The sequence below is a fragment of the Xenopus laevis genome, chromosome 1S (assembly GCF_017654675.1).
Source record: "Xenopus laevis strain J_2021 chromosome 1S, Xenopus_laevis_v10.1, whole genome shotgun sequence".
Lineage (NCBI taxonomy): Eukaryota > Metazoa > Chordata > Amphibia > Anura > Pipidae > Xenopus > Xenopus laevis.
The window spans coordinates 174,325,957-174,398,045 of record NC_054372.1 but is presented as its reverse complement, the minus strand read 5'-3'; the positions used below and the strand labels follow the sequence as shown (position 1 = coordinate 174,398,045).

General features: G+C 39.8%; 1 protein-coding gene across 3 annotated transcripts; it reads left to right on the top strand.

The window, feature by feature from the left end:
• Nucleotides 1–17,068: 17,068 nt before the first annotated feature.
• homer1.S (homer scaffold protein 1 S homeolog) lies at nucleotides 17,069–70,229 on the top strand. 3 transcript variants are annotated; one of them, XM_018244464.2, is made up of 10 exons: nucleotides 17,069–17,677; nucleotides 20,705–21,267; nucleotides 43,459–43,615; nucleotides 46,522–46,653; nucleotides 47,391–47,483; nucleotides 49,324–49,466; nucleotides 62,800–62,956; nucleotides 65,801–65,911; nucleotides 66,782–66,862; nucleotides 69,525–70,229. In XM_018244464.2, exons 2-10 carry the CDS (start codon nucleotides 21,263–21,265, stop codon nucleotides 69,711–69,713), a joined length of 1,068 nt encoding a protein of 355 aa, XP_018099953.1. In that variant the 5' UTR covers nucleotides 17,069–17,677; nucleotides 20,705–21,262; the 3' UTR covers nucleotides 69,714–70,229. The 3 variants fall into 3 exon arrangements, with proteins under 3 accessions (XP_018099953.1, XP_018099954.1, XP_041436460.1); XM_018244465.2 differs by having other exon boundaries at nucleotides 17,069–17,697; XM_041580526.1 differs by lacking the exons at nucleotides 17,069–17,677; nucleotides 20,705–21,267 and adding an exon at nucleotides 43,133–43,230.
• Nucleotides 70,230–72,089: the final 1,860 nt, after the last annotated feature.

The window sequence follows — 72,089 nt, the reverse complement described above, 5'->3', positions numbered from 1 at the left end:
AGGCCGGCTCTAGCGCGGGCTCTGGGACCTTCTCTGGGACAAGTGCGGGAGCCGCAGCCGCTGACACCCCCTGGGCCTCCTCTATGTCTTGGTAGACAAGAATAGTCTTGCCGCTCACCTTGTCCCGTATCTGCTCCACCAATGGAGGTTGATCAGCCCGGTTGAATGGTCCCATCCATAAGCGGGTCTCGCATTGTGAACACACGCCATTCGGGTCCTCCAAGGCGTTGGGCGCTTCCATATCACACACGCCAATCATCATTCCCCTTTCGGTTGGGGTAAAGGTACCCTGATATACATACTGCCGCTCGGGCTTCACCCGGGTAGTAGCACAGGGTAAAGGCTCCATAGTAGGCTCCGGAACCTCTGGTTCAATAGCAGGTTCAGCCACAGGCTCAACAAATGGTTCGGCAACACACTCAGCAATTGGTTTGTCCACACACCTATCTGACTCAGCCGAGTCTAACAGCATGGAAACCAAACTCAATATGGCAGCAGTACTATCCTCCAGGGTGGGACGTCGCGCCATAGCTCGGGTAATACCCCCTTGGGATAATCTGGTACGCCCTTTTCTACTTTTTCGCGCGTTTCCCTTCTTAACCCATGCAGGGCAGGGCGTTGGCTCTGGAGATTGCGCAACACAAAATTCCTTCACAGCAACTTTTCCTACACGAGGTGGTATAGGTGGCGGTGAAGGTGGTGGTGTAGTAGGGCAACTGTCCACCATTGATTCTGTTCCCAGGGCGAAACAAACAGGTTCCTCAGCTAGCATAAAGTCATTAAAGTCTATGGCATCAGCAGCTAGGAATGGATTTAGCCCAGGGGTAGACATTTTAATTTCATTGATACTACAGCCCTTTTTCTCTTCCCATAGGCTAGAGCTATAGTAAGATTCATCTATCATCGGATCCTCACACTCAGAAGTCAAATTAAGCAATGACAGAGGAGGGGGACTACTCATAGGCTGAGCAGACTTAGGCAGGCTCTGATACCGGCACGGACACCCCTCTGCAGAGACTCCCATAGGGTACACCTTGGAAGGCCATGTGTCACTGCTAAGTTCGGCAGGGACCCAATACAAGACCCGGACAAAACCTTTCTCATCAGACGGTTCTTGTGCAACATATTCAAAAGCATTAAATATGGGGTTGCCCCTTAAGGAATGATTCACAACCTCTATAGGGCACCCCTCTGGGACATTATCCACTACAAACGTGTAGTCAGGATCCGCTCCCATTTCTAAGGACCAGTCCCACATTGCTGCTTCAGACAGGGGAGCCATTATGCTTTTGCTGTGACTGAAATGTGTGAGGGATACACGCTCACAATATAAGCAGTAGGCACACCGCTCGGGGAATAAGAACTACAGACTTTCCACGCCTAGGTGCCTTTTTCCTACTGAGTCCGCACACGCAGCGCCTGTCACACTAGGCCGCGTGCGATGTTACAGTTAAACCCTTTTCAAGCCCCACGTACCGGACGCCAAAATGTAGCGCTATAGTAAACTGACTTGTGCTAGGGCCGTTTACTCTACTTTCCTTGGTGGGCTGAGACCACCGATGAGCTCTCTTTCTCAGGGGTAAGCCCTCGCAGCGGGGTGGAGGCAAGGGTGTAGTGTAACTGTAACCTGATATGCGATAGCACAATGATGGGCGCCAGTAGTTCTTTAACAGTTGAACCAAGAACAGTATTTATTGAACAAGAGCACAGAGATCATTTAGCACATTAATCCACAATGGAGTATAGAAATTACACAGTAGCATAAAGGAAGCATATACTCACAGCACGTATAGGCTGAATCCCCACAGGCTAGGGAATATACAGCAGAGAGTAAGTTGACAGCATGCGATGGGTATTGCCCAGTTTTCAGGATATCTTCCAGTGGCAGACTAGGGGAACTCCTGACATCCCTATCTCAACACTTGGTTCCTTACTCTGGGTCAGTATTACCCTGGGATCTTAATCCCTCTAATCTCCTCGGCGGAGCCTTGAGCTGCTCAACTATTTAACCTCTCTATCACTCCTAGAGTGATCTATAAAACGAGTATAGCTATCTAATTACTAGGGCCAAGGCGCCTAGGGTCAGCATCACCCATTCCCTTCCAGCCTGCTTGGTTGGGCTAAGGCAATGGACCCAGAGCACATGGTTCCTAAACCTTTTATACTAGTGTACACTGTGTGAACTGCAGGGGTTACATAAGCACAAGGTCCCCATAAGGACCCACTGAGGTGTCCATATTACTAGGGATGTGCCTGTCTGTAAAGTGTAAGGGTGTCTAAGATTTTCACATCCCTACAAAAGACTTCCCAAAAGCCATTCATAATCAGTGTGTGGATATTATAACTCCCCTAACATTCAGTGAATAAACATAGGTGTGAGCCCATTATGTATGTAGTGGAACACAGAAGAGACTGATAATTACCTCAGGCTATGGACCATTTGTCTTAGGGCAAAGACACACGGGGAGATTTAATCACCCGGCCACAAATTGCCTCTAAATCTAGAATCTAAATCAAATGCTGAATGGCACTCGGAGCTCTTAGTTTTCCGAAGTCGGCCGAAGTGAAGGTAAAGAAGGTAGTCTGATAGAGACTACTGACTTGCAAACAACAGGAAAGAGATCTGACTGGCTCTCCCCTAGTGACTGGTTTGCATCAGCCGTTATGTTGTCATTTTGTTTGGCAGTGGATGTGATTTACTTAGACTTTGCTAAAGCATTTGATACAGTGCCACACAAAAGTTTACTGGTTAAATTAAGGAATGTTGGCCTGGAACTTAGTATTTGTACCTGGATAGAGAACTGGCTAAAAGATAGACTACAAAGAGTGGTGGTAAATGGAACATTTTCTAATTGGACCAGTGTTGTTAGTGGAGTACCGCAGGGCTCTGTACTAGGTCCCTTGCTTTTCAACTTGTTTATTAATGACCTGGAGGTGGGCATTGAAAGTACTGTTTCTATTTTTGCTGATGATATTAAATTGAGCAGAACTATAGGTTCCATGCAGGATGCTGCCACTTTGCAAAGTGATTTGTCTAAACTGGAAAACTGGGCAGCAAACTGGAAAATGAGGTTCAATGTTGATTAATGCAGGTTATGCACTTTGGCAAAAATAATATAAATGCAAGTTATACACTAAATGGCAGTGTGTTGGGAGTTTCCTTAAATGAGAAGGATCTAGGGGTCTTTGTAGATAACAAGTTGTCTAATTCTGGGCAGTGTCATTCTGTGGCTACTAAAGCAAATAAAGTTCTGTCTTGCATAAAAAAGGGCATTAATTCAAGGGATGAAAACATAATTATGCCTCTTTATAGGTCCCTGGTAAGGCCTCATCTGGAGTATGCAGTGCAGTTTTGGACTCCAGTCCTTAAGAGGGATATAAATGAGCTGGAGAGAGTGCAGAGACTAAGTGCAACTAAATTGGTTAGAGGGACGGAAGACTTAAATTATGAGTGTAGACTGTCAAGGATGGTTGTTTTCTCTGGAAAAAAGGTGCTTGTGAGGGGACATGATCACACTTTACAAGTACATTAGAGGACATTTTAGACAAATAGCAGGGGACCTTTTTACCCATAAAGTGGATCACCGTACCAGAGACCACCCCTTTAGACTAGAAGAAAAGAACTTTCATTTGAAGCAACGTAGGGGGTTCTTCACAGTCAGGACAGTGAGGTTGTGGAATGCACTGCCGGGTGATGTTGTGATGGCTGATTCAGTTAATACCTTTAAGAATGGCTTGGATGATTTTTTGACAAAAAGAAAAACTTACACTCGCACACCCTGGCCGTACGAAATCACACGAGTTCCAGGTGCTAGATGTGTAGAGGAATTGGACAACCTCGAAAGCAGCATAGACACAAGACACACCAGCACAGCATGGATACTTCTAGCAGGATTAGACCTTGCTCGTTTATTTGCGGATGCAACGTTTCGGGGCGTGACCCCTTTCTCAAGCATGGGAAAGGGGTCACGCCCCGAAACGTTGCATCCGCAAATAAACGAGCAAGGTCTAATCCTGCTAGAAGTATCCATGCTGTGCTGGTGTGTCTTGTATGATTTTTTGGACAGACATAATATCAAAGTCTATTGTGATACTAAGCTCTATAGCTAGTATAGGTATGGGTATATAGAATTTAATTAAAAGTAGGGAGGGGTGTGTGTATGGATGCTGGGTTTTCATTTGGAGGGGTTGAACTTGATGGACTTTGTCTTTTTTCAACCCAATTTAACTATGTAACTATGTAACGCTGACAGATAAAAGACTATTGATTGCAATGAAAGGTAAAGGGTAAAGAACCTGGCAAACAGAAATGTAGCATGTCAATGTCACTGGCAAAGAGATTTGCAGTGTGTTGGGTCCATGAACTTTAAATATTTAAGAGGGACCCGGCAAAGTTATCTGCGACGTGCTGGTGGCTTAGGCAGAGTCTGCAAGTTTGCCAGGTCAGCTCTTAGGGGAGAAAGTAAGAAGATAGGCTGTTAGAGACTACTGAATTGGAAACAAATAACTTAACGAAGGCCAGGCTGAAAAGGCAAAGACTGCATCACTGACAGATAAAAGACAACTGATTGCAATGAAAGGTAAAGGGTAAAGAACCTGGCAAACACAAATGCAGCATGTCAATGTCACTGGCAATGAGATTTGCAGTGTGTTGGGTCCATGAACTATAAATATTTAAGAGGGACCCGGCAAAGTTATCTTCAAGGTGCTGGTGGCTGAGGCAGAGTCTGCAAGTTTGCCAGGTCAGCTCTTAGGGGAGAAGGTAAGAAGATAGACTGATAGAGACTACTGACTTGCAAACAAAGAATTTAATGAAGGCCAGGCTGAAAAGGCAAAGACTGCATCACTGACAGATAAAAGACTACTGATTAAAATGAAAGGTAAAGGGTAAAGAACCTGGCAAACAGAAATGCAGCATGTCAATGTCACTGGCAATGAGACTTGCAGTGTGTCGGGTCCATGAACTATAAATTTTCAAGAGGGACCCGGCAAAGTTATCTGCGAGGTGCTGGTGGCTTAGGCAGAGTCTGCAAGTTTGCCAGGTCAGCCATTAGCTGTGAAGGTAAGAATATAGACGGTTAGAGACTACTGAATTGCAAACAAATAACTTAACGAAGGCCAGGCTGAAAAGGCAAAGACTGCATCACTGACAGATAAAAGACAACTGATTGCAATGAAAGGTAAAGGGTAAAGAACCTGGCAAACTAAAATGCAGCATGTCGATGTCACTGGCAATGAGATTTGCAGTGTGTTGGGTCCATGAACTATAAATTTTCAAGAGGGACCCAGCAAAGTTATCTGCGAGGTGCTGGTGGCTTAGGCAGAGTCTGCAAGTTTGCTAGGACAGCATAAGCAGTGAAGGTAAGAAGATAGACTGATAGAGACTACTGACTTGCAAACAACGGGAAAGAGTTCTGATTGGCTCTCCCCTGATGACTTCCTGGTCTCCATCTCTTCTCTTGCATACAATTCTCTTCCCGCAGCTGACAATCCCTTGGCAACTGAAAGTTCTGCCTTGACAAAAGTTTTCCATAAAAAGTTTAAAGAGGAACTATTGCTAAACTGAACATTTAATTTATGTTTCACCTCTCATGGAAATTAGTAACTTTCTATATATAATCCATTATAAAAGTCTGTGCCATTTTTTGAAATAATAAAGTTTCTTGCTTCGCCTCTCCCGCTTTGTATCAGAGTCAGTGTTTTGAACATCTAGATAGCACTTGTTGCAATTAATTGAATATTGGGTCATGTACTTTATGCTTATCATACATTTTATTAGGCCAAGCCCCTGTGAACCATAGGAGTGACCACATTAACTCATGTGCAATACTCAAAATTATTTCAACGCCTGGGATAACTTTTCTATAAATATAGGGGGGGACAGGGGGGAAAGTTGTAGGGGGCCCGAGGGTAAGGGGGACCTGGCCACGCCACACTTTCTTGATTAGACGGGCCCCCTGCTTTCTGAGAGCTGCTGACTTCGGGAAGGCAGGGTGGGAACACAAGGGGTGGTATCTTCTGTCTATTACTTCCCCTTATTGGTCACTGAGTTTAAGTCCCGGTTGAGCTGCTAATTGGATAGCTAAGGTTTGAACTTCTCCTCCAGCACATCCAATCACCATGCAGCTTTACCAGGACTTAAAATTCTGTGACCAATAAGGGAAGAAAATGCTGTCACTGGAAGAAGATGCAGCCACTTGTGCTCCCCTCCTCCCTTCTGTAGTTGGCAGCTCACTGACAGCAGGTGGGCCACACTAATGAAGTAAGTGCAACATGGCAGGGTCCCCTAAAGGTAAACCTTTGTGGTCCCTGTTGTGTGGTGGGGCCCTGGGCACCAAATTTTTTTCAAACTTCTGGGAGGGCAAGATTTTTTACATGGTCGTTTAAGGGGGACGTGGCCACCAATTTTCCTATAACGTGGGGGGGGGGCCTGGCCACCAAGTTTTTTCCCCATGTGGTGTCCTAGCCACCAATATTTTTTAATGGGGGGCCCTGACCACAAATGTTTTTTTTAATGGGGGGGCCCTGACCACAAATGTTTTTTTCAATGGGGGGGCCCTGACCACCAATATTTTTTATTTTTTTATTAACATGTGGGAACCATAGCCATAAATGTTTTTTTTTTTTTTTTTAGTTTGTGGTGGGGGGGTCGACCTGTGGGGACCTTTTAGGTGGGGCTTGTGGTGGGTGCAGCCCAGGGGGCCCAGGAAATTTTTTTGTATGGGGCCCTGCGATTTCTGATGGCGGCCCTGTTTACACAGCTATACACAGGTTCATTATAGTCTCTATAACACACACACAGGGTTTGTCAGACCTTCTTAAAACACAGTTGTCCTTGCAAACATACTTTAAAGGAGAAATAAATCCTAAAAATGAAAATGGTGTAACATGCCATATTTTACATACTAAACTTATTGCACCAGTGTAAAGTTTCAGCTTGTCAATAGCAGCAATGATCCAGGAGTTCAAACTTGTCACAGGGGGTCACCATCTTGGAAAGTGTCTGTGACACTCACATGCTCAGTGGGCTCCGAGCAGCTGTTGAGAAGCTAAACTTAGGGGTTATCTGAAATTATCAAGCAAAAAATGATATTTGTCTTTAATATAAGATGATGATACTGGGCAGATTATTAAATTCTGATGCAAATTGCACTGGTTTCTAAACTGATGTGTAGTAATTAACTGCATAAATTACTAACTAGCCTTATATTGTGAAATTTATATTCTGAATACAGCATATTGTGAGTGGGTCCCTCAGTAAGTGACAGCAGCACAGAGCATGTGCAGTGAATCAGTATAAAAGAAGATGGGGAGCTACTGGGGCATCTTTGGAGACACAGATCTTTACTGCTAAAGGGCTGTGGTTGCCTTGGGCTGGGACAGAAGCCAAAAACATAATGTACAACATTTCTAGCCTGCTTCTTTAGTTAGGCTTTAGTTCTCCTTTAAGTTAAAGGCAAAGGCCTGAAAAACCAGCTTCCATACTCCCTACCCACAGATCTTCACTGCTAAAGGGCTGTGGTTGCCTTGGGCTTGTACAATTCGGCCCTCGAAGCAAAATCCTTTGAATTCGAAAATTGATTGATCGATCGATTGATCGAAGTAAAAATCGAATGATCGAAGGATTCAAAGGATTTTAATCGATCGATCAAAGGATTTTTCTTCGATCAAAAAAACCTTAGAGAACTGATGGGGAAGGTCCCCATAAGCTAACATTGTACCTCGGTAGGTTTAAACTGCGGAAGTATGTAGTCTAAGTTTTTTTTTAAAGAGACAGTACTTCGACTATCGAATGGTCGAATAGTCAAACGATTTTTACTTCGAAACGTTTGAATGGAAGTCAAAGGTCGTAGTAGCCTATTCGATGTTCGAAGTACCCAAAAAAATACTTCAAAATTTGAAGTTTTTCACTTCGAATCCTTCACTCGAGCTTAGTAAATGTGCCCCATAATGTACAACATTTCGAGCCTAATTCTTTAGTTGGGCTTTAGTTCTCCTTTAACACAAACAGTTAATTTACACACAGGCAAAGATACACACAAAGACACACACATAAACTGCTTCAACAGGAGGAAATTCTCTACTGTGATTCTCTCATTCCTCACACAGTTGAAGAGCAGGAAGCTTTTCACATAGGGAAAGAGCAGGGCTAAACTGGACTGCTGCTCTGAGCAGTAGAATAGTCATTGGGACAGTCCATTATTTGAAGGGGTGCTGACCACAAGATGTAAGCCTTTTATAAGCTTATTGCAGGTTCTTAATGGTCATTTTAAGAAATGTGTTCATACAACAAATAACAAAACAATATATGTATACATATGGCAGGAGAATTTCCTTTATTATGTACAAGTCCCCCCTTGCCTCTATCTGTGGATGCCCATGGCTGATGTGACAATAAGATACATTTCTGTTTCATATATATCCTTATTATAACTATGTTAGTTCATTCTAACTCCTACTTCCATTATTGCTATTTATCCAATGTATAACCCAGGTACAACCTCTCACAAATAGAGCCCGAGTCTATTGTTATAGGGCAACCCTTTTGAAATAAAAAATAACAAAGTGGTATGAAGGTGATACCTTTATTGGCTAACTAATATAATCATAACAAGCTTTCAGACCATTTTAGTTCCTTCTTCAAGCTGATTACCAGGTAATCATCTTGAAAAAGGAACTAAAATGTTTTGAAAGCTTGCTATGATTATATTACACACAGTTTGTAAAAGAAAGAAAACTGACATCTAATACACAATACACTCCTGCACTGGGGACACGTGGGGACCTACATAACTCACTATTAAATGGATACTGTCATGGGAAATTTTTTTTTTTCCAAAATGAATCAGTTAATAGTGCTGCTCCAGCAGAATTATGCACTGAAATCCATTTCTCAAAAGAGCAAACAGATATTTTTATATTAAATTTTGAAATCTGACCTGGAGCTAGACATATTGTCAATTTCCCAGCTGCCCCAAGTCATGTGACTTGTGCTCTGATAAACTTCAATCACTCTTTACTGCTGTACTGCAAGTTGGAGTGATATCACCCCCTCCCTTCCCCCCCCCCCAGCAGCCAAACAAAATAACAATGGGAAGGTAACCAGATAACAGCTCCTAACACAAGATAACAGCTGCCTGGTAGATTTAAGAACAGCACTCAATAGTAAAAACCCATGTCCCACTGAGACACATTCAGTTACATTGAGAAGGAAAAACAGCAGCCTGCCAGAAAGCATTTCTCTCCTAAAGTGCAGGCACAAGTCACATGACCGGGGCAGCTGGGAAATTGACAAAATGTCTAGCCCCATGTCAGATTTCAAAATTGAATATAAAAAAATCTGTTTGCTCTTTTGAGAAATGGATTTCAGTGCAGAATTCTGCTGGAGTAGCACTATTAACTGATGCATTTTGAAAAAAACATGTTTTCCGATGACAGGATCCCTTTAAGTATTACTGTTGATGCACAACAGACAAACTATTACGTTTAAAATGCATCAATACAAGTAATGTGGACATGGAATAGCAGCACTAATAAATCCTGTGTAAAAATTTTGAAATAACATTTAAAAAGCATGCTTTGGGAACATGCACTTCTAATATTGATGCATCAAATAAATATCATTACACAACGAGTCAGTTACTACTCCAAACTACAGGTGGTCATACGTGGGTCAGTCTCTATGGTTCTCCTACTGATCAGCCCATGGGCTGAACCAATGGATACTGTACTAATGGCCAAAGACATGTATAGCTAATTTTCTATTGTGCCTATTTGAGGTGACTTCTCAAATGGCCAGAACAGCAGGTAGCAAATAGGACCTGTGGGTTCTCTTTACTTCCTTTCAGCCATAAATTTCCCATCAGGACAGCTAGTCCTTGATCCACCAGGATTGCAGGATGATCTATCAAAACAGCTACAGATAGCCAGGAATTATGGTAGAAATCATTTAACTTCCTGACCAAATCTGAACATGCACGGCATCAATCGCTTCTTTTTGTCCTGCCTAGTAACTAGGGATGCTCCAAATCCAGGATTCGGTTTGGGATTCGGCCTTTTTCTGAATCCTTGTGCCTGGCCGAACCGAATCCGAATCCTAATTTGCATATGTAAATTAGGGGCGGGTAGGGAAATCACATGACTTTTCGTCACAAAATAATTTTTTCTACTTTTTCCTTTTCTGCCCCTAATTTGCATAAGCAAATTAGGACTCCGATTCGGTTCGGTATTTGGCCGAATCTTTCACCGAGGATTCGACGGAAACCCAAATAGTGGATTCAGTGCATCCCTACTAGTAACCTACAGAATAGTGATTTCCTGGCTTTATAAAGAGAAGAAATGGTTCAAGACTGTGTTCTTGCTAACTCCTAGACAGGACTTTATGTATGTTGTGGGACATACATGGTTCAGAATTTATAGCCCTTTTTATAGTATAGACTGGGTACTGTGTTAAGTCTCAACTCTACATGCAGCAATGTATAAGCCTAGAGGTCACTTGTCCTCTGCTTCATTTGTCATTTCTGTTTATCATGACCAGAAAGAAATATTCTGTTGTGTATTCCAACCACACTCTACTGACGTACTGGCTTTATGCCTTGGACAGTACATCCTTGAGGCCATATCTATCTTCTGTTTTTAGTTTCGAAACGGTATTGCTACAGTGAGAGCTCCTGCAATATATAAGGGAATTCAATGTATTTGATTAGAATTATCAGTAGCAACCACTGATTATATAATAGAACAATATATAATTTACCAATTCGCTCACATAGTTTTAGGGGCTCCATGTTTTTGAGGTCAAACAAAACAAATTTGCTGGGTGCATCTTATTTAAGATTTTACAAGCCACACATGCATTTTTACATTTATCCGATCGTGTATTAGACAAAAGATCCTATAATTAAAATTTGCAATTGGCAATCTGAAAAATGAAATGGATGCAAGGGTTTCCGTCTCAGAATGATGCCTTTAACATAATGATAGACAGGAGAAGGCTATACACTAATTGAACTTGTTTGTCAGAAGCACATGTAGCCAATTATCAAAGGCTGGTCCAAGAAATCCTATCTTATGAAACCCCATGAGGCTTTCATGATTAATTTGTTGCTTGTGTTTTGTTCCGATTTTCCAAGATGAATGGATAAACATTGCGTGGAAATAGCTGACAGCTGCTCGTGCCTTTCATTTTCCCATAGTTGCCAACAGCTGTCCTATTGTGTGTGAAAAATGAGTATTTTTCATGTTGATTTATACTTTTACTTACTTTTCAATTTTTCACATTTCTGTATATAGTTCTGAACACTGGAGATCTAACAGAACACATTCAGGTTTTAATGACTCTTGAAAAACACACATTTTGCATTTTATATTTTCAGCTTCAACTGAGATCTCTATAAAACAAAACCGTAAAATGTATTTTTTCCATATGAGCCAGTGCTTCAAGCTTTTGGTCCTCTCCCCCACCTCTACCCCTCCACAGTGAAAAGCTCTTGTTGGGTTATGCCAGTGGTGCAGTGGACTTTTTTGGATCAAGCTTGGATGAGGACAGCACTTGGCCAACAGATATAGGAAAACATTGCTGGCTATAGTTGTAAACTGGGCCAGAACTAGGGGTAGATAGAAGAGGCACGTGCTAGGGTGCAATGATAGGGGGCACCAGGCTGGTACCTTTTCTCTGTAATTACCCCTAGTTCTGATCCTTGGTTAGGTTTAGTACTAGCATCTGCAGAGGTTTACATCTTGTCCCTCCATCTTGCTGATGGTGGGTGTCTTGCCTTGGGCGCACATGGAGTTGGACCCCTATTTGGGATTTGGTAAGATGGAATGGTAAGCTGGAATGAGTCAGAAGAATAAGGAAAATAATTTAGAAACTCAAAAATATATAATAATAATGACCAATTGCAAAATTGCTAGGAACTGGATGTCTATAACGTACTAAAAGTTACCTAAAAGGTGAACCATACCTTTAAGTGTATGACTAATGCTAAAATATACAGTATTCTCATTGCTGGCTGATGTCCAAGAATATTCCAAGAATACTAACTGATGAACTCATTGTCTCTGTACCCAAAAGCACCCAAATGTTTTTAGGCAGAAGTTACAAAGTATTGTAGGGTCTTGTTCGAGTGAATATATTGGGGTGTACCATCTCAATGTTTCACTGCAGTTTTAAAAAGCCCATAATGCTTTGCAGAAGGGGTGTGATAAAAAGATTTGCTTCAGGGATCAGTCACTTCTACTTACACACATTTTAAAATAATTTTTACTTAAAGTTATAATAGATTTCTGCACTATGCAAAAAAATGTTTTTGGGGAGACAGTCCTTTTAAATTTCAACAATAAATACCAAATCTAAAAATGTAATTCAGGATAGTTCCCTTAAAGAAGGGGTTCACCTTTAAGTGAACTTTTAGTATGTTATAGAATGACTTATCCTAAACAACTTCATCTGAGCTTTATTTTTTTTATTTTTTATAGTTTTTGAATTATTTCTCTTCTACCTTTCCAGCTTTCAGATGGGGTCACTGACCAATAAATCTAAAACAAATGTGCTACAAGGCTACAATTTAACTCAATGCCGGATTGCTAAAATAATTTTGGCCTGAGCAACCATAGATATTCCAGACTGGAGAGCTGCTAAAGAAAAAGCTAAATACTGTAGGTCAAAAACCAAAAACAATAAAAATGAAAACCAATTGCAAATTGTGCCAGAATATTACCCTCTACATCATGCAAAAAGTTAATTTAAAGATGAATGACCCCTTTAAACAAATATATTTTTATTAAACTATAAAACCTTACTAAAATCCATTGCCATTTCTAGATCATACTAAGCAAAACTAAGTCATTGGGTCAGAGTTTGGGATTCACATTTTCTTTGTCTCCCATATATGCAGAACCTCTAATATATTATTGATTAGCTTTCTGTAGATTCAGAGCTGATGCTTTCTGACTTGGACAACGCTGGATGGCTGAATATTCCCAATAAGTGTAGATAACATTTTGGTTTATGCCTGACACTATTAAAAGAAACCTTGATGCTACCAGTGTAAAGATGCACTGGAATTACTTAATTGGACCTCAATAGTGATGCAAGGTGATGACACAGTGTCAGGCATGGCACCAAAGTTCCTTATTTAAAGCCTGCACAGACACTAATGCATTGCACAATTGGATGTCTTAGTTTGCAAGTTCCTGGGTGTGCTGTCAGCTGTTGCTCATTGATTTTCTGGATTTTTACCCTGTTTTGGGCTTTACTTACTGCTGCCTTTCTGGACCTTAGCCTGAAGCTAGACAACAATCTGTTTAACCCCTTTGATACCACGTCATTGGACTTTTCTCTGTTCCCCATGGTATATTTCCTTATTGGTCTGTTCTACTTAGTCCTAATGGCCAACAGCACTGGTAGCTTTGGGTAGCCATTTTCCATTGCATCCCTTCAATAGCAGGAGGGGCTCTGAGATGGCATGATGGTTCCCTGGACCCCCAAATTAGGGATGCACCGAATCCAGGATTCAGTTCAGGATTCGGCAAGGATTCGGCCCTTTTCAGCAGAATTTGGTCGAATCCTTCTGCCCAGCCGAACTGAATCTGAATCCTAATTTGCATAGTGAAATCAGGGAAATAGGGAAATCACGCGACTTTTTGTCACGAAACAAGGAAGTAAAAAATGTTTTCCCCTTCCCACCCCTAATTTGCATATGCAAATTAGTGTTCAGACTGAGTTCGGTATTCAGCCGAATCCTTCACGAAGGATTCAGGGGTTCGGCTGAATCCAAAATAGTGGATTCGGTGCATCCCTACTTCAAGTGCACTAGTAAAAACCTGCAGGCCTTCTTTTTCCCCTGTCAGGTATAAGAAGTGTTTGATGCTTTTTATTAATGATCTGTGTAGTCACTAGTAAACATCTCTTGCTCCAGATTCTAACTCAGTACCACCAAAATCAGGTACAATTAAAGGGGGGTAATTCCAGGTTTATTACAGTGTATTTACCTGTTCCCCACATTTGCTTTTTTGTAAATTAACAGGAATGGAAAGTGTTTTGCGCTTTCATATTAACCCTATTGTGTTTTCTTTCCTATTGTCTTTAAAAGAAAAATCCATATTATTTATGTAGGGTTGATTTTGCTACTGTGTATGTGGTCGCCTTTTTGCATTCAATGTCATTGGCAAATGTACTTTTTGTTCACTTTAGGACTACTAGATGACTTGGGTGTGAGGTCAAGCAGTTTGCCATTAAAGGAACAGTAATACAAAAAATGTTTTTTTTTTTTTAAAAGAATGACAATACAGTATCAATTAGGGTTTTCTTGTACTGGTAAAACTGATGATACCCAGCAGATAACAGATAAGCTCTGTAGTATACAATGGGATTCAGTAGCGATCCTGGAGGGGGACGGGCCCTGGTGCGTGACGCGCAGCCGGGCCCCGCCCCCCTCCGTACAGCTGCATTTGGCCACATTTTCAGCGGCGAACCGACTGCCGGGGGGCCCTGAGGGGGTGCGGCCCTGGCCCGCTCGCACCCCCTGCTCCCCCGGTAGTTCCGCCACTGATGGGATTCTTCAGAACGTTCTACTGTGTATCCTGTGCTTGAATGGCTGCCACATGGCTACACAACAGCTTGTTTATATAAACTATAGTAGAGTTTTTGAAGCAAACACACCAGTTTTATGAGTGCAAGGCAGCAGTACATTACTTTGTCATTCCTTTTAAACACTGTGATTTTTGATGTCCCTGTTCCTTTAAGTCTGCGTCCAAAGTACATGCATGTTAGAAGTATGGTTTTCTTGTGATCAAGGTTCTCTTTGCTTGGAGGTGAAGACTAAAGATTATTTTGGAGATATCATGAACCAAGACCTTTTTGGTTATACATACTGGACTTATCTATCAATAAATAGACCAGACACCACAACATGTCATATTTCATCCTCTTAATGCCCACCTGCATTTTATTATTATCTTTGATTTGAGTATCAAGGATCTACTTGGCTGAAGGGAGATTAATAGATGTGCATGTGTAAAATCTAAGCCTGTCTTTAAACTTGACATGATGACAAATCAGTATTGCTCTGCGACATCTCAAATAAATCGGATCATAATTAAGACATCAAATTAAATAGACTTATTCAAAATGTACATGTCCAGGGGTGTTTGATCCAGTCACCAGCAATGCAGCCAGTTATGAATGCTGCTGAAACAGGCACGAAATGAGCAACTAATTAAGAGTCTGGGTGACATAATTATACTCTTCTTCTTTTCCTCCTCGAGGGGTTGAAAAACAGTTGACAGTTGATTGATTTACCTGTATTGGAGCACATTTGCATATTCACAAGGAAAATGTGTATTCCCTCATGCATTACATTTATTCCGGTTTATTACATTTCTTCCAGTGTGTACAAATGTTGCCTATATGTTTTGGACTGTGTTGGAGGGGGTTTCTTACAAAGGGACACATATTTGGCTGGTTGCACATTGAAATTTCACATTGACACACTGCATAGAATGAATTTTGTCAACACAAGAGATGCAGACAGAGTCAAGCCAATATCCTATCAGTGTTCCACCAACAATCTATATTCATATGGCAGTGCCCCGCCAACAAGCGTCATTTCTACATTCCTGTGTCCTCTTGCTTTTCAGTATATGCTTCTATTGTAGGCAGTGGAACAAGCTATTCTGTTATTATGACCAGACTTCATGTAGAAGTGTTATAGCATGGTGGTTGCTACAATGGTTATTCTTCTAACTATGATAGTGACTTGAAGGGGGGGGGGGGTAGCAAAGCACAGCCCTTGACATATAGCATGGCCACTTCCATATATAATATATGTAGAACACAAAATATCCTTAAAGGAGAAGGAAAGGCTAAAATTAAAGGAACAGTGACGTCAAAAAATAAAAGTGTTTTAATGTAATGAAAATATAATGAAGTGTTGCCCTAACTGTTGTGTTTGCTTAAAGGGATACTGTCATGGGAAAAAAAATTTTTTCAAAATGAATCAGTTAATAGTGCTGCTCCAGCAGAATTCTGCATTGAAATCCATTTCTCAAAAGAGCAAACAGATTTTTTTATATTCAATTTTGAAATCTGACATAGAGCTAGACATATTGTCAATTTCCCAGCTACCCCAAGTCATGTAACTTGTGCTCTGATAAACTTCAATCACTCTTTACTGCTGTACTGCAAGTTGGAGTGATATCAGACCCCTCCCTTTTCCCCCTCAATAGACAAACAAAAGAACAATGGGAAGGTAACCAGATAGCAGCTCCCTGACACAAGATAACAGCTGCCTGGTAGATCTAAGAACAACACTCAAAAGTAAAAACTCACATGTCTCACTGAGACACATTCAGTTACATTGAGAAGGAAAAACAGCAGCCTGCCAGAAAGCATTTCTCTCCTAAAGTGCAGACACAAGTCACATGACCAGGGGCAGCTGGGAAATTGACAAAATGTCTAGCCCCATGTCAGCTTTCAAAATTTAATATAAAAAAAATCTGTTTGTTCTTTTGAGAAATGGATTTCAGTGCAGAATTCTGCTGGAGCAGCACTATTAACTGATGCGTTTTGAAAAAAACATGTTTTCCGATGACAGGATCGAAAAAACAGTTATGGTTGCCACCTGGCTGGTAAAAATGATGCATGGTGCCAATATTATTAATAGGAAAAAACGGCAAGAATATAGGAAGGCCGGTAATTTTTTCCAGAAAAGGTGGCAACCCTAATCACAGTCTACTTGAATCTTTAGTGTTGCTGTTTATTGCTTGCTAGGTTCTCTTATTAGCCATAAAGCTTTCTTAGCAAGGCATGAAAGGAAGCCCTGATTTGCTCAAAATGCAAAATGTTGAAAACCTTAACCGGGGTTCCTTCCCAGGATTAGCATTTAATGGTGGTACTTTTGGAACAGTCACCCTGGCCAAGGAGTGGGGAACAATCAGAAATGAAATTAAATCTGTCCGAAACCTTATTTCCCATCCTATATTTTTATAGTTCTTGTTTCCCCACATTTCCTGAGCTTCCCCCCCTTCACCCCACCCCCATTCCTGTGTTGGCTCCTCCCCCCTGTCTCTCTCACCCTTTGAGCTAGCGCTAGGCTAGGATTTGTGTCATTGCCCTTGCAGAGACGGTATTCCCGTCAGCAGCCGGTTTGGCGCAGATGAAAGACATTGGGGGAAGAAGGAAACTCCAATCAAGCAGCGCAATGAAAGGACCGGGATTTTAGCGCCGGGGACCGGCAAAAGTACAGCGCGCTGTTGGCAACAGAGGGTTTAATCGCCTTGAGTCGCGCTGGAGAGCCAGAGAAGCCATTGGCACAATGTTTTATTGTCTTTTGTGTCCTCTTTTTTTCCCCTCTTCAATCCCCACTGGGAATGTCACTGACAGGCCCGTATCAGTGTCAGAGGGCGGTGCTGTCCTTGCGCTGTGGGGTTAGTTTAGCGCATCAGCGCCCCCTCCTCCTCCTCCCCGTGTTCCTTGCGTCACTGTGTGCGCGTTTCAGAGCGATGCTGCGAGCGGCTGAGGAATGGCTGAGGGATGGCCGCTGCCTGTGTCCTGCTGCTGCTGCTGCCGCTGCTGATGGCCGGGGAGAGGCTGCACCCGCCACCGCTACTGCTGCTCAGCACTGAGTCATCGGACCGGCGCTCTCCGTGGTGCTGAAGTCGCCGAGTGTGTCCTCCGGTGAGGCTGAGAATACTGGGGTTTGTAGCAAAATGATCAATTCATATCGGTCATGTATTAGCTGCCATTCCAGCCTCCCTGTACTGCCCAGTGCATGTTTATATATTTCTATACTGGGTCTGATCTCTAAATAGAAACCCCCCCACCATCAGCTCCAAGGCCCCCCCACGTTGGTGAGTCCCTTTTTGTCCTGACTGTGGCTTATGCTGTCATGGACCTGTGCTGGAACCCGACCCAGATTTGTGAAATACATGCAGCCTGCAGGGATAACATGGTGCTATCTATGGGCAATGGTAATTGTGTGGATTTGCCTACAACAGTCTGGCAATTGTTAAATCAGCCCTGGTTATATCCACTAAAACACCATGTGTATATTGCTAGTGGGTTTTGCACCATACCATCTCTGCAGTGTCTGCACCAGCATTAGATGCCAGGGTAACCACTTGACAAACACTCTTAACAATATATATTCTTATATCATCTATATCCTTAGGAATATATATATCCATATATCAACTATATCCTTAGGAATATATATCCTTATATCATGCATATCCTTAGGAATATATATCCTTATATCGTGTATATCCTTATCAAATATATCCTTATATCGTGTATATCCTTAGGAATATATATCCTTATATCATGTACTGTATATCCTTTGGAATATATATCCTTATATCGTGTATGTCCTTAGGAATATATATCCTTATATCATGCATATCCTTAGGAATATATATCCTTATATCATGTTTATCCTTTGGAATATGTATCATTATATCATGTTTATCCTTAGTAATATATACCCTTATATCATGCATATCCTTAGGAATATATACTGTATATCCTTACATCATGTATATCCTTAGGAATATACAGTATATCCTTATATCATGCATATCCTTAGAAATATATATCCTTATATCATGCATATCCTTAGAAATATATTCCTTATATCACGCATATCCTTAGGAATATATATCCTTATATCATGTATATCCTTAGGAATATATATCTTTATATCATGCATATCATGCATATCCTTAGGAATATATATCCTTACATCATGCATATCCTTAGGAACATATATCCTTATATCATGTTTATCCTAAGAAACATATATCCTTATATCATGCATATCCTTAGGAATATATATCCTTATATCATGTATATCCTTAGGAATCACTAGGGTAGCAATACAGGGTATCTTTAACCTGAACTCTCTTAGCTAGCTTTTAATTACGCCCAGCTAGGGTTGCTGGGATTTGTAGTCAACAACACCATGTTAAGCTTCTGTGTCTCTACAGCTGATATAGAAGTAAAGCTCCTACCAGCTTTTGGAAATATTGAAAATGATCATTCAGCTGCAGCTGCAAAGTTGCAGGTTCAAGGTCTGTGCTTGAGACAGTTCTGCCTCCTCCATCATATCTCAGTGTGAACTGTGAGCAAAATTACATTGCCCCCCCCATCCAAAGGGTGTCTAGGGATAATGGGAGTTGTAGCAGAAGAGGGGGGTGCAGTTTGGAACTTTAACCCATCACCTTCTCTTGCTCTATGGTTGACAGTGTGTTTTATTATGTCATTGCTAACCCGGCAGGCTGAAAAATTAGATTTTTAGAATGATTCTACAATTTTCTGTGACTTGATCAATTGCAGTTTTAACGCTTTTCCGTGCCGACGTGAGATTTCCATTTCCACTGCTGTTATGTCATTCCGTGGGATCTGAGCAATTCTGCAGCGGATTTCTGCCTCATCTCAAACTGATTTCACTTCCAAGCCACTTGGCCCAAAACAGTCCAATAAACTGCTTGGAGATCTTATTCTTTAATATATATATATATATATATATATATATATATATATATATATATATATATATATATATAAATATATGCAAAAAGAAGACCAGCAACACTGAGATCTCTTATGATATACTCAAATCTGTATTGTGAAATCACATGCAAGCCGACGTGATGTTTCGGTCCACACAGGGACCTTTCTCAAGGTGTATATCACAAGAGATCTCGGTGTTGCTGGTCTTCTTTTTGCTTATACTATACATTACCGTGCACCCGAGGGATATTGCAAAGGCAAAGTGCTGCCCTTACCAAGTAATTATATATATATATATATATATATATATATATATATATATATATATATATATAGATATATAGTGAAAAAGGATTGCGGCACTCACCGGGTTTTATTGAAAAAACAAAAAATGTTTTATTATTAAGCCTCAACGTTTCGATCCCCCCCAGGGATCTTCAGATCTTCGTCTCCTGACGAAGATCCCTGTGGTGGATCGAAACGTTGAGGCTTAATAATAAAACATTTTTTGTTTTTTCACTAAAACCCTGTGAGTGCCGCAATCCTTTTTCACTGCTTATTTCCCATGCTGGCACCCAGGTATTAATTTTGTCTACGGAGTGCACCATTCCTTTGGTTATATATATACTGTATATATATATATATACATATATATATATATATATATATATATATATATATATATATATATATATATATATATATATATATATATATAAAAAGTCCAAAGAGGTGCACACCTTCCCTGTCAGTAACTGCCCAGGTGCTGGCAAACAAATAGTAATATATTGTAACAAAAAACCGCACTCACAGGACTTCAAAAAAAGCCGCAAAGGCTGTGATTTATTGATCCGACGTTTCGGCTACAACTCTAGCCGTCCTCTTCCTGAGGACGGCTAGAGTTGTAGCCGAAACGTCGGATCAATAAATCACAGCCTTTGCGGCTTTTTTTGAAGTCCTGTGAGTGCGTTTTTTTGTTACAATATATATATATATATATATATATATATATATATATATATATATATATATATATATCTATATATAGATATATATATATATATATATATATGTCCCCCTCCTCCAGGTTAAATATACTGTCAGGTCGAAGTGTTGTAGTTATCTTGGATATGTTAACGATAATCAACTGTCTTCACCCCCTGATTTCACTTAATGACGTTATTTATGATCTAGTACTGGATCCTGCCCGTGGAGAGGTCCCAAGAGGAGAAGGAGGAGGAGGCTCGATTCTAGCACAGGAAGAAATAGTGGAAGGTCTGCGGCTACTGGTCACACAAGTGGAAACTGTATATATGTCTGTGTGTGTGGGAAGAGCAGCGTGGGAAGCAGATTACTGTAGAGAAGGACATGGTTGGAATAGGCATTGGGCTGGCTTCCTAATATCCCCCCACACTACGAGACGCTGGCAGAAGCAGGCTCATGAAGACACACGTCTTTTGTTGGATATACTTATTATGATATACTTTTGTGTTTTGTATTGCATCGAGATTTACAGACCTTTCCATTTTGTGGCCAGTTTTTTTGTTTTTAACTCTTTGGAAACATCATTGGATTTAAAAGCCAGACGTTCCATTCATTCATGTTTCCCGGAGGAGTTTGATTGACAGAAGGTGTTCTGACAGCGCTGGGAAGTATTCCGTTCAAGAGAAAAGCAAGAGCTAATGGTGCAAGAAGAAAATCACCTCTAATAGTTATTCACAAAAAGTCAGAAGCGATCCCTATCTGGGCAAAATGGGGTAAGTGTGCGTTAGACTGTGTTACACTATTTTTAAACTACAACTCCCAGCATCCACTCCCAACAGCCAGACTTTCACAGCTTATTGGGATTCATAGTTCAGGACAGGTTGCCCTACCCCAGCTCTATACAAGCTTTGCCTTTTTAATTTCTGGATTATATACAAGAACTGTTGACATTACAGATTTGTTTGACAATCAATATGAGATGAGTTTGAATGATGTCTGAGCGTGAGCACTGCTTTCTCCCTAACCAGTGTTTACAATTCAATCTTGAGTCATTTATTGCCCCATAAAGATAACTATGTTTTTCCTGTTAAAAGGCACGTGTTGTGAATGAGTAGACACAGGCATATTTTATGGCAGTAAATGGATGCAATTAATTGTATTGATTGCAGTTGCCAGATACACTGTGCTTGAGAAGGATTGACATATTTGTCATTGCTACAGTTAGCATGGAAAATGAATTGTCCCGCCGCACTAAAACATGAGCCCGACTTTGTCTTTCAGTCTTGTTAGGAATGGCTAACACCATAAATGTGTTCATAGAATAGTCAGGTCATCCAGGTCTGTTGTTTGTTCATGGTAAATACACACAGGGGCTTCGAATTATCTAAAGGTATGGGACCTGTTATTCAGAATTCTCTGGACCTGGTGTTTTCTGGATAACGGGTCTTTTTGTAATTTGGATCGTCATACATTCATTTAAGTCTACTAGAAAATCATGTAAACATTAAATAAACCCAATAGGCTGGTTTTGCTTCCAATAAGGATTAATTAAATCTTAGCTTGGATCAAGTACAAGGTACTGTTTAAATAGAACAGAGAAAAAGTAAATCATTTTTAAATATTTGGATTATTTGATTATAATGGTGTCTATGGGAGACGACCTTTCCGTAATTTGGAGGTTTCCAGATAAACCCCAGCTTCTACTTAAATCAGTGTTGTCTAAAGAGAAATGCAATTGGTGTTCAATTTCCAATATTCTGAATATGAGTACAGTATTAGCTGGATCTAAATTCACATACAGTGTCCATCCAAAAATAAAGTTTCTGTTTGTGCCTTAAAACAACCTATAATGTTAAGTACGGATATAGGGATGTCATCAAATGGCAAAGTATCTTTTCTTTCTTTCGCAACGCAGCAGTTCTGCCCTACTTTACGGCTACGATTCTGGCTATCTTTATAAAGGAGTATTGTGACTACAGTGAAATCAGATCGCAGATAAAGCACATTGTTTACACCGTTAGAGAATGTTGAACCTGTGTCAGGATTAATTAACATATTAAAAGCTTTAGCAAGGCAACGGCACCCATTGACAGCAGTTACAGTTTTTACAGTACATTTGCAGGTGATAATATCCGTTTAAACACTTTAGCACTTTAGCAGAATTGCAGTTCCCAGAATGACCCCCCTCTGCGTGAGAGTTGTCATTCTGCAACAGATGGAGTGTCCCTGCTCCATGATTAATTAAGCACAATGTTACTGTGCCTGAAAAATCTTAAGGGGGTTAAAGGCTGACACGCTGAAATCTAAGAAGCAGCAAGAGCAGCCATTTCTCAAGTTGCACTGGTGACTCTGTGCAGGAATGAATCCAGTCTATTTATTATGTAACCAGAATATGCTCCCATTCCAGCTCAGCCATTGGTTCATAGGTGACGGAAGGAACAGTTTAAATTTGGCACTGGGCAAACACTAGATATTTGGTTGAATTTTAAAGTACCATTGTCTTAATGCATTCCTCATCTAAGATATGCATAATGAGTAATGTTATCATATACACAAAAAACGAACATTTCCATTAAGATGCTTACAGTTCCTTGGGTTGGTTTCTGCAGAATTCTACCACTTCAGGCACAGTGCATACTTTGCTTTTAGAGAGGATTGGTGCTCTGTAGATATATATATATATATATATATATATATATATATATATATATATATATATATATATATATATATATATATAAATATATATATATATATATATATATATATATATATATATATACACAAGGATATATGAGTGATGTTTCAATAAATCGTTGATTTAAAATTTTGGAGAGCTGGTCCATTTTGAAAATACATAAATATATACATTTCAAAACCAGCCTGGTGCACTCAAAACCAACAGGCATCTGCCATGGGTGCTGGTCAAAAAATCAATACATACCCAAAAAACGCACTCCAAGGACTGAATAGTAGTGATGGGCGAATTTGCTGCGAATTTGCGTGATTCGCCGCCAGCGAATAAATTCAAATTCAAAAAAATTTGGTGTTATTGTTCCTTGAAAAAGATAGGCGTTGAAGTACCATAAACTGAGGAGTCAGGATTTATGAACTGATTCCACAGCCCTGTATTTATGTGCCTTTCTGTTTTTTTCCCATTAGATAACAATACTTTCCTGCTTGGATACTAGTTATCCTTTTAGAACAGAGTCAAGTCACAATTGTCATGGCTTTTTATTTTAACTAAAGGCTACAGTAAAAACAGTAAAGGCCAACTTAAGCCCATATTTAAACTCCCAGGCTTTGTATTAGGGGACAGGGCTGCTATAAAGCTTCCAACTTATTTATGCCTTGAAATGTACATCCCCTGTTTTTAAACGATTTACCTTTTGGGGTTCCAGTGACACCCTCTTTTTATATTATATTTTTTATTTATTGCCCACCTCCCTCCTGGTGTAGCACACTGTCATTGTGGATTGTATGATACAAAGCATATTTATGGCTTCTGGTAGTGGGAAGCACATCAATCCATAGAGATAAAATTTCTCTGGCTTTAGTTTTCCATTAAATGGATACTCTCATGACATTATTACATCTTTGTTATCATAACAACATTTAATAGTGTTCTGATTTAAAATCATATTAAAGGATAGGGTTTCATGTACTCATATTGTTTATAAGTTTAATGGACATGTTTTTCTGGCCCCGATGTCCAGTTCTTTCATTGTCAAATCAACCATATAAGTATCTCAGGCATTAGTGTAGTAAATACTAATGAGCCTTTAAAGGGCATGTAAAGTCTAAAATAGAATAAGGCTAGAAATGCTGTATTTTGTATACTAAATATAAACATGAACTTACTGAACCACAAGCCTAATCAAACAAATAATTTATGCTTTCATAGTTGGCTACAGGGAGTCACCATCTTGTAACTTTGTTAAACATCTTTGCAAGACTAAGACTGTGCACATGCTCAGTGTGGTCTGGGCTGCTTAGGGATCGTCATAAACAAAGCTGCTTGAGTTCTGCATGGCTGGGAAGTAAGGCAGGGGCTCCCTCTGCTGTTCATAAGTATGATTGTTTCCCTGCTCAGCAGTTAGGGACCGTCTGACAATTCCACAGCACATCCATAGCAGTAAATGAAGTGAAAATTTCACTGCATACAATCAGTTTAATTATAAAAACGGTACACATTTTTTAATTAAAGTATATTGGAGATAGGTTTCTTTTTCATTAAATAAAGTAAAAATAGGATTTTTTTTTTTTTGCCTTTACATGCCCTTTAAGATAAAGGGTAACTAACCCCACTTTTTCTTGCATATATCCCAAGAACATATCTAAAATCCATGCCATATATGGAATGTCTTTGGCAGAGTTCGAGCCATGTAGAGCATCCCATTTTGTTGCCTGCCATTAAAGGATTCCATTAAGCTCAGAATTTGGGACACTCCTGTATACTTTTCTGACCGCATACCATGGAGCTCTAGCTTATATTAAAGTTGAAGTAGGTTTATATAAAAAATGTAAATGTTTTATAGTAACTTGGATGGTTTTTTTTTTTTGCTATGCTTGGGCTTTTATTGCTGTGATTCAGTGATAATATGTAACTTAAATCTAAGTGTCGGTACCTAGGCCAGCATGAGTATTGCAGACATTAAAAACCAGGTGGGTGTATGTTTGCTGTCCCATTTTATGTAGGACTTTGAAATGTTCACTGATGGGAAGAAACAAAGCAGTGGCTTTTATGTCGCAGCTAGTGTAACCATACAGGTGCAATCAGTGGGACGATTCTCTAAATGGTAGAAGTAAAATTGTGCAAGTGGATGAATGAGAAAGACTTCTACAAAACAAAGATGTCCATTTCCATCCCACGTACCTGTATTATCTACACTGTCTGCTGTGTGGGGCATTCTTTGCATTGCCAGGTAAATACTTTTCTACTGCCATCTTTCTAAGTGGTGTCCTGCAGTCAGAATTGCTTAGTATTTGTCCTGTGCAGGCTTGCTTATCTCTAAATACATGCATAAACGCCTTGTCTGCTACTTGGTAAGTGGAGACCTATTATAAGTAGAAAACCAGGAGTTATAAGACATTACATGATGAAACATTCATCCTATTATATGCATTATAATTTGACCCAGCTTTACTTATGTACTTTGCCTACTTTGCCTACTTTTTCAGTCCTAAGTTAAGTTTAAAGTTTTAAAGTTATCTGTAAATGTATTTTTATTAGAAGTAATCTCTCTGGTGGATTACATTCTCTGCACTGCCAGCTCAGACTGCTAACACAATGTAGCAGAAGCCAGCTACATCTGCTACATTGTTTTAAGACATGGATAAACCACTGCTGCCTTCAGAATATAGGATAAATACCTTTAAGCAGTGGCGTAACTATAGAGGAAGCAGAACCCGCAGTCACAGGGGGCCCCGGATTGTGGGGTTGACTTCCTCTATAGCTAATTAAAAAAAAACTCTATTACCTGCGGCTGGGAGAGGACGGAGTCATGGAGAGGAGTGGGTGGGGCAGAGGTGGGGTGTGGGCGGAGGCAGAGCAAGAACGGGAAGTGGACGGGAGCATGGGGATGCGCTGAGCCTCTCTGAAGATTTTTTTGCAGGGGGCGACACACTCTAGTTATGCAACCGACTACTGAACAACTATGACTAGTAAAAATGTATCTTGTCTGCTGTCAGCCTTTGTGCTACTGTTTAGTATGTTGCATCAATTTCAGGAAGATTCTTGGTTTTATTATTGCTGGTTATATAGAGCAATGTGGAGAAGCACCCCTAAAAACATACCACAGCTCACCTGGGTGCAGGTACCATTAAGTCAATAAAGCCCCACAGCAATGGACTCATCAGGTCAGTTGTATATTATTTATTGCATAATAGGTGACCAGAATGTTGGCCAGCGTTTTGTACAACAAATAACTTGATAATCTGAGCTGAATGGTGCTTTAAAAATGTATATGTGTTTTTAGATTTTATTTTTCCCTTTGAAACAATTTGTGTTGTGCCATCCTTCATGTATAGTGTTCTTTTCTGTAATAAGTACACTACACACCCGGAATCTACTAGTGGTGCTGGTTCTCCGTTGACCCGGCACGGCCCCTTAACAACAGCAACTTCTTGTTTACGGATCCGCACACACACAAATTACTGCAGTGGGGAAAGTGCCCCTTCTTTAATGGTTTATATCATCACCAACATCAACGTTTCAGGGGTACAACATAGGGAGGTCATAATGAAGGAAGGTTGTACCCCCTGAAACATTGATGTTGGTGATGACATAAACCAATAAAGAAGGGACACTATCCCCACTGCAGAAATTTGTGTGTGTGCGGATCCGTGAACAAAAAGTTAGTGTCCTGTTCTGCCATTAGATAAGAGAATTATTTGGAAATGTTCTTATTTTGCATTCAAGGGTCAAACATTGAAACCAAGGTTAAAAAAAACCCTGAAGCTGTGAGACAGTGATGTTAAAGGAGATCAAGGAGAAGAGAAGAAATAAGTATGTTGTTGACATAAATGCATAGTTGTAGGCCAGCGGAATTGATTCTAGTGATTTATTGTGGACAGAGAAAAGGAGAAACCCAAGGGCAGGTTCTAATGGAATTGCCAGCAAGGGGTACTTACATGTGTACCTTGAAGTGCTGATATTATAGAAAGAAGCAAAGAGGTAGGACATTTTACAAGTTAGGATATTGCTCCAAAGGGAAGGCACTGTTTTTGGACTGTGTAACAGCAATCCAGAAGTGAAACAGCCCAGTTTTTTTAAGGGATATATGAACAGACTTGATCAATCTAAAATGTGTACAGCCTTTAGAGAGAGTAAACCAAAATCTTGGCACAGCTCTGAGAACAAATGTTATGATATGTGCACAGACATGATCAGTATTCAGGAAATGATGAGGAAATTAGAAAAAAAACACAAAAAAATGCACCAAACACAGAAGGAGCCAAGGAGAAATCAGCCATTAAAAATGGAGGGTACTCTCCATGCTCAAAGACTGTTCTTTGTAAATTAGTTACATCACTAGGTGCAAAGTGGGTGAAAAATTGCACCCATTTAAATGACATTGCTATTGGTCTTTTACTTGCAATGTGAGTGCGCTTCACAGGTTTTCACCTGCCTTTGAACATATGATGGTGTAACACAGAGCACACTGGAACAAGGTGGCTCATTGTGTGTTGCACCTATAAGCAGTGTCGGGCTGGGATGTCTGGGGCCCACCAGGAAACCACATTGCAAGGGCCCACCCAGTACAAAATAGTGCCCACAAATAATATCAAAATCAACATTTTTATTTATTATTATTAAAAAAAAAAAAAAAAAGAAACTGGAATGGCCTAACAATATTAAATTAAAATATCTTCTTCAATTCTCCAGTTTGGAATTTCAGCACTGATCTGGTTTCTAGAGTCAACCAGGCAGTGATCTGAGTCAGAAGAAGGCAAATAATATGAAAACTATACAAAATAAATAATTAAGTCCAATTGAAAAGTTGCTAAGAATTGGCCATTCTATTACATAATAAACGTTAACTTCAACGTATTGTATATGATCCAAAATTATTATTATACAGTGAGCACAATCGGATAGTGAGAGATAACATTTCCAGCACATTATTTAGTCTAAGGCACTGGATTCAGGGACAGCGCCGGATTTCTTTGCCGGCCGCGCAGTCCGACCAGGCGGCCGCGCGGTCCTATCGCCCGCCTACACTTTCCCTTCCCATCGCGCGGTCGAAAAAACGCCGGCGCAGCTGGTGTAATTGAATGGGGACGCACACGTCCCCATAATGCGGCTCGGCGGCATGTTCTTGCCACCCTAGGCCAGGGCCTATGTGGCCTTGCCACAAATCCAGGCCTGTTCAGGGACAACAAACACATTCTCCGCAGGAAGAGGCAGTGGCACTTGCACTTTAAAATCATTGAGAGGCAGTGGGTTCTGGAACCCCTGGCATTTTATATACACTCAGGGCAATGAAACAAGGTAAATGCATTAACAATTTCATTTATAATCCACCCAGAACATTTGTTAGAATAAAAACCATAAACGCGTTATGTATCACTCCTCAGAAAACAAACTAGGATACATACAGATACATACATACAGAGCTACATGTTTAAGGCTGAATATTTGCAGCCAAAAACAGTATAGCTGTAAATAAAATGCGCAACACTTTACTCACGTATTCTTTTTTTTGTTGTTTCAAGCTTCTTTTATTCTTTTGTCTTCCCCAATCCCCTCACTATCTATTTGCACTTTTCTTCTTTCAGTATTTCTGCTCTTGTGCTTCCATATTTTCCTCTCTCGCCTCTTCCTGTGATTACCCACCTTACTACACTCTGTACTCAACTCCTAATGCCAAAAATTCAAAAAAATCGTGTTTTTTTAGTATAAAATCGGAATTTTAAAAAAACACAAATGTTTCCGAATTTATTATATCCTGAGGATGGAAAAAGTCTGAATCCGAAAATCCGCCATCTCAGACCTGCTGAGGTTGCAGATAAGTCAATGGGGCAAATTCACTAACCTAAAAAATTCACCAGCGACGGCTTCGCTCACTGCGCAACACTTCGCCAGGTGTAGATTCGCCAGGACAACGCTAATCCACTAAAATCCGAAGTTGCGTCCAGGGCACTGAACACTGGCAAAGTTGCACTAGCGTTGCCTAACTTGCATACGGCGGGAACTTAAAGTTGAATGTACGTACATGTTGCAGCAAATACATTACACAAGTCCAGGGAACGTTAAAATAAAATAGTTGTTATATTGCCCTACACATGAGCCCAGTGTATAGTTTATGTGCCATATGTTATGAAATGTAGGGGGGGGGGAAAGCCGGTTACCCCAACAAAAAATGAAAAGTTGCCAGCATTTTTTGGGACTTAGAAAAATTTTCAACTATTGTATTTAGGAACTCCTATCTACTCTATTGCACTTCACCTGGTCTGAGGTTGCGAAGTCTGGCGCAAGAGGTAACGTTCAGTAAAATCCGCATCTATGAATTTGCGTAGTTACATCCATTCACCACAGCGCAAATTTGCCAGGCGTTAGGGAGCGAAGTACCGCTAAAGCCGATCTCCTTCACTAGCGAAGAAGCGACCGTTAGTAAATTGGCAAAGTAAATTTTCGCCTGCATTAGTCACTTCACCCTTTAGTAAATTTGCCCCAATGCGAGAAGTCCCAAAGATTTTTCGCTGGGTTTCGTGCAATAATCTGAAGTTTTCAGAAAAAAGTTTGAAAAAATCGGAGTTTAAGGGTGGAAATTCAGAAAAATCACGAATACAATTGGTAAATTGTATTGATAAATAAGCCGGAAAAACCCGTGCGGATTTGGTCGGAGTTTTTTTCAGAAAATATTTAACATTTTTTTAAAAACCCTAACCCTAAAAATGTAACATACTTTAAATTTTTTTTATCAAAGTCCGATAAATTCGGACTTTGATAACCCCCTAAAATTTGACCTTTGATAAATAACCCCCTGTGTCTTTAAACTGTCCACCTGGTGAGTCACTAGAAACTGCTGGTTATATAAATAATTTTAATATTTTTACTCTCCCAAATTTTCTGTAAGGAATAAATTAGTTGGGAAAAAAATCATTCTCGCCTAAATGGATGTATAAATCGAGGAGCTTTCTGTTTTATTTGATTTAACTGGAATATAATTCATTCCTTGTGGTAGAGATTTTAACGCCGTTCTATACTGCGTTACTGGCAATTGGCTAAAAGCTATTTTGTATATTTCCATCTTTTTTAATGCAGGGATTACAGCAGCAGTTTATCATAAGCAGATAAACTATAAATTGGCATTTAGTTAAGCTGCGCTAAACGCACGTATACCATGTGACTCCCCTCTTTTTTTTTTTTCCGGACCACTTTAAAAAAATGAATTGTTGCTGTATTTCACTAGAGTGACTTCAAATTGCCCTCTCAGTGCAATCAGAATGGATTCATTGATATTTATTTTTAGCCTCCTATAATAAACCTACCAGATTTTCAGTGAAATTTAGAGAAAAATATGGCTCGTGTGAAACTTTATCGATAAACCACTTCCACTGTCACCAATCACAGGCCCATATTTCTGTCTCCTACCTTAAAATTGTAATTCGCGTATTTTGTTCCGCAGAGATGCTGCAATATAATTATATATATATATATATAAATATCCAAATTATCCCAAAAGACAGGCGACTTGATTAAGGTCTTTGGTGGAGACTGAAATGTTGGCTTGTGATTTTAAATAAAACATTATAGTTTAATACTTTAAAGGGGGGGGCGGTTTAGCTTTAAGTGAACATTTAGGGGCAGATTTATCAACGGTCGAAGTGAATTTGATGGAATTTTCAAAGTAAAAAAATTTGAAATTCAAAGTAATTTTTTCGACCATCGAATAGGATACTACGGCTTCGACTTCGAATTCGATTAGAAGTAAAATAGTTTGAATATTCGACAATTCGATAATCTAAGTACTGTCTCTTTAAAAAAACCTTCGATTTCAGTACTTCGCCAAATTAAACCTGCCGAAGTGCTATGTTAGCCTATGGGGACCTTCTACAACCATTTTCTAAGTCTTTGCACATCGAAGTAAAATCGTTTGATCGTGCGCTAAAATCGTTCGAATCGTTCGATCTAACGATTTTACTTCGATCGTTTGATGGCCAAATTCTGTGAGATATACTTCGACTTCGATATTCAAATTCAAAGTATTTTAATTCGATGGTCGAATTTCGAAGTATTTTACACTTTAAAATTCAACCCTTGATAAATCTGCCCCTAAGTATGTTATAGAATGGCTAATTCTAAGCAACTTTTCAATTGGCCTTCATCTTTTCTTTTTTTTAATAATTTTTGAATTATTTGCCTTCTTCTTGACTTATGAATTATTTGTATAAAATGGAGTCTATGGGAGATAGCCTTTCTGTAATTCAGATCTTTCTGGATAACGTGTTTCCAGATAACAAATCCCATAACTATATAGGTCGCTAACAGAAAACCCATTTGCATTGCCAACAAAAGTTCACATTGTTAACAATTTTGCAAACCCTTTGCCCCTCACATGACAGTAGGATAGTAATTGTGAATTTGATAGTTTACGATGGTGCCCAGTGTTTGTGATAAAAATTCTTAATGAAAAAGTTGCTAAAACTTCTAAATCTTCGGATTATTGAATGAAACCCAGCGCAGATCGGGATATCAACGGGACATCTGCCATTGACTTCTAGATGAAGTCTAGAAGTTGGTGTTTTTTTTCTACAAAAAATTGTGTTTTTCCCTACATAAAAAAATCAGACTTTAATAAATAACCCCCTAAATCTGCTAAAAAATAATGTTAAACATTCATTTAACCAATAGGATTGTGTTGCCTCCAATAAGAATTAATTATATCTTAGTTTCGATCAAGTACAAGGAAGGCCTGCTTCAAATCATCCCATAGATTTTCCTTGATATTCAAGTCGTGGGACTGTGACGGCCATTCCAGAATATTGTACTTCTCCCTCTGCATAAATGACTTTGTAGATTTCCAAGTGTGTTTAGGGTCATTGTCTTGTTGGAACATCCAACCCCTGCGTAACTTCAACTTTGTGACTGATGCTTGAATATTATCCTGAAGAATTTGTTGATATTGGGTTGAATTCATCTGACCCTCGACTTTAACAAGGACCCCAGTCCCTGAACTAGTCACACAGCCCCACAGCATGATGGGACCTCCACCAAATTTGACAGTAGGAAGCAGGTGTTTTTCTTGAAATGCAATGTTCTTCTTCCGCCATGCAAAGCGCTTTTTGCCATGACCAAATAACTAAATTTTTGTCTCATCAGTCCAAAGCCTAAATGAGCTTTTGAATACAACAAGCGACTGTTTGTGGCGTGAGTGCAGAAAGGGCTTCTTTCTCATCACCCTGCCATACAGATGTTCTTTGTGCAAATTGTGCTGAATTGTAGAACGATGTACAGATACACCATCTGCAGCAAGATGTTCTTGCAGGACTTTGGAGGTGATCTTTGGGTTGTCTGTAACCATTCTCACAATCCTCCGCATATGCCGCTCCTGTATTTTTCTTGGCCTGCCAGACCTGGGTTTTACAGCAACTGTGCCTGTGGCCTTCCATTTCCTGATTACATTCCTTACAGTTGAAACCTCAGTTTTTCACATTTGATTTAATTCCATACAACTGAATACTGCTTCACTAAAAATCTTTGTTCAGAAAACTCCCCAGTACTCAGATGTTCCTGGCAAATGAAAGACATACCAATGTTATCTTTTTTTGTTGAAAGTGGAGTAAACTCCACTGAGAGGGGTTCCCAAACTTTTTCTTATGACTGTATACAGTATAGTGCCGTTAATTTGACTCTTGTATTGCTACGTGGATTTTTGTGGGAAAAAAGCAGGTGAAATGATTTGTAATAAAATTATTTTGTTCAATATTTATAATTTTAGGGGCAGATTATCAAAGGTCAAGGTGAATTATTGAATTGAAAAAATTAGAATTTCGAGCTATTTTTGTGTACTTCGACTAGGGAATAGTCCAAATTCATTTTGGATTTTGCAAAAAATGTGAAAATTGAAATATCGAAATTTATCATGTACTGTCTCTTTAGAAACTCGACTTCGACCATTCGCCATCTAAAACCTTCCGAATTGCTGTTTTAGCCTATGGGGGACCTCCTAGAACCTATTTGGAGTCATTTGGTGGACTTTAAAAAATCTAAGTTTTTTTTGGGGAAAAACATCAAATCGAATTCAATCGAATGCGCTATTCCTTCGATTCGAAAGATTCAAATTCGGCCGAATACGGACCTATTCAATCAAAAAAAAATTTGGTTGGTCTTTTTGAAGTTGTTTTAGTTTGAAATTCGACCCTTGATAAATATGCCCCTTAGTGGAATGTCTCATGTTACAAAATATAAGGGAGGAGAAGTTTAGAATGCAGCATACTGTATGTGTTTTGACGTTGTTGTCTAAATAATGGTTGTATTATGGTGTTTTGAAAGTCATTGTACTGCTTGGTCAGGAAAATGCTATGGGTTTTACAAACTCAGTTGTGCTTTTTTATATATAAGAACATGTTTACATTCTATTGTCTATGTTATGTTATGTTACATCTATATTTTATGCTACAGAACATTAATTTACACAATAATTCAGGCAGATTTAGGTCATCCTTTAAAAAAAAATATTGAATGCATCCTATTTAACGCTATAAATATTTTGGACCCCATTAATCTTTATAGCCAATTTAAATGTACTGTATATGGCATATATATATATTTGTGCTATGCTTATTTATTAAATATACCGTAGGTACATATCCCATAGCGTCCATTTTAAGCAAATCATTCTAGTTTTAAAAACAATTTCCTTTTTCTCTACAATAATAAAACAACACTTTGCACTTGATGGTGACTAAGCTGCACAAATTTATATCGGTGGCAAAACAGTCCTGTTGGGTTTATTATTTTTAGCAGACTTCAGGTATAGTGATTTTCAGATATTGACAGCACCAGTCATGGATTCCTTTGCTTAAAATGCCTTTATTGAGACATGGGTTCAGACCCCAATAATGGAAAATTGTGAGTGAAAAACCATGGAACGTGCATCAGGCCCTAAAGAATTGGGAGGCTACAGGTGCTGACTAAGAAACCTAATTCAGGTATAGTGATCCAAACTACAGAAAGATCTCTTATCCTTATCCTGAAAACCAGGTCCCAAGCTGTCCGAATAATCAATCCTATACCTCCCTCCATGTCTGGAATGTTACAGTTTAACTGGGAATCCTGCACAGAGCTTCACATCATTGTTTAAATCCCGTCAGGCCCCTCCTTAACAGTTCCAAAGACAGACAGGCTGTATGAGTCAGTTGTGAATCACTGCAGCTTTCCTTCAGAAACAATACTTAGTTGAGTTATTGCTTAGAATAACTGGTGTATATATATATATATATATACATATATATATATATATATATATATATATTAGGGATGCACCGAATCCAGGATTCGGTTCGGGATTTGGGCAGGATTCAGTCTTTTTAAGCAGGATACGGATTCGGCCGAATCCTTCTGCCCGGCATATGCAAATTAGGGTTCGGATTCGGCTCGGTATGCGGCCGAATCCAAAATAGTGGATTCGGTGCATCTCTAATATATATATATATATATATATATATATATATATATATATATATATATATATATATATATATATATATATACTTCCCCAAACTCCCAGCACTCACGATAAATACACTCACGTCACCTGGGTGCACGCTTCACAAAGCTGCATACAATCCTCCCCGGAAGAAGCCGCACTGCTCGGGACTTATCAAAAAAATATAGGTGTTTATTAGAAAACTAACGTTTAGGCTGCAACATCAGCTTTGACAAAGTGGCCACACCCCATGTCTATTTTACAAAATGAATGAAGTGAAAATTGAGGTTGTGAAAGTTTGAACACTTTTCTGTGTTTTTTCTGTGTTATTACAGTATTGCTTATGAAGCTAATGAAGGTGAATTACCCTTTAAAGGGGTTGTTCACCTTCCCAACACTTTTTTCAGTTCAGCTGTTTTTAGATTGTTCCCCAGAAATAAAGATTTTTTTCAATTATTTTCCGTTACTTATTTTTTTTACTGTTTTTCCACAATCTAAGTTTAAAGTTGATTGTCGGTGTCTGTTGTGTTTGAGTCTGGCAGCTCAGTAATTCAGGTGCAGATTCTAAACTATTACAATTTTGCAACATTTAGTTGATCCATTTCTCAGCAGCATCTGTGGAGTATTAGCAACTATTGTATCAAGTCTAACAGCTGCCTGTAATGATACCCAGAGATTCTGCTCAGCAGGGACAAAGATATCAACTCAATGTATCAATTTAGAACAGTTTACATGGTCGGCGACCCCCGCACCCAGAGCTGCTTTAGAAGGTGAAAAAAATACACTTTACTAGGCGCAAACTCGCTGTGAATTTGCGCCATTTCGCCGATTTTTAACCGTTTCGCGAATTTTGCTGGAAATTTGCGAATTTTTCAGGCGCAAATTCGCCCATCACTACACTTTACACTTCAATATTAGAAAAACTGTGACACACAGAAAATGGAAAGTAATTGTAAAAAGTCTTTATTTCTGGTGATCTATCGGAAAACAACTAGTTGTTTGAAAATGAACCACCCTTTTAAACTGTGAGCTAAGTTCTCCAAAGAGATCTGCTTATCTTAGATTGTTACAAAAGTATCTATTCTGGGCTCTCTGCAAAAAGCCAATTAAGTAAGAAACTTTGTATCTTTTTCTGGCTGTTCAGTGCAGGTGATCAAAGAAAAAGTCTGGACATTTCAGTAACAAACCCGGCACTGTGGGTTGAGCTGTCAAAACCGGGACTGGTCCGCAGTTGGGAGGTGTATATATATATATATATATATATATATATATATATATATATATATATATATATATATATATATATATATATATATATATATATATATATATATATTGTGACATCAAGGTAGCTACTAAGACCCTAGGTCACAGCACAGATTAAGCACAGAATATGTCAGAATCTGACACCAACTTTCTCGTTTTAAGTGCAGTTTGGCTGACATTTATTTGGAACAAAATCCCCTTCTTAGCATACTAGCTTCACATAGGATTAACAGTTGGTTCAACACCCACATTGGTGTACACATTAACACAACTTTACAGCACTTGCATCTTTCAAGTTACACAAATCCCAGAATCCTCTGTTGGACTCACACTTGACACTCCACTCGCCAGTCTTTCGACACTCTCTCCAAACACTCAGGTCAGTGGGGAATCACACTCAATCTCCTTCCCAGCTACACACACACAATCACACCTCCTTCCTGCATTTGGAGGTGTCCATGGCCCCTCCCCCTGCAAACTAGAATCCACAATTGGACCTTATTTATTATTTTTAAAAAAAGCACGCTTTAATCAGATCGGGGACAAACAAGAAAAAAACGATCGAAAATCCAAATTGTACGATTTATCCCAAATCGCTTAATTTTTTCTGGTGTTTTCCCCGAAAAGCCTAAATTTTTCGAATCTTTGACCCAAAAGTCCATAGTCAGATTTTTGGGCTAATTCCAGCACAGACTACAGAAACTTCCAAATAGAATAGGAACCTCTCCCATTGACTTATATATAACTCGGCAGGTCTGAGATGCCGGATTTTTGAATTCTGACTTTTTACATTATCGGGAGAGGCTTTTTTTTTTACTATATATTCCAAAATTTTAGTGAAAAAAAATAATTTTTGATTGATAATATATGATTGTTTCCCTGCCCATTTAGGGACTGTCTTACAATTCCTATCCACAGCAGTAAATGAAGGGAGAATTTCACTGGATACAGTCAAGTTTCTTGTGAAAACTTAATTAAAGCATATTGGAGATTTATTTTTCATTAAAGAAAGTAAAAATGAGATTTTATTTTTTTTTTTTGCCTTTACATGCCATTTAAAGGGATTGTTCACCTTTAAATTAACTTTTAATATGGTGCAGAGAGTAATATTCTGAGACAATTTACAGTTATTTTTAATTTTTTTATTATTTGTGGGTTTTTGAGCATCTCTCTATTTGCATTTGGTTGCTAAGGTCCAAATTACCCTAGCAACCGTGCATTGATTTGATTAGGTTCTACAATATAAATAAAACAGGACCTGAATAGAGAGATAAGTAATAAAAATTAGCAATAACAATATATATGTAGCCTTACAGAGCATTTGTTTTTAGATGGTGGAAAGAGTCAGAAGAAGAAAGCAAATCATCTAAAAACTATAAGAAAGAAAAAATAATGGCCAGTTGAAAAGTTGCTTAGAATTGGCCATTGTATAATATACTAAAAGTTTATTACCATTTGAAAGCGAAGCACCTCTTTAAATAATTTTAGTTCTGTGCCCCCAATTTGGAGTTTTCATTGCAATCTGATTGCTTGGGCCATACACAGACAGATTCTTTAGACCGATTCGGAAGCTTATCTGCCAGTGTAGGGGGGCTTTCAACGGGTCTCCCTGATAGATATCTGGCCAAGATTTTGATCGGGAAGGTTGGATTTTTCTGGCGATTGAGGACCGCATCGGCTAGTTTATATGGTCCTCATCCCGTCCATGCCCAGTCTCTTCATTGTAATCTGAGGGCTGAAAGTTCGGATTAACCCAATATCGCCCTGCTGTTGTAGTTTGATTATCTGGCTAAAAATGAATAGCAGCAGGATTATTCTGCTCTCTGGATGCAGGAGTGAGTGAAAATCACTGCTAGGTACAATGGAGAAACAATGCAATGGTTCCGTTTCCATTAAATGACCCTAATACCTTTGTGTCTCGTTTTTATTTTGACTCTTGGAAATAGAAAGAGATGAATAGATTACTATTATTTTAAATATCCCCCTGCAAAGAGTCTATAAAAGGATTATTATTGGCCTAGAAGGCCAGTGGCATAGCTTGAGGCCGTTGAATGTGCCATTAGCTGTAAACGGCATTTTTACTGCCAGAACAGCCCTCTTGGCTCTCTAATATCATGTAATGAGAGACACCGTAACTCTGTGCCAGTATTGGTTTGTAATGTTATATTTTATTAGAAGAGGTTATGGTTAGAAAGGAGTATGTTCTCAAGCTTTATTCATTTCATCACGAAATCACAGCCATTTAGAACACTTTAATATAATGGGACCTGGTGCTATTAATTTTAAAAAATCAGGCCTACATCCATTCCTGTGATTTTTCTATTATAAGCTCCCGCAGTGACCACTATAAATGTGTTTTATTGTGTTTCATACTAGAAGGCTTCATGATTTATTTTTGTGTTTCATGCTAGAAGACTGTATGATTTCCCTGCCTGTTCTCCCATGGGAAGGTTATGTTCCAAGGACTCCAAGGCAGTGTGTGAACTTTAGAGGTCTGTGTGTGATATATAGCAAGATCCACTGTAAATATTTGGCATTCCTGGTGTAAAAATGTAGCCAAATACATAGGGTGCCACCTTTTCTGCACTCCCTGCATCGGACTGGGTGGTCTGGGGCCCCCTCAGCCCCAGCGGTGAGGTCCCCCCAGCTATAACCCTCCTCTCTCCCAGTGTGTACCTTGGTTTCTCTTTTTGCAGCTTCAGTCAGGGCCTGGGGGAGGTCAGGTGCAGGCCTGGACTGGCAATCTTTGGGTTCTGGCAAATGCCAGAGGGGCTGCTATAAGGTGCCATAGAAAGTCAGTATTTAGTGGGCTGGTGGGGGCTGTTTGGGCCTCTGTGTGGGCTGATTGTGTACCTAAAAAGCCAGGGCCTGTTATAATTCTCAGTCCGGACTTGGTCAGGTGGCAGCACCCAGGGCTTCGGTGGGAGTGGATCTGGCTCGCAGGGCCCACTGGGTTTTTTCCCCGGTGTCCTGCCAGCCCAGTATGACCCTGAATACTTCCTATGTATTCTATATTACTTTCCCATTATTAACATAGGCATTATGGCATAGTCCAGCATTGGGTCAAGCACCTGCAGAGTGGTCATGTTTTTGGTGAGAATGAGAATCGATTAAAGTGCAGGCTCTAATATTTGAAAATGTGTCCCCTACTTCCAGAGGGTGAGTCAAGCCTCAAAGCTGCCCTGAGACAGCCACTGTCAAGCCCGGATTCCACTCTGCAGCGCCAAGGCCGTGTCGCGCCGAAGGGTCCTAGCGCCCGTCGAAACTTGGTTGTTCAGCCTCTAGTGATGTAACTTCTGGTTTACATGGTTCTTGGGTCTGGATTAAATTTAATCCTTACCTGTAAGGGCCTGGAACACAGGCAAAGCTGGTTGCAGGCCAGAGTGGGCATTGGTTTGACTGACTGCATACCTCCCAACATTTTGGAAATAGAAATAGGGGCAAAAAGATTTGTCGCACGGAGCATGACAATTTTTTGACCTCGCCCATTTTATGGCCACTACAACCCCCTAATATCCATGTTCATTTTACAAAATTTGCCAGGTTATGAAAGTTTGAACACATTTCTGCAGTTTTTATGTGTTATTACAGTTTTGTTAATGAAACGGATTGCCCTTTAAGCTGCAAATCAATTTCCCCAAGAGACCTGCTTATCTTATATTGTTACAAAAGTATCCAGGTATCTATTCCGGGCTCTCTGCCAAAAGCCAATTAAGTTAGAAACTTAGTATCTTTTTCTGGCTGTTCAGTGCAGGACATCAAAGAGAAAGTCAGGACATTTCAGTAACAACACCGGGACTGTGGGTTAAGCTGTAAAAATCGGGACTGTCCGCTCAAAACGGGACAGTTGGGAGGTATGCTGACTGGCCTGCACAGGACTCTTCCTCCATACCAAGAGAGACCACAGTTAAAGCATTGACAAAGCAAGATAAATACAGGCAAACAGCAACAGAAAAGGCCATTTGCAAAGTTGCTCTGGCAAATGGACGTTACTCCGCAAATTCACAAGTTCAAAAAACGCTGGCGACTTTTCCTTTTTTCAGGGTGATTGGCTGTAAAAGTCCTAAAAATTGGGTAACGGGTTTCCCCCATACATTTTCTAACATATGGAACATTATTTTACAGTGGGCTAATGTGTAGGACATTAACAACTCTATTGTCTTTATTAAGGTTCCCTGGACATGTGTAATTAAGTGGAAATGTAATGTTTTTGCTGCAACTTGTAACATTAAGACGTCCAACTTAAAATTTCCCGCTGTATGCAAATTTGCGTTAGGCAGAATTAATAGCTAGCGCATCTTCACTTTGATTTGCTCACATTGCCGAAGTAACGCTAGTGAGAATTCGCTAGCGTCCATCAGGCAGGACGAAACTTTTGCATTTTAGTAAATTATCATTGTCCCAGCGAATTTTCACCTGGCGAAGTGTTGCGATGGGTGCGGAGCCGTCTCTGGCGAATTTTCACCAGGCAGTAAATTTGCCCCATGGAGTGGTGGCAAATGAAACATTTTACGTGGCATGGAGCCATACAATGCCACGTAAGGTGTATCAAAATCTTCCCTGTGTGTCCAGTAGAATTCCCATTCCTACAATGAGTAGCAGATGGTATGAGATATTTTATCTACTACTGTAAATGATGGACCATCAAAACATTTGTGCGAGTCTTCTCCCGCTGTTTGTCAAATATATGCACTGCCTTTTCAGCAGTTAAAATTATAGATTGTGGTGCATGATTAAAACAAAGATTAAAAAAAAAAATAATAATAAAATAATTGCAAAAATCATTGAGAACTCCTTGGCATTTTATGTGGCAGTTGTTTCTTCGGCTTGCTAAACTTCATTGTATAAATCACTCTGCTAATTGATCCTTTTAGTGACTCAACACCCTGCAGTGATGTAAATGATGGGTTTAAACTAGGATAGATTCTCTGACCACTGAGAGATCTTTCATTTGAAGCAACGTAGGGGGTTCTTCACAGTCAGGACAGTGAGGTTGTGGAATGCACTGCCGGGTGATGTTGTGATGCTGATTCAGTTAATGACTATAAGAATGGCTTGGATGATTTCTTGGACAGACATAATATCAAAGGCTATTGTGATACTAAGCTCTATAGTTAGTATAGATATGGGTATATATAATTTATGTGAAAGTAGGAAGGGGTGTGTGTATGGATGTTGGGTTTTCATTTGGAAGGGTTGAACTTGATGGACTTTGTCTTTTTTCAACCCAATTTAACTATGTAACTATGTAACTGTGGTCTGACTAGTCAGTTATAAAGAACTGTTGTTAAAGTGGCCATACACAGAGAGATCCGCAATGTCGCCAAACGAGCGGATCTCTCCCCGATATTCCCACCTTAAGGAGGGCAATATTGGGCTGGTCCAATCATGGGGCCTAGGGCCCAACGATTGGATCATGCTGAAAGGTATACGAGCAGTCGGATCGAGGGAGCGCATCTGTTCATTGATGCAGTTCCACGATCCGATGGGATTTTTACCCCTGCCTGAACGACATCTGGCCGACTCTTGGCCAGATATAGATCGGGGAAGCCCGTCGGAGGGCCCCATACTCGGTCTGTCTGCAGCTATTATCGGTCTGAGTATGGCCACCTTTAAAGTGAGAGACAATTCATTTTATTACATCGCAAACACAAATTTGGCGATAACTGTTTAAGAATTAATATCAAAACTTTTCCGGTTTACTGAATCTTTGGCCACTGTTACATATTGCTTTCAGACACAAAGTCTTAGATGTAAATGACTTTCTAATGACCCATATATTCGGCTCAATGCCAATATTCTAGTCCTACTGCTTCTACCCAGTGTCAGATTAATTATTTCATTGTCCCTGGGCTGCACCCTGGCTCTGCCCCTGGCACTAAGCCACCATGGAATTAAAGTGACATAGTTAACCACCTTTATTGGTCATATGTAAATTCAGGGCTGGATTTACATAGTGGGCACCCCTAGGCAGGGGTGCTTCGCCAATGAGGCGAGTTGAGGCCGTCGCCTCAGGCGGCAGCGCCCCACTAGGTACCAGGGGCAGCAAATATGCTGCTCCTGGTACTTTAAGAGCAAATTTCTGGGCGAGGGGGGGCAGCAGCAACTGCTGCTGCCTCAGGCAGCGGAGGGGCCAGGATCGCCCCTGCCCCTAGGCCCATTGCCATTTGTCGCCTCAATCCCCTCCCCTTTATTCGGGCAAATGGGGATTGGTGCATGGGAAATTTAAAAAACTATGGTATCTCCTGCACATCCCCAGTGTTTCTCAACCAATATGGGTGTGGTTGGCCTGCCACCCTAGGCCCGGGCCTTGGTGGTCTTTCCACAAATCTGGGCCTGTGTAAATTGCAGCTGTCCATTCCATTAAGTGGAATAATGCAGGCACAATGTGCCCTGGTTTTGTACTTTGCCCCAAATTGTTTTATCCAGAGGAACAAAAATGTTGTAGTCCTAGAATGGAGCACAAAGTACCCCACCTTGATCTTAATGTGAGTTACCATTGTTTTGCAGCTCTGCATTCCAAGATGGAGGTGGGTAATATATGACCCCTGAAACACACCCTAATTTCCACATCATACAGACATGCAGGCCAGGGGAGAGCCAGGGCCACAGTAAAGTATAAAACTGGCTTGTGCTGCACCTTATAGCAGACTATGTAGTACAAGGTGAAAAGCATTGCCCAGTGTAAGTACTTTGTTTACGAGCACTAAAAGAAGCAATTTTGGACCCTTTAGAGCTCCTGCACTTATATATGGGGCATTTAGAAATGAGCTGTCAGATCTAACCCAGAACCCATGGAATGGGTGTAAGTGTAAGTGCTTGTTTATTTATGGCATTTAATACTGGACATGTTTTTTCTGAAACCTTCACTGAGGCCATTGGTAACATGAAGTTGCAAAGTGCAGTGTGCATTAATAATATATCGGGCCCACGTACATTTACTTTTACTCTTCAACTGATTGTCTTTAACCGCTGCTGAACTACAACTCCCAGAGTCCACTGACAGTGCTCTACACTTAGTTTTACCTTCCTTGATGTACAATGAGAGAGAGAGGGAGCGTCAGGATAAGCACTTCTGCACTTAAGCGTAAATGTGGTGTGATTACATCTAGAGATGTTAAGTACCTTGTTCGGTTCAGTGGAGCAGCTGTGATTTAATGAACAAGTGCAAGCTATAAAGGCTTGGGATTACCACACGGTTTTAAAGGGCTTTAAACTCCTGGCAAAATAAGATGGAACCTGTGTTGAGCAGTGTTTGGTGTGATTGTGACAAGTTGTTTTTCTAGCGTCGGCAGATGGAATTTAGGGGTGGAGGTAAGGTTCTGTGACAGGCCTATATTTAGGTTTTGTGTATCACCCTGAGAGACCCATGAGAGAGCCAGGATTTAATGTTGTAGCCCATGTCAATATGTCTCTCTAGCTGGGGGTGAGCATGGAAAGTGACATGACTGAGGCTTCCTTTTGGGGAGAGCCTCTATCTTCATCTTGGATGACCATACTGAGGCCAAATGAGATTCAATACTTCTGCTTTCTCCCTTACAGCGAGCAACCCATCTTTAGCACCAGAGCCCATGTCTTCCAGATAGACCCGAACACTAAGAAGAACTGGGTTCCAACCAGCAAGCATGCCGTTACTGTGTCCTATTTTTATGATAGCACAAGAAATGTCTACAGGATAATAAGTCTGGATGGATCAAAGGTAAGACAAGACTTTTTCATATCTGAGCTATCATTGGCAAGATGGAATTAATTAGTGCCACACAGCAGCTGCCATCATATAGACATCAAGCACAAGCCACTTCCCTCTGTTACTGACCATGTGTAAGTACATATATCTATGCCACGTCTCTGTTGGATCTGGTTATTTCAAAACAAGATGAAAACTGCTTTTCTTGCCCTTAGTTTTTTTTTTTTAAATATTGGTTTGTGTGTGTGTGTTCATGATATTCCTGGAACATTCCAATAACGTTACTGTAGTTTATGCAGCTCGGAGACTTTTCCCAAGCATCTGCTACTTTTTTTTAGAGATGTTCCAGACTGGCATAAAGGCCACCCATGACCCAAACCTGCCCCCAGCAGTGATGCCCCATAGCCGGTTATAAGTCTGCATATTATACTGCATAGTATATTTTCATTCATTTCTTAGGGGCCCATTTACTTAGCTCGAGTGAAGGAATAGAATAAAAAAAGTTGAATTTCTAATGATTTTTTTAGCTACTTCGACCGACTACGACTTCGATTTCAAATCGAACGTTTCAAACTAAAAATCGTTTGACTATTCGACCATTTGATAGTCGAAGTACTGTCTCTTTAAAAAAACTTCGACCCCCTACTTCGCCACCTAAAACCTACCGAGGTACAATGTTAGCCTATGGGGAAGGTCCCCATAGGCTTTCTAGCAATTTTTCAGGTAGAAGAAAAATCGTTTGATTACGTGTCTGCGCGAAGAGTTCCGAGTGCACGCACGTGCGCACACACGGGCGGCTGCCTAGGGCGCTCTGTCAGCACGGGCCGGCCCTGGGTAACCCCCTTAGTATAATGTAGAGAGTGATATTCTGACAAAATTTTTATAATGGGTTTTTCATTTTTTATTATTTCTGGTTTTTAATTTATTTAGCTTTTTATTCAGCAGCTCTCCAGTTTGCAATTGGTTACTGGGGTAACCAAGTGACTGGAATATGAATAGGAGAGGGCTGAATATAAAGATGTGTAATAGAAAATAGCAATAACAATACATTTGTAGCCTTACAGAGCAATTACATTTTAGATGGGTCAGTGACCCCCCCCCCATTTTACAGCTAGAAGAAGAGGACACATAATTAAAAACCTAAAAAAATATAAATAATTAAGTCCAACTGAAAAGTTGCTTAGAATAAGCTATTTTGTAACATACTTAGGGGGTTATTTATCAAAGTCCAACTTTATCTCAATATTTTCTGGGGAAAAAAAAACGTATTTATTGATACAGTTTCCCAAAATGTTGTTTGCGGGAAAAAATCTGGCAAAATTTTTCAGATTTTTCACCCGAAAACTTAGAATTTTGCCCGAAAACTCAGAAAACTTCCGGGTATTGCCAAAAACCCAGTGCACATCAAAAAATCATTGGGACTTCTCCCATTGACTTATATGCAACCTCAACAGGTCTGAGATGCTGGATTTTCAGATTCTGACTTTTCCCATCCTCGTGGTTTAATAAATTCTGAAAAATTTGTGATTTTTTAAAAGTCCAATTTTATAAAGGAAAAATCACGAATTTTTCATGATTTTTGCATTCGGAGCTTAGTAAATAACCCCCTAAAAGTGAACTGAAAGGTGAAACCCCTTAGTAAGTGCTCTTAGTTGTGTCTTGGCATGGATCATATAGATGTAACAGCTCAGTCCATAACAACAGAGAATATAAGTCTAATGCCACATGGACTGATTCATAGGAAGATTTTCTTCTTTTTATCCAGTGCTCAGGTTACTATGTTTTATTTACAGACCCCTTTCCATGAATGAAGCCTTCCTTCTCCAGCCTCATCTCCTGGAATAAAAATGTGAAATGGTTGCTTAGCAAAGAGCATTTGCTAAATGACAATTTTGGCGGATATTGCACTTTGCACTCTATACTTGTGGGTCGAAAATGACTTCTTAAGTGTTGATAATCTCATTCCGGTGGTTTGACACATTTATTGCTAGTAAGGGATCTAGTACCATTCATACATTTATTTCCAGCAGGGCACAATTAGGTTTGAACTGACTCAATTTAAACTTTTCTCTCTTTGTAAATGATATACAGTATACAGATGGCCGTTAAGAAAAAGCACTGCACTGCTCAAACTGTTAATTGTACTCATAATTATATTTATACAAGTGCAATAAGTAGCAGAGAGAACAATAGTGATGTTCGGGTTGCACGGGTCGCGGGCAGATGCAGATTGAGCTCCTCTGACTGCACTCCCTGTCCGGGACCTTCCAAATGCCTGCTTCCGACTTCCGGGTTGAGCTTTAATAGACGTGGTCTATAAAAGGAACCGGAAGTCAGGTTTGGGCGGGCGCGTGCTCACTAGAGCACAAGTCTCAGCACCAACTAATTTAACTATCATTCTTTCTTAAAGTATTTTGGCTATTTAAAGACATGTTGTTTCAATCAATGTGGTAATCTCAGGGAGAACTGCAGCAAACAAAAGTGAAAAGTGATTTCTATGTGTATCCTATTCAAGTTCCAACACCAAAAAGTTTCAACTTGGGGATAAAACCCCAATGCCGCTGCTCCTGCCCCCAACTATGATCTGCCTGCCGCAATATTCATTCACACAATCTATTTAGCAAATATTAGCACCTTGATTAAATGCACTGCACCTCGGCACTGGTGTTTGGTGTGTGCCATCACTGGAGCCATGGTGCACCTGGGGAAATTTGGGGGAGCAGGGGTGGTCGGTTCTATACATTGCAGTGAGGGTAATACATACACCAAGCAGCACAAAAGATCATCTGAGACAGAAACCCACAGCAATAACACCAGGTTCTGTACATAGGTACCCACTTGTCCAGTCACTCCTAAAAGTAACAGTGTAAACGATTTAGCTCAACAGCCACGTTAATGTGCTTATTTTTTTTCCCCAGGCAATAATAAACAGCACCATCAGTCCAAACATGACATTCACAAAGACATCCCAGAAGTTTGGCCAGTGGGCAGATAGCCGGGCTAATACTGTCTATGGCCTGGGATTCTCCTCTGAACATCATCTCTCTAAAGTAAGAGACTTGATTATATTGTCTGGATGAAGTACAGGTATGGGACCTGTTATCCAGAATGCTCAGGACCTGGGGGTTGCCGGATAATGGATCTTTCCGTACTTTGGATCTTCATACGTTAAGTCTGCTAGAAAATCATGTAAACATTAAAAAACACAATAGGCTGTTTTTTCTTCCAATAAGGATTAATTATATTTTAGTTTGAGTCAAGGACAAGGTTCTGTTTTATTATTATAGAGAAAAAGGAATTCATTTTTATAAATTTGGTTTATTTTATTATAATGGAGTCTATGGGAGACAGCCTTTCCGTAGTTCAGAGCTTTCCGGATAACGGGTTTGTGGATAACAGATCCCATACTTGTATAGTCATTAGTGTAACTGACTAATGAATACTTGATTTGTTATCGATCCTCACTGATGCATTGCATTATTTTCATTCTATTCAGATATTAAGAATTATAATCTGTTTTATTGTAGGGTTTTTTTCTTCTTGCTGATGCATTATTTTCAGAAGGGCCCCTCCTCTTAAATTTCCACATATATGCTGTTTTATGTTTTAACACACTGCAATACAAATGTAGTTTTATGTATAAAGTATTATTTTCTATATACAGTATACAGCATTTATAATGCAGCAACATACAGATTGCAGTTACTAGCCTATACAAGAAAGAAATGAGAGCTTGCAATCTATAATTGCCTGGTTTCTGATTTTAATATAGATGTCACTTATTCAGTTTGCAGAAAAATTTCAGGAATTCAAAGAAGCAGCTCGACTAGCGAAGGAGAAATCCCAGGAAAAGATGGAATTAACTAGCACACCTTCCCAGGTAAATTCTATGTTACGGCACCAAATGTTCATTGTAATCCACATGGCATATAAATACATTATACACTTCCTTCTTCCTGTATAAAGAGAAAAAAAATTGAAAAAATACACTCACCTGCGTATAACATGGTTTATGTTTTTTTCAAATATGTATTGAAATTGGTTATCCGCCAGTGCCCAGTACACAGGTGTCCAAATTGGCTGGAAAAGGCAATAATAACAGTTGGCTTAACAAACTAGGGACCTGAGTTACTGATTTTAGAAGAAGAAATATAAAAATGTTCCCAGTTAGTTAGAAAATTATATATATGGCAAAATTGTTGGGTGTCCAGTAGGCAGGGACCTATTGGGTCAATAGTTGGAGGGGTGTTGGCTGAACATAACGGGGTAAAGGCTATTATTAGACCCTATTATTACAGGTGATGCAGGTGCAAGTGTATTGAGGAGACTGAAGATTGATAGGGCAAGATATGAAAGGGTTAGTGAGATAAGCACCAATGAATCTCTTGAATAAATATGCACTATACAAGGTAGGGGAGTGTAGGGAAATATGAGGTAGAGGATGGTTTATGAGGGAAACAGCTCATAAAGCCAAGTTGGATAAAAAAAATGTTTTACCTTTTGTGCAGTATCTTAATGAATGCATTTTTGTCTAGGTTAAACTTGATTTATTTTTTAGAAAGTTATAGCCCTTCATCTTGCATAGCTCCTGGTACATATAGGTAAGCATGCATTCCTTCAGTATTAAGATTCTAAACTGCTTCTGCATTACCAAGCACTGCCCACTTCACATTACCAAGCCAGAGCTTTTCCCAGTGCTTTTCAACTGTTCCTTTTAACCACCGTTCCCCTATACAATCAGGCAGCAAATTCCAAGTGTGGTCGAGCCAGAAAGTTCAGGAGGCTCTTCTGACGTAGACCAAGAAATTGGGTCCTAGAGTTGACATAAGCAGAATGTTTTTATGGTGTCCATATCTCTGTAAAGCAATAATGCTTGGGAAGAGGTTCAACCTCCACCCCTTCCCCTATGGCACCAGCTGAAGCCCAGTAGAGATTTGGAAAGAATGTCCTTTGCTCTCCTAGATATTGCTGAAAACTGAAGGTTAGGGGTGAACAATTATTTGCTCGCCTAGATAATAATGTTTTCATATATTCCTAAATTCCTAACCTTGTTATTAGTTAAGGGAGACCCTGATCACACAATGAACCAGAGGCTAATAGCATACAGGATGGGGATCCACTCTTTAATTGCATTTTGTACAAGGCCAGTCCATTCTCATCTATTCCTTTGTGTATCTGCACTGAAAGGAGCAGCGTCACTCACTATGCAGACACATGTCCACAATTTTGCCATTAAAATACATACAGTACTTTTCCATTAAATCTGCTCTGTGTGTCTGCACATAGGACAACACCGTGCCTGTTACTGAGAGTGAACCGACTCTGTACAAAATGAAGTTAAAGAAAAGTGGATCCCCAGCCCCATGTGCCGAATGGAGATCTTTAGGTTAAAATAGTGTGTAGTCTATAAAACAGTAATTAGTGCCTTAGATATGCACCACTACCCACTGCTCTCTAAACAACTACAATGAGGAAGGTTGAAAACTTTTTTTCCTAGTGACATAAGGAAAAGCAAGATGCATCTATTTTTAGGGAAAACTTTGCTTTTCAATATTTGATTACAATGTTTCTTGTGCTTTGAGTTATTCTAATACTATCCTAAATGAAGATCAAGAGTATATTACTGTAGTTACTTGCAAGGATCAGCAAATGGCTGTGACGATGAGACTATTTGGCTGAAAATGAGTTTTGTTGATGTATTTACATGTATATTGTTGCAGGAGTCTGCTGGAGGAGACATCCAGTCGCCATTAACACCAGAAAGCATTAATGGAACAGATGATGAAAGGACAACTCCAGAAATGACGCCAAACTTCGAACCAAGGGCTGAACCTACGCAGAACGCATTGCCATTTACACACAGGTACTGGGGAACTTATATGGCAGTACTGTACAATAGGGTGTAGGCAGGCAAACTATAGATACAGTAAGTACTGATATATAAAGGAGCTACAGTGTGGCCTCTTCACCAGAGCTTCATTTTGCTATTTTTTATCAGTTATAGACTGATTAAGGCAGATTTTCACTGAATACATCTCTGCCTAGCCTATAAAGGAATACCTTTAAAGGAGAATTCAACCCTAACTTTTAAAAAAAAAACCCTACCCCCCTACCCTACATAGACCCCCCCGAGCAACCATGCATTGATTTGAATAAGAGACTGGAATATGAATAGGAGAGGCCTGAATAGAAAGATGAGAAATAAAAAGTACAATAACAAAACATTTGTAGCATTACAGAGCATTTGTTTATGAATGGGGTCAGTGACCATCATTTGAAAGTTGGTATGAGTCAGAAGAAGGCAAATAATTAAAAAAAAAACTATAGAAAATAAATAATGAAGATCAATCAAAAAGTTGCCTAGAATTGGGCATCCTATATACTTAGGGGCAGATTTATCAAGGGTCGAATTTCGAGGTGATGGGAGTTATTTTAAACTCCTATCAATTCGAAATTTGAATAAGAAAAGACCAATCGAAATTTATTAAAAAAATTGTTTTTAACTTCAGCTGTATTCAAATCGTTCGAATCGTAGAATTTGCCCCAAAAAACTTAGATTTTTCAAAGTCGACCAGATGACTCCAGATAGGTTCTAGGAGGTCCCCCATTGGCTAAAACAGCAATTCGGCAGTGTTTTAGACTGCGAATGGTCGAAGTCAAAGTTTTAAAAAGACAGTACGTGATAAATTTCGATATTCAAATTATCTTATTTTTTTCAAATTCAAATAGAATTTTGGACTATTCGATAGTCAAAGTACACTAAAAAATAACTAGAAAATTGATTTTTTTAACTTCGAATTTTCACTTTGACCCTTGATAAATCTGCCCCTAAAAATTAACTTAAAGGTGAACCACCCCTTTAAGGGTCACTAATGTTGTGAACATTGAAGGGCGCATACTATACGTTTCCAATGGCTTAGGGCTGCTGCACATATCCTGTAAGAGAAAAAATATCATCCGCAAGTGCTAGCCTGCTCTTTTATGCATTCATTAAATCTCCGCATTAAAATGATTCATCCCATTCCCAGTTGTTTCTATAGCAATCTCTCTGAGCAATAGAGATTTAAAGTCCTATACTCCCCACTCATATGCAAGGGATGCGCTTGCAACTCACAGACTTTGACTACAGCAGCCAGGGTGTAAGGGAAGAACAACAATTTATAATAAAATCTTTAATATGTGAATGTCCTTAGCTCTAAATGGAAATGAGCTGTGAGATTTTGCCCTACAGATATATACAGATACACAATGTATAGTTTAACGCCCTTCATAAATATTTATGGGAATTTGGATTTTTAACCCCCTAAGGGTTTAATAGATCCCGAAAAATTCGAGTTTTTTTTTCCACTAAAAATTCGGACTTTGATAAATATCCCCCTTATTTTTTTCAGGCTCAGGAACTGGCATTAAAATGAGTTTAAGTGACCATAAATGATGGTCTGGCAGTGGCATAACTAGATATTACTGGGCCCCACAGCAAATTATTTTTCAGGCCCAGAAAAAAATATCTATAGGTTGACATGTTTTAACAATATTTATTGGAATTGTATATGAATTAGAGCCTCAAGGGGCCCCTATACCTGCTTGGCACACCTGCAGCCGCAGGGTCTGCTTCCTCTGTAGTTACGCCCCTGTGGTCTGCATAGTCTGTTAACCCCAATGGTTGCTGGTTTATTTTTGGAACAGCTCAAATGCAAATGCATTATTAGCAGATTTTGTTACGCTGGGATCTACACCTGGCCCCCATCAGGAAATCTACCTTGATAAAAATAGTGGGCAGTCTACTGTACAGCACAAGAACAAGTATCCCAAGCCCTAAAATGTTATAATACTACACTAATACTGCCATAAAGCAAGACAAAACTGCTGTTTTCTATGGCAGAAGAATTATAAACCCATGTGGAATGGAGACTTTCTCCAGATCAGCTGCGTAATGTTTAGGATTGCAGAATAGTTCAAGATCATATCCCTGTTCATCATCCTGAATCACAATACAGGGGCTCGCAATGTCTCGAGGTACGGAGAGTCTTCCCCTGTCCTGGGCAGCACCAGCAGAAATGCCGCAACCTGGTGGAGGTGGAGCCTGGCCTGCCCACTAATCTCACTGCTCCTCTGCGACTGCTGCTCAGGCGGGAGATTGGCACACGAGAACTTCCAAAGAAATTAGTCCAGCACCCACAGTTTTCGATAAAACGGCCTTTATTGGACCAAGGGCATTACAGCAACGTTTCAGACCAAATGGTCTTTTATTAAGCTTTGGTCTGAAACGTTGCTGTAATGCCCTTGGTCCAATAAAGGCCATTTTATCGAAAACTGTGGGTGCTGGACTAATTTCTTTGACAGTATTGCCAGTGGAAAGTGGCCATTGGAGGACGTGCACCCAGCCAAAGAAGGGAGTGGCGTGCTGACTACTAATCTGCTAACATGAGAACTTCCAGTCCAGCTGGGAGAGGGGGTGGGTACCGGCCGCTGGGGGAGACCAAGGTGGAGTCCATGTTGGAGTCCTTGGAACCCTACAAGTGCCCTGGGCAAAAGGAAAACACTATGCAATCACAGTGTCCGCTCCTATCTGACTTACCAAACCGTACCGATTGTCCCACACTAGTCATTCACATGGCATCTAGTAATCTGTGCCAGTGCTCTCAGCAATAAGCATGACTGGCTAAGCCAGGTACCTCATTGGCATGCTGAGCACTCCGCATTACTTGACACCATCTGCTTCAGCTGCTACATAGCACCACTACATCAGTGCCCCCACCACTGTGGGCTCCCCTGCAGCCCTCTCTTTACTTGCTACCATCACCCAACTGGCACTCCTCAGCCTGCACGACACAGACCAGTGCCACCTCCTGGAGAAGCTGCACCCCCATCCCATGCACCTAGGGTTGCCACCTTTTCTGGGAAAAAATACTGGCCTGCTTATATATCTATCTTTTTACCCTATTAATAACATTAGGATCAACCATAATTTTTACCGGCCAGGTGGCAACCCTACCTGCACCCCACTTACCAGTCAATAGAGTTCTGATCCTCAATGACATCCTGATAGGCTGCCAGCAGCTCCAGGCGGTGGGATTTGAAGATAACGGAAGCCATGCCGGCTGCAGGCTCACTGAGTGCCGGGGGATGGAGGGACAAGGCAGCAGACTGAGGGAGGGAAGGAGAGGGATGGGGAGAGGAGGGAGCACTGACACACTGCAGCTGGGGAAGGGGTGGGGCTGCAACTAAAACCAAACTGCCGGGAGTGGTAGTCTCTGTGGGAGCAGCGGAAACCTCTCCAGTGCTTTGTCTTCTTCCAGTCCCCCCCAGGCGGCCATATTTACTAAGGGACCGTGCGTTCCACAGTAGAACGCATGGGCGTTCACCAGCAGCGGAACCTTTCTGGTCCAGGCAGCTGGCAGGTCACGGTCTACCAGGAACAAAAAAAAAGTAATTTTTACTTTCTTTAATGAAAAAGAAACTTATCGTCAATATACTTTAATTAAAAAATGTGTACGGTTTTTATAAGAAACCTGACTGTATGCAGTGAAATTCTCCCTTCATTTATTGCTATGGCTCAGAATTGTCAGACGGTCCCTAACTGCTCTGCAGGGAAACAATCATACTTATGAACAGCAGGGGGAGCCCCCGCCTTACTTCCCAGCCATGCAGAACTCAAGCAGCTTTGTTTGTTTCCCTGTAGAGCAGTCGAGTACTGTGTAGCGATTTGTATTGGATTTTATTTTGGCTTTACATCCCCTTTACTGTTTCCAACTCCAGCTGCAGGGACAAAGATCATGGAGCCAGATTTAAACAGATACACTGGGATTCTATTTGGAGGATTTTTGTGCTGTAGTCACTGGTTCTGCAGAGTTGGAGACAGTTTGCACTAAACAATACAAAAAATATAAAATCCACATTAGATTACATGACAACGCAGGACCCAGTGCAGTCTGCCTATTCTCATTATTAACTAGTTGCTGTATGGGCTTCTGACAGATATTATTTGACTTGTGCTGTTTTGATAATTTATGACGATCCCTAAGCAGCCCAGACCACACTGAGCATGTGCACAGTCTTAGTCTTGCAAAGATGTTTAACAAAGTTACAAGATGGTGACCCCCTGTAGCCAACTTTGAAAGCATAAATTATTTGTTTGATTAGGCTTGTGGTGCAGTAAGTTCATTTTTATGTTTAGTATACAAAATACATATTTCTAGCCTTATTCTATTTTAGACTTTACTTCTCCTTTAAGAGACAGTTAAGCAGTAGGACAAACAGTCACATGCTGAACCGAGGGTGCTTGCAGTCATGCTGTTGCTAACAAATTTCTTCCCACTCTTCCTTTCTTTGTTGGGTTATAGTCCCATCTAGATCACTCTTCCGCCTGTACTAGGGCTGCCACCATTTTGTGATTGAAAGTCTCGACGGATGGGGGGAGGGGATAGGGGAGGAGCTAATTATGTTGGGGTGGGATAATGGACACGATATCGATCGGGAAGGTTTGATTTTTCTCCCGACCAACCCGTCGGAGCCCATTGCGCTCGTCGTAATCCGATCGTTCGGCCATAGGGCCGAACATTCAGATTACCCCCGATATAGCCCTGCCGTTAGCTCGTTTGGCGATGTCGGAAAAAAAACCCGAAAAAATCATGAAATCGTGAATTTGTATGAATTTTACAGATTTTTCTGATTTTTGCCCGAAAACCACAAAATCTTTGGATTATTGCACAAAACCCAGCGCAGATCAAGATATCTTCAGGACTTCACCCATTAACTTATATGCAACTTATATGCAACCTCGGCAGTTCTAAGATGCTGGATTTTCGGATTCTGACTTTTTCCATCCTCGGAGTATAATAAATCCTAAAAAATTTGTGGTTTTTTTTCCACTTAAAATTTGAATTGTAAAGTAACAAAAAACCCCAAAAAATTTTCGGGTTTTAGGCATTCAGAGTTTAATATATAACCCTCTACATGTTTATTTGTAAACAATAGATTTATTCTGTGGTTTCAACACTAACTAATACGTTTAGAATGGGATTCTGTAGCAAAGAAGTAAAGAGGTGACTGGATTTGTAGTTGGATTGAAATGTTTCAGTTGATAACATAGTACATAACCATCAAGGCCTTCCTTAAAGGGATACTGTCATGTGAAAAAAATTTTTTTCAAAATGAATCAGTTAATAGTGCTGCTCCAGCAGAATTCTGCACTGAATCCATTTCCAGGGGCGTAACTACAGAGGAAGCAGACCCTGCGGCTGCTGGGGGGCCCAGGAGGTATAGGGGGCCCAATGAAACCCTAAATATTGAGCAATTTCAATATATATTTGTAAAACAGGACAACCTCTGGATATGTTGGGGACCCTAAAATTAATCTGCTGTGGGGCCCAGTAACATCTAGTTACGCCACTGTCCATTTCTCAAAAAAGCAAACAGATTTTTTTATATTCAATTTTGAAATCTGACATGGGTCTAGACATTTTGTCAATTTCCCAGCTGCCCCTGGTCATGTGACTTGTGCCTGCACTTTAGGAGAGAAATGCTTTCTGGCAGGCTGCTGTTTTTCCTTCTCAATGTAACTGAATGTGTCTCAGTGGGACATGGGTTTTTACTATTGAGTGCTGTTCTTAGATCTACCAGGCAGCTGTTATCTTGTGTTAGGGAGCTGTTATCTGGTTACCTTCCCATTGTTCTTTTGTTTGGCTGCTGGGGGGGGGGTGATATCACTCCAACTTGCAGTACAGCAGTAAAGAGTGACTGAAGTTTATCAGAGCACAAGTCACATGACTTGGGGCAGCTGGGAAATTGACAATATGTCTAGCCCCATGTCAGATTTCAAAACTGAATATCAAAAAATCTGTTTGCTCTTTTGAGAAATGGATTTCAGTGCAGAATTCTGCTGGAGCAGCACTATTAACTGATTCATTTTGAAAAAAAATTTTTTTCCCATGACAGTATCCCTTTAATCTAACTACAGCTATTCGACCTGTTATCCAGAATATTTGTGGTTTTCCATATAACGGATCTCATCTTAATTTGGCTCTTCATACCTTAAGTCTACTAGAAAATCATGTAAACATTAAATTAACCCAATAGGCTGGTTTTGCCTCCAATAAGAGTTAATTATATCTTAGTTTGGATCAATTACAAGGTACTGTTTTATTATTACAGAGAGGAAATCATTTTTAAAAATTATTTAAATAAAATGCAGTCTATGGGAGACAGCCTTTCCTTAATTAGGAGCTTTCCGGATAACGGGTTTCCAGATAACAGATCCCATACCTGTAAATAGAAGTTTCAAATAGAACTATTTTATATATGTTAAAGCTGTCCCGAGGAGCCTCTGCTGGAGAGAAATGCATCAATATACCTTTGCCATCATGACCTGGTTCCTGTAAAACAGCAGTCATTTTAAAATAATTGCAACACCAATAAGGACAATCACAGTTCTTTTAAACGACTGTGGGAAGCTGCTGTGTAAAATGCCTCTTTGAAAAGCTTAATAAATTCAAAAAGTCTTGCAAGGTTACCTAATGTCAGTGATCATTTAGGGCAGAATTATAATCTACGCATCCAGCCAAATGTACCTCCTTTGCAGCATTTTCCCATTGCTAAAAGCCCAGTAGTTATAAAAACAAATGCTTTTTATAGCTAAAAATGCACAGACAGTGGTCTGTAAGGGAATTGCTCCTAAATGTCCTACACAAGCTGCTCTAGAGCCGGAAATGCTTTTTACATTTACAAGTGCCCTTTAGAAAGGAATGTTATTTTCGTGACTCTTGTCCAATTTTAGCCTTACCCAACCCAGCGCTGAATTACTAGACCTTAATAATCTTCACAAAAGCTCTAATTTGTATGTAGCATAAAAAGCAATTGCTCAGTGCCAATATGATTAAGTCATGCCACGGTTTTAAAAAAAGCAAAGTGGATGGAAATTAACGGATAGAAGAGGTGGTTATGTTAACGCGTGAAAGGTAAATGTCATGTCTTATAACTTATCAACATATCGTCCGACTTATAGACTTTCCCTTGAGCAAACCCCATAGGTAAATTCATGTTGGCTGCATCCATCTTACAATTAAAGGAGAAGGAAAGGCTAAAATTAAGTAAGCTTTATCAGAATGGTCTATATAAATACACCCGTAAACCCCCAAAGTAATGTTGCTCTGAGTCCTCTGTCAAAAGAAACACAGCATTTCTTTCCTTCTATTGTGTACTCATGGGCTTCTGTATCAGACTTCCTGTTTTCAGCTTAAACCTCCAGGGCATGTGCTTGAGCATGTTCAGTTTGCTCCTCTCTCCCTCCCTGCTCAGGCAGGAAGTGATGTCACACCAAGCTAAAATGGCAGCTGCTATCCTAAACAAACAGAGAGAGCTTCTAGAGCTGTTATTCAGGTATGGTAAAGAATTCTGCAGAATAAATATAGTGTTATAGCTTGCACTATTGCGGCTAATCTATTGGCAATAAACTGCTCCGGTAGCTTTCCTTCTCCTTTAAGGGGGGTACTTTTCAAAATATGAATTTTTTCTGATTTTATTACATTAAAAAAGTCTGACCAAACTAGAATCCACGATTTGACCTTATTTATCATTGAAAAAACTCAATAAAATCTGTTCGGAACAAAACTAAAAATTCGAGTTTTTGCAGAAAATAAATTGATTTTTTTTCGGGTTTTATGCCCAAAATGCTCAAATCTTTCGGATTATTGGATGAAACTCAGCACTTGACCATGATATCTTCAAATTCGAAATGGGATCTTTGCCATTGATTTCTACAGGACCATGACAGCTTGGAGATGGAGTATTTTCGGATTCAGACTTTCAGCAGCCTCGGGGTATACGTTTCCTCATGAGGCAACTTCGGGCAATTTTGGCAAACAAATCACTCCGAGGGAGGCAGTTCGGGGAGATTTCTTCTGAGTCTGCCCGTGTGCCCTGACCCTAAAGGAAGCTTTGTTTGGCTGGCTTTAAGCAACCAAAATGTGCCTCAAGCCAAGAATTCAAGAATAAGAACCTACTTAGGGGGTTTAGGGGTTGGTAAACAACATGTTGCTTGCAAGCCACTGGTTGGGGATCACTGATGTAGAGACTGATATTCTGTGATAATTTGCAATTGGTTTTCATTTTATTTACTATTTTTGTGGTTATTTGTGGTGTTATTCAGCTTGTCATTCAGCGGCTCTCAAGTCTGCAATTTTAGCCATCTGGTTGCTAGGGTCCAAATTACCATATCAACCATGCATTGATTTGAATAAGACTGGAATATGAATAGGAGAAAGCTTGAATACAAAGATGAGTAATATAAGTAGCAAAAGGCAAATAATTCAATCTGTAAAAAATAAATAAGGAAGACCAGTTGAAAGGTTGCTTAGAATAGGCCATTCTGTAACAGACTACCACCTCTTTGAACGCATAATCACACTATTTTCCGACTGCAGGCTGAGAGAAGGAGCCTATGATAACATTACTTCACATGGGAGAATGAGAGACGAAATGCTGATATTAAGATAAAAACACTGGCACTGACACTAAGAGGGTTATTAATCAAAATTGAGAAATTTGAATTTTTACTGGGAAAAAAAACCTAAAATTTTTCTGGATTTATTAATCCCCGAGGCTGCATAAAGTCTAAATCCAGAAATCCAGCATCTCAGACCTGCCGCGGTTGGGGAGCGGCACCTATATTATTTGGAAGTTTCATTGGTCTGTGCTGGAATTAGCCTGACTATTTCAGACTTTTCGGGCAAAAATACAAAAAAACTGAGCTTTTCATGAAAAATCTCTAAAAAAATCGTATGATTTTCTCGTGTTTTTCCCTAAACCGATTAATTCGTGATTTTTTTTTTAATAATACATAAGGACAAATCATGGAGTCTAGTTTGGTCTGACTTTTTTTATTTAAAAAAAATTTGGACTTTGATAAATAAGGTCCTAACAGTCATGCAAGAGACTTCACAATATTTCCCCATTTTATCATTGCAGTTGTTGGAATTGTTTAGTTGTTTTGTTGTAATAATTCTGAAATCAGTTATGTTCTTTGTAAGAAATGAACAGAAATGGAAATAGCTTTCTAACAAGCACAACTGGGAGGGCAGGATTGTCTAACTCAGGGATCCCCAACCTTTACAACCCGTGAGCAACATTCAGAAGTAAAAGCAGCTGGGGAGCAACACAAGCATGAAATATGTTCCTGGGCTGCCAAATAAGGGCTGTGTTTGGCCATTTGGTAGCCCCTATGTGGATTGTTAACCTACATTGAGGCTCTGTTTGGCAGTGCACCTGGTTTGTATACAACTAAAACTTTCCTCGAAGCCTGGAATTCAAAAATAAGCAGCTGCTTTAAGGCCACTCAGAGCAACATCCAAGGGGTTGGAGAGCAACATGTTGCTCACGAGCTACTGGTTGGGGATCACTGGTCTAACTGCTGGTGTGAGCGGAACATTAGCATCTATAGAGAATTATCCTTCTGTAAATCTGTTGTCCCTCATTTACTTTGGTGAGATCACATATTAACATGTATCTGCTCTACCAAATAATACTCCATATGGCGAAACTAATGGGATTTATTTTTCACAAGTGACCTACTTTCCGTAGAACAAAACTGCTTTCATGGCCCGTGGCTGCGTATTGTGATCAGAGATTCTGATAGCAAAGCTGCCGCTCTAATATACAGCATTCATTCTAAAGATTATTTTCAGGAGTGATGGAAGCCGACGTGAGGATCGGAATTAAAGTGGAGCTGAGTTTAATATCAACCAGGTAGAACCAAAAGGGGTCAAATTTAGCAACATCAATAATGGTTTTCGAGAGAAGGATTCTTTCTGTAATTGGGATTTCCCACTTCTACTAAAAAATCATTTAAACATTCATTAAACCCAGTAGGATACAATAAGGCATCTATTAATGAGTAATTATTTCTTAGTTAGCTACAAACAAATACAAGGTACTAGTTTATTATAACAGAGTAAGGGTCAAAACACACAGGCAGATTCGGGGAGATTAGTTGCTCGGCGACAAATCTCCTCTTCTTCGGGGTGACTAATCTCCCCGAACTAGAATGTACATCACCGGCGGGATGGCACTCAGAGCGATTCGTCTGAAGTTTTCTCGGCAATACCACTGGTGCTTTGGGAAATTTCTTTTCAGCAACCCTATGGCCACAATCGCAAATCTTTTTATTGATTTCAACATAAACCAGCTAATTACTTTCAACAAGTTAACTGCAGGTTACAAAGAGTTAGAACATTAAAACATGTCGTATGATAATGCAAAGTCTGACGTTTAAAACACCAAATAAACACTTAACAAAAGTAATATAAGAAATCAAAAAAAATTCTGTTTGACATCCAGATAAAGATGAAGACAATATAAGAGAGTACTACTCTATCAGTGTGAATGAGTCAACAATTATGTTTGTAAGACGGGGGAACTATTTTCAAAATCCATGCAATTCTTAATGAATTTCCTTTTACTCTCCTCTAAAATACTCAAATATCTAGACCATATACTTAAGAAACTAATTCTCATTTACTGATTTCCCGTCCTACAACGTATGGGCCGCCGAGCATAGCCCGCAACTAACGCCGGTGTGCAGAATTGGACGCGCAGTTGCCGCTGACCCCTTCCGACCCCCTCGACCCCCCTCCTGGTCCTTGCAAAAATTTTTTAATCAAAACCAGTCCCTGGGCCAAAAAAGGTTAGGGGCCACTGCTGTATAGGCCTGTAAATATTATAAAGTGCTCATTTCTAAGTGCTAATAAATTGTCCCTGAGAAAAAGGCAAAAGACAGAGCAGACACGGCAGTGCCAACTGGTAGAAAAGGCAGCACTTCGTCTAATTGTGATAATTATGTTGCAATTTCAAACATTAGGCCTTTCCTAGAATTAACAGGTTCTTTTTCTGTCATAGCTAAATAGGTTTAATACTATATCTCTCGCTAGCAATTAAATGCCGGCTAAGTAGAAATGTACTTTTTGTTCTACTAATTGTATCCTAATTTTAGTGATAATGTAATCCTTCTCTGCGTTCCGCCGTTCTCTTACACTATGTGCAGATCTTAAATGTAAAGGAATCTACATTAAAATTTGAGCAGGGTTGAGTGGGGGGTGGGGCAGAGGGAGTTTAAAGGAACAGTAACATTAAAAAGTAAACATGTTTCAATTACATTGAAAGTCTGTATCTGTTTATCCAGCATCTACCAATAAATGAATTCTTAGAAAACCTATTTCTTTTAAAGGTACTTCCATCCCTTGCATAATAATTTCATTTAGTGCTGCTGACTGTCTCCTGTGCTGAAGCCACTTGGCACAGGTGGTATCATCCAGGATTAGGGTTGACACCTGGCCGATATTTCACCGGCCTAGCCGGTAAAATACTAGCCAAGGCCAGGGGCCGGTATTACAAATTTACTGGCAATGTAGCTGCCGGTAAATTTGTGATCACCAGTCAAACTGCTCCCGGCCTGCCTCCGATGCACCCGCAGCGGCCAGTCGGCTGGTGAAGCATGATGCCCGTTCTCACCATTGCACTGGCCAGTAGTAATAAAAGAAAGACTGTTGAAGTGAACTTTATATTCTTCAATCATTGGCATGGTCTCCTTTTGTCTAGCTCAGTAAGCCTTGTACCTTGTCCTGTATCTGCTGTATCTCCCCTTCTCTCTCTCTACTTAGTCCTATGCCTCTGTGTCCCCTACCCATGAAAGCTGTAACATACATAATTATTCTGCTGCAAATGTGAGCCCTTTCATGCGTGTCATGCACACTTGTCCTTTGTAAATTATTTAGAAGATTTTAGCCCTGATGGATAAAAGAAACCATTTACATAGAGGAAGGACTTGGCATAGTGGTGCAATGTCACCTTGTATCTGTTATTGACTCTCAATATGTCCCCTACGTGCTTCAACTACAAGACTATTATAATGCACAAGGCAGTTTACTTGGGGAGTGGGGTTATATGACTACAGTATATTCAGTACAAGCTCTACTGTTTTATTCTGCAACCTTTTTTTTCTTAAAGCGGTTGTTCAGCTTTAGATAAACTTTGAATATGATGTAGATATTGATATTTTGTAACAGCTTGCAATTTGTCTTCATTTTTTATTTTTTGTGGTTTTTATAGTTATCTTTTTTTTCTGTTCAGCTGTATAACATCAATTATCTAGTTGCTCGGTCTTATATAGCCTAGCAACCAGTGAAGTACTGAATAGGATGTTAAATAACAAAAATTATGAATACATGTGTGGGATCTCTTATCCAGGGGTTGGGGAGGTTGTCGGAGGGGGTTATCGGGGGGGTCGGGGGGGTCAGTGTCCAATTTGGGCACGCCGGTGTCAAATTCTGTGCACCGCGTTCATTGTTCGGCGGTCCAGTTCAGGACTGTCCGTGGCCCAGGCCCGGTGGTGGGGACCCCTGCATTAGAGCTCACTCAAATAACTGATTCCAGTACAAACAGAAATCTAACAAAATAACTGCCTTTTGCACAAATTCTGCATGTAGAGAGACATGATGTCTGGTGATTTTAATAGAGTGAGCTCTAATACATCTTCTAGGCAAAAGGAGTCCCCCTATAAGATATATTGGATTTAACTGTCAATGATTATCTGACACCCAACTGCTGCATGAAGAGAGAATGAATAGAAACAGATGCTGAGGGAGGGATAGTGAACATAAACTTGATTATTTCAGAAATGGTACAGAATTTGATTGATTGTATTTAGAAAGTTTCCTATTTCAGTATGCGGAAGCTTATATTAAATTTAAATTTTCCATGGCCCTGAGGCAGAATAGTGGCCAGTAAATATCCACTGGAGCCACAGCCAAACTTGCCTCCAGTTAAACTAGGACTATTTAGTAGTACTATCTAGTTTCTCCCAATATCTTACCCTAATCGCTATTAAGTCTGGGCATCCAGACGCTGCTCTTGCCGGAACCACAGTTTGAGAAATGTGCAGCCCGAAATCACTAACATAGAGGAAAATGTTATGCATCATATGAGATGAACAATGGAATTGAAACCCGATGAAACACAATCCTTTTTTTTTTATTAGATTATTTTTAATGAGGGGGTGACATATTTTATAGCTGATACATTTATAAAATGGAAGATGTGACCAGCCATGAGCATAGGGAGTGAGAATGTGCGTTTTCCATGTGTCAAGTGTATATCGTTATTACTGAATGAGTTCTCCTACCAAATGCTCCTTCTATTTTTGGCAGTTCTGCAATCAACAAGCATTGGGAAGCAGAACTGGCTACACTTAAAGGAAATAATGCCAAACTCACAGCAGCCTTGCTGGAGTCTACTGCCAATGTGAAACAATGGAAGCAACAGCTTGCAGCCTATCAAGAGGAAGCAGAGCGTCTACACAAACGGGTTTGTACTGACATCTTGTACAGAGACGGGGGATCCCAGCGATGGCTGCCCATTAACTAGCTGGTGACTGGCAGCTATTATTATACTCACTAATACACCTGCTTTATTCTATGCTAATGAGAAACCGAATGACCTAAAAAATGTATATTACTGTTTCACCTCTTAAAGGACAAGGAAAGTCAAACTAAAGAAGTAGCTAGAAATGTTGTACATTATGTTTTGGGCTTCTGTACCAGCCCCAGACAACCAATTGCCTTTAGCAGGGAAAATCGGTGTCTCCAAAGATGCCCCAGTAGCTCCCCATCCTCTTTTCTGCTGATTCATTGCACATGCTCTGTGCTGCTGTCACTTACTGAGCTTAGGGACCCACTCACAATATACAGTACACATAGAATAGAAATGTCACAATATAAGACTGATTAGTAATTAATACAGATAATTACTACATGGCAGCACAGAAACCAGTGCAATTAGCATCAGAATTTAATAATCAGCCCTGTAACATTAGCTTATATTACAGACAAACCTAATTTTCTTTTGACCATTTGCGACGACCCCTAAGCTTAGCTTCTCAACAGCTGCTCAGAGCCCACTGAACATGTGATCCCCAAGATGGTGACCCCCTGTGACAAGTTTGAAGTCCTGGATCATTGCTGCTATTGACAAGCTGAAACTTTAGGCTGGTTCAATAATTCAGTATATAAAATATAATTATGTTTATTGAATATCTGAAAAAAACTTAAATTGCCGTTGTCTAGTGATCTCTGAGATTTAAACCGATCACAGAACAGTCTTTACTTTGGCTGTTGTAATAAAGGGATGAGCCCTTTATTCATGTTAATAATTTGTATTAATTAGCATTAAAAACAAATAATAAAATATGCAGGATGAATGGTTAAGCCTTCTGATGAACTGTTAGTGAGCAATAACTTACACACACACAAGTAAAAGTAGACTCAAACAGATTTACTTACAGTATCTTTGTAGGATTTAAGCTACAAGAAATAGCCAGTTCTGCATTAATTCTGCACAAATCAGGGAGCCACACAATCTTTAACGCATGACCTTTAGGTTTACAATAATCAAGGATGATCCAAAAGATCCTGGCACTCTTTCAGGAGACCTAGACGAAGCTCCTGGTGTTAATTGGGGGCTCCTTTTATACCAGAGTTCTTAGCAAACCACCAACCCAAGTGCTAACTTGTGCAATAATGTGTGCAAACCTTTGTCATAAAACACAAAATTCGAACTGGTCAGTGTATTAACTTTGTAACAAGCCTTATTTTGTTACTCAAATAAATTGTCTGTATAGTGTATTGTCTATCTGTGGTCTGTATGTTTATTCCAAGGGTATTTGCTGGATAACAATACCTATGTTAACTGGTTTACCCAGCAATACACCTAGAACAAAGACACTGTACCTTAAACATTGGACAATAGCTGTCCCACAATCTGTTGGTTTTACTTGACTCAACCCTAAGATTTGATTCATATATCAAAGCAAATGTATATACTGTAAATCACTATTTAATCAATTATAGGAAAACACTATGCTACAGCTCGTCTGAGATGAAACAATTCATTCACAAACTGTCATATCTTTTGCACTTTTGCACTCCACCCAGCAGAACATGCAACACAATGGAACACAAGGAGTTGTGTCTGTCCCATGATTATAGTCCTGCCTGTGTGTGACTTGAGGGGGCGGCATGTAAAGTGTTTTGCTCCTGCCCCCTAACACACACATAATATAAGCAGGCGCTAGTCGTTGAAAAGGAGCGCTGTTCTTATGCTTGCCCTATAGTGTGAGAACAGAGCTACCTTGCCTCTGCCAGTGTGATTAGGGTTGGCACCTGTCCGGTTTTGACCCCAGACAGCCCGGTTTTTTGAAGGCCTGCCCATTTTTCCAAATTAGGAAAACTGGACAGGATTCCCTATGATTGACATGATGATTGGCCAATCACAGTCAAATCCCCACCCTGACACCACAATCCGCACCCTGCAGAGTCATGGCCCTGCATTCAACCTGGCCAAAAGGTGGCAACCCTATTCCTGTTGCAGGGGGCAGGAGCTAAAGTAAATGACATCTGAAGAATCCTGAAAGCTCAGGCAATGCAAAATGTTGTTTGAAATGATTATCCACTTGAATGAAGTTCTAGGGATCATATAGAAATGCTAGTGAGGAAGACACCAGTACACCCCTAATCCTGCCACTGCTCAACCTGCCCCTTATGCCAATGGCACATGCAGTGGCGTAAGTAGTTTTTACTGGGCCCCATAGCAAATTCAATTTAGGGCCCCAAAATACTTATAAGTTGGCCTATTTTACCAAGATATATTAAATACTCATTAATTAGGGTCTCACTGGGCCCCCTACACTCCTGGGCCCCCCTGCAACCGCAGGGTCTGCTTCCTCTATAGTTACGCCCCTGGGCACATGTTACTTTTCCTGGCTGAAATCCCCTCCATGTGCGCAGTGACATCTGCATTACAGTTGTTTCAATTCTCACACATACAGGGTGAAACTGCAACCTGTGCCATAAGCCTAAGCATATAGTGGAATATTATTTTAAATTTACATTCACCGGTCACTATCATAAATTATGGTCTGCTGTAGGAGTCACATAATTATACATATATATATATATATATATATGTATAATTATTTGTATGTATAATAAATATAGTAACAACCACGTGTCTCTTTTGCTGAAACAATTACTACAAATCAAGGCAGTAGTTGATATTTTCAGACTCTTTGCCAGTTCCCTTTACCAAGCCTACAAGTATATCACGTTCTCATTAAAAAAATCCCTTTTATCTTATCTTTTTATATATTAATAGGTGAGCGAATTAGAATGTCTGAGCAATCAAGCTAATGCTGTGCAGTCTCACAAGACGGAACTGAATCAGAAGATACAAGAACTAGAAACCACACTGAAAAAGAAAGAAGAGGTGATTCTTTTAATCATATTTTATATATATATATAATACACAAAAGCCATGAATATCCTGTAAATTAAATCCTTATAAACGGTGAGTAGTGATGTCATCAGTTATAAACGGTGAGTAGTGATATCATTTCTGTCACATGACTTACTAAAATTTGTGTATTATAATAAATAAAGTACCCCCAGTTGTAAAATATGAGGATATTAGAAGTTACCTCGGAGTTCCATGACCTGTATAAAAACACTCGGCCTTCGGCCTCGTGTTTTTATATGGTCATGAAACTCCTCGGTAACTAATAATATCCTTATATTTTACAAGAGGGGGTACTTTATTCACTATATATATATTGTGAATAAAGTACCCCCTCTTGTCAATTATAAGGATATTATAAGTTACCGAGGAGTTTCATGGCCATATAAAAACACGAGATGACATCAGAACTCACCGTTTATAACTGATGACATCAGAACTCACCGTTTATAAGGATATAATTTACAAGATATTCATGGCTTTTGTGTATTTTTTATACATATATATATATAGTAGAAAGCACTCATGACACACAATTCCTATTGGGAATGTGGTTAAAAGTTTATTGATGTGTTTTGTGCAAAAAACAGTTGGATTATTATTGGTGAGCACCCGGCTATTGACTAATAGAATGGTGAGTGCCGATATGACTGTGTGTATATATATATATATATTATATATTTATATATATATATAGTATATGTATCTTGGATTTGCAGTAAGTGTGCAGTTATTGATCGTTGTTGCCCTGCTTTTAATGGTAGATTGTTAGAGGCAATTATAATCCACATGTTCGTTATTATTTCTATATGTGCTTTTCTCACTCATTCTTTGTGAATCTAGGAGATAGAAAGGTTGAAAGAAGAGGTCGAACATGCGAAAGAGTTGCAAGATCAGAAGGATTCTTTGAGCCAAAAATTACAGGTACTTTCTTGTTGCATCTCATGCCTTTATAACCAGTTATTGCTCAAAGTTTAACCAGGCCAAAAAAAAAAAGTGTCATTACGAAGTAGCTTATATTTTCTATTTATTTAAACTAATTCATAAATGAATTAGTTTGATTATACAGTTATTTGCAATTATTCAATAAGCAAATTAAAAGCAGCAACATTTAGGGGGTCCTTTCCGTCCTGAGTAGGCCTTTTTGATGCTGCCCCCCCTTTGCACCTGATGCTTACCAGTCTGAACTCTGGAGTGGGCCTGGGGGATGCATTGCTCGTGTTTTTGCACCAGCGGCTGTTTTTGCCTCCCCTGGTAACTTGCACGCTACTTATGCCTGAGGCGATTTTATCAACTTGCTTCATGGCAGCAGCATCCCTTTCCCCCTGGGCCGAAGGGTTGGATAGTTTCTGGCCGTATATAAGAATGGCTAAAAACTAGTGTTCTAGGTATAATGTTGGATCAATACTGTAGGACAGGAAGTCATAATAAGCCCTGGCATTCCAAGTACACAGAGGCCCAAACAGCCTCCCGCCAACTCACTAAATAGTGAATGTCTATGGCATCTTACAGCAGCCCCTCTGGCATGTGCCTGAACCTACAGATTACTAGTCCGGGCCTGCTGTGGGATTGCCCTCAGTCAATTGGGTTGTTGAACACATATTAAAGTCTGTGTCAAGGTCACACACTGGATTGGCTTTGCCAGATTGTCTTTGCATGACATAACATAATAGCCAGAACACTACTTCCTGCTTTTCAGCTCTTGGTTACCAAGCAGTAACCAATCAGTGACTTGAAGGGGGGGGCACATGGGTCATATTGCAAACTCACTGAACTGAATTGCAAACTCACTGAACAGTTATGTCCCATGTGGCCGCCCTTCAAGTTACTGACTAACTCAGAGTTAGGGAGCTGAAAAGCAGGAAGTAGTGTTCTGTTATGTTAAGCATCCAGTCACTCCAGCCTTTATACATTACATTTTTGGCTAACTAACTATATTGGAAACATTTTTTATTTTGCACAGCCGATCTATTTATCCAGTTTTTATTTTTACACTAAACGGTTCCTTTAAACCAGCTATGGCAAATATATAAAAGAAGGGCGAAGAAATGTAGCAGCGGGTGGGTTGGGATATTTACCCACTAGGAAAGTATTGTGCTGCAAGTCCTGTGGGTTTGCCCAGCCTGTTTAACACTAAAAAAAGACACCGGTGTATGAGGATGCTCACAGCATTTATATTTATACATCAGTAGTGTGAGCGGTTCTTTCCAGCTAAAAAGTAGTACCATTTTTAGTTGTCTTGGAAACCTGGCATGAGTGACAGCTTTCATCTTATACAAGGAGCTGACTTGAAGCAAGTTTCCTCTTTTAGAACTAAATTATGGCTCCCTGCACATTACTATACTTGCTGACCAAATGTCAGATGCTTTTATGTCAAATAGAGTTGCCACCTGCCCAGTTTTCCAAATTAGGAAAACTGGGCAGGATTCTCTGAGATTGAAGCCCTGCCCCCAACATGTCACTGCCCTGTCCGCAGTTGAGCGTCGCAAGAGGTGGCAACCCTAATCCCAACTGTCACACATATACCTCTTATCCCACAGCCACACTGCTACTATAGGCACCATCTCCCTACTATACTGCTATCCCACAGCCACAGTCCCTTCCCAGAGACTATTATCCCACTGCTACTATAGGCACCATCTCCCTACTATACTGCTATCCCACAGCCAGAGTCCCTTCCCAGAGACTATTATCCCACTGTTACTATAGGCACCATCTCCCTACTATACTGCTATCCCACAGCCACACTCCCTTCCCAGAGACTATTATCCCACTGCTACTATAGGTACCATATCCCTACTATACTACTAGCCCACAGCCACACTCCCTTCCCAGAGACTATTATCCCACTGCTACTATAGGCACCATCTCCCTACTATACTGCTATCCAACAGTCACACTCCCTTCCCAGAGACTATTATCCAACTGTTACTATAGGCACCATCTCTTCCTACTATATGTGCTATTCCACAGTCACAGTCCCTTCCCAGAGACTATTATCCACTGCTACTATAGGTACCATCTCTCCCTACTATACCTTCTATCCCACAGCCACAGTCCCTTCCCAGAGACTATTATCCCACTGTTATTATAGGCACCATCTCTCCCTACTATACCTGCTATCCCACAGTCCTTTCCCAGAGACTATTATCCCACTGTTACTATAGACACCATCTCTCCCTACTATACCTGCTACGCCACTGGCAGACGATAAAAATAGTTTGCCTATCATTGTTCTGCACCAAGGCCCTTGAAGGTCATTAGTACTGTTGTTTACCAAGGGTAGTCAACCCTTATTTGAACAACTCCTTGACATGTCTTTCAATTGACATTGAAAACCAGAAAATACAGTGATTGTGAGGCCTTTTTATTGTTATTATTTTTCATCTGATGCATGACCCCTAGCAACCAGAGCGGTTAGAATTCCAAGAGGAAGAACTGCAAAACAAAAAGTTCAATAATTCATAAAGTGAAAACACTGACTACCTGAATATTGTTAGAGTACCATTATCCTACTAAAAATGCATTTTAAAAGTCAATATGTCCTTTAAGTGGATGCTGTAAGCAGCTATTTGTGTCTTTACAGGAGGTAGAAATGCATAACAAAGACATGGAAGGACAATTAAGTGACTTAGAGCAACGGTTGGAGAAAAGTCAGAACGAGCAGGACGCTTTCCGCAATAACTTGAAGACCCTTTTAGAAATCCTGGATGGAAAAATCTTTGAACTCACCGAACTCCGAGACAACCTGGCCAAACTGTTAGAGTGCAGCTAGAAAGAGACCAGCGCCAATGGCTTTCCCCTCTTCTTAAAGATGCACTGTCTCTCATGACAGCACTAGGATGGGCTCTGCCTCCACGTTGCACAAAACCAGAATGGGTTGCAAAATTTTTAGTTGGGTGACGTATAAAAATTTAGACTGAACTATCTAAAAAGAGGGGAAATTTAAAAACAAATAAAAAAGAACAAAAAACAAAATAAAACTTGAAATACAAATTACCTCCTATTCCATTATTGGCCATAATGAACTTTAACACATTCGCTGCCAGATGAACTCTAGCACCGAATGTTTCTGGTTATTCGTATTCCGCAACCGTAGTTTTAAAGAAATCCTCTTTTTGCTTTGTAGACAGTATAGAAAGTATTAAACATTAGTGGACTGTGTTATACACGATATTCTGGGTCAGTTTTAGGGTAGAGCAGAATTGGGCTTTTGCCTGGCTCCCCACTGGGTGACAAAAAATATATGTCAACAGTTCCATCCTAATGTTTTCAGTAAATACATCAGGGATATCCAAGTTGTGCCCCTCCAGCCATAACTCTCTGCTGGAGGGGTCCAGGTTGATCATGTCCATCTCTGATTCACATCATTTTTACCCTCAGATTTTAATTCCAGTCCTGCTGTATCACCCCAGCCGCCACTCTCCCCTAACTCCGGCCCTGGCAGCATTTAAAGATCATCTTTATTTTCTAAAGGATTTTATTTCATTTTTTTTTTAAATACTACGATCTATTCTTGCAGTGTTTTGTGCTGAACTTCATGACGGGAGGCGCCCTCTGTATTTTCGTTGTAATTGGAACATTTTTCTCAGGATATTTTTGCACTGTTGGAAGAAAATAAATAAATGAAGTGCATTATTAACCTTGCCAGGAGGGAGAGAAGATGCATCTTTAACCGCTCACCGTTCCTCCAGTTCTCCAACCAGTTGTACAAAGTTCTTCCTTTTTCTACTGGAAGAGGTTTCTCTATCAAGCTCATCCTGCTCTTCTTTAACCACGTCCGGCTGTTTATTTTTCCTTCATGATTTTAATGCCATTTATTTAACTATCAGCTTCTAATATACTGTAAACCCAATTCCAAAGGCAGCTGTGTCCGGGGGCAGTTTTAGGTTGTTATTTCAGATATATCTGAAGAGTGTATATATATATATATATATATATATATATATATATATATATATATATATATATATATTATATATATATATATATATATATATATATATACAGGTATGGGACCTGTTATACTGAATGCTCGGGACCTGGGGTTTTCCGGATAATGGATCTTTCTGTAATTTGAATCTTCATACCTTAATTCTACTAAAAAATCATGTAAACATTAAATAAACCCAACAGGCTTCCAATAAGGATTCATTATATCTTAGTTTGGATCAAGTACAAGCTACTGTTTTATTATTACAGAGAAAAAGGAAATCATTTTTTTAAATCTGGATTATTTTATTATAATAGAGTCTATGGGAGACTGCATTCTGGATAGCAGGTTTCCGGATAATTGATGCCATACCTCCCAATTCTCCAGTTTTGAGCGGGACAGTCCCGCTTTTGAGAGCTCAACACATCTGTACTGGAAAGCCCTAATTTTCTCTGCACTGAACAGCCAGAAAAAGAAACCAAGTTTCTAACTTAATTGGCTTTTGTCAGAGAGCCCAGAACAGGCACGAGGTGCACCTAAGATACTTTGTAACAATGTTGAATAAGCAAATAGGTAATTGTAACAATTTAGATAAGGAGGTCCCTTGGGAAAAGTTAGACTCACAACTTAAAGGGGAATTCACCTTCATTAGCAAAACTGGACTAACTGGAAAAAAAAACAGAAATATGTTCAAACTTTCATAACCTGCCAAATTTTGTAAATGGGCGTGGTCAAAAAAATGTCACTCTTTTTGTTTCCAAAATGTTGGGAGGTATTCCATACCTGTGTATATACAGTATATATATATATATATATATATATATATATATATATATATATATATATATATATACACATATAAAAAAAAAACACGTTTACCATGTGGACTTTAATCTGTTTATGAGATATGAGTATGTTTTGAAATGAATGCAAAATGTTTACTTCTGTAGTGAGAGATATTAGGAACCCTGTTTGTTCTCAATCTTATTTAAAGACAATGTCCGAACCTTCTGACTTTGACTTGACTGATAGGGCTGTTCCTAGGAAACGGGGGCCGGCGGCTGAGCCCCTTCATCCTCTAGGAAGTCTCGTGCCATGATTTAATATAATATTTTAACTGTAATTTTTCTATAACGAGAGATTGCTTGTACAAATAGCGGGGGTTGGGGGATAGAGGGCCACTGAACTTGGAGCAGATTTATGCCAGCAATGCCATTT

Excerpts from the sequence above, each read along its gene's own strand:
- homer1.S (XM_018244464.2), top strand. Across the intron at positions 49,467-62,799 it reads GCATTGCCATTTACACACAG|TTCTGCAATCAACAAGCATT; the intron begins GTACTGGGGAAC and ends TATTTTTGGCAG. Across the intron at positions 62,957-65,800 it reads CAGAGCGTCTACACAAACGG|GTGAGCGAATTAGAATGTCT; the intron begins GTTTGTACTGAC and ends ATATATTAATAG.